At 41.6% G+C, this 72,089-nt stretch overlaps 2 protein-coding genes across 2 annotated transcripts; one reads left to right on the plus strand and one right to left on the minus strand.

Annotated features, from left to right (window-relative positions):
* On the minus strand, window positions 12,340-30,243 carry FASTKD2 (FAST kinase domains 2). Its single transcript, XM_005676424.3, has 12 exons — window positions 30,123-30,243; window positions 28,640-29,459; window positions 25,609-25,712; window positions 24,603-24,711; window positions 24,210-24,333; window positions 23,818-23,957; window positions 22,549-22,721; window positions 17,643-17,806; window positions 15,771-15,983; window positions 15,274-15,358; window positions 13,491-13,605; window positions 12,340-12,543 (listed from the first exon to the last, which is right to left on the minus strand). Exons 2-12 carry the CDS (start codon window positions 29,357-29,359, stop codon window positions 12,424-12,426), a joined length of 2,067 nt encoding a protein of 688 aa, XP_005676481.2. The 5' UTR covers window positions 29,360-29,459; window positions 30,123-30,243; the 3' UTR covers window positions 12,340-12,423.
* On the plus strand, window positions 30,412-54,163 carry MDH1B (malate dehydrogenase 1B). The gene is made up of 10 exons (XM_018066531.1): window positions 30,412-30,510; window positions 35,927-36,039; window positions 39,538-39,672; window positions 39,861-40,003; window positions 41,612-42,108; window positions 47,082-47,223; window positions 48,608-48,771; window positions 51,902-52,041; window positions 52,357-52,452; window positions 54,089-54,163. The coding sequence occupies exons 1-10, from the start codon at window positions 30,489-30,491 to the stop codon at window positions 54,161-54,163; spliced, it is 1,527 nt and encodes a 508-aa protein (XP_017922020.1). The 5' UTR covers window positions 30,412-30,488.

Here is a 72,089-nt window from a genome sequence, read left to right on the forward strand (position 1 = left end):
ATAGGTATAGAAGCTTTTCAGAACACGTTTTTCAAGATTTCAGCTCCAGCCTTAATTCAGCTGGAAACCCTGGTTGACTAGCTCATTATATAAGGATCACTGCAAGGGCTGCTGTTCACACAGTTCAGTTCAGTTCAGTTCAGTCGCTCAGTCGTACCCGACTCTTTGCGACCCCATGAACCGCAGCACGCCAGGCCTCCCTGTCTATCACCAATTCCCGGCGTTTACCCAAACTCATGTCCATTGAGTCGGTGATGCAGTCCAACCATCTCATCCTCTGTTATCCCCTTCTCCTCTAGCCTTCAATCTTTCCCAGCATCAGGGTCTTTTCAAAGGAGTCAGCTCTTAGCATCAGGTGGCCAAAGTATCGAAGTTTCAGCTTCAGCACCAGTCTTTCCAATGAACACCCAGGACTGAGCTCCTTTAGGATGGACTGGTTGGATCTCCTTGCAGTCCAAGAGAGTCTTAAGAGTCTTCTCCAATACCACAGTTCAAAAGCATCAATTCTTCGGCGCTCAGCTTTCTTGATAGTCCAACTCTCGCATCCATACATGACCACTGGAAAAACCGTATCCTTGACTAGACGGACCTTTGTTGACAAAGTAATAATCACTATAGAAATTTTGCTTAATTATAATATTATTATCAATATATTATATTTTATACATTGTTATATATAATAGAGCATAGATTTTATAATATAGAATATATAATATTCTACTATATAAATATATATCAATATAATAGAATGTAATACACACACTGTTAAACATTATATAAATATTATATATTCATATAAAATATATTTAATATTGTATAGATAGCTCAGTTGGTAAAGAATCCACCTGCCGTGCAGGAGACCCTGGTTCGATTCCTGGGTCAGGAAGATCCTCTGGAGAAGGGATAGGCTACCTAGCCACTCCAGTATTCTTGGGCTTCCTTTGTAGCCCAGCTGGTAAAGAATCCGCTTGCAATGTGGGACACCTGGGCTGGATCCCCGGCTTTGGAAGATCCCCTAGAGAAGGGAAAGGCTACCCATTCCAGTATTCTGGCCTGGAGAATTCCAGGGATTGAATAGCCCATGGGCTCGCAAGGAATCCCAAGCAACTGAGTGACTTTCACTTTCAATATATGAAAATGGGCTTGCATCCCAGGTGGCACTAGTGGTAAAGAACCTGCCTGCGAATGCCGAAGATGTAAGAGACTCCGGTTTGATCCCTGGGTTGGGAGGATCCTCTGGAGGAGGGCACAGCAACCCATCTCAGTACTCTTGGCTGTAGAATCCTATGAATAGATGAGCCTGGCAGGCTGCAGTCCCTGGGGTCACACAGAGTCGGACACAACAGAAGCAACTTAGCACAACCACAAAATATATTAAAATGATATAAATATGTATTATTTACTATCATAAGAATTACCAATTAAGCATCTGCTTCATGACAAGGAATATTTCTAATAAGTATAACATCCTTTCAAATGGGTATTAGCATTGTTGTTTTTACAGATGAAGAAACCAAGGCTCTGAAAGTTAAAAGATTTATCCAGGATCCCAGATCAGGGCTATCTTACTCTTTCCACTATAAAATGCCATGAGTTGTGCCTACATACTAGTGAGTCTGCTCATCTTAGTGACAATAAAGCAGAACATTCAAATATCACCTTCCAAAGAAGTCATCCTGAAGTCTATACTATCTTTCCAATAACTAATGCTTGTAACATTTCTACTATTTGTTGTGGGAAGTGCCCCAGAACTGTGAGCCGCATAACACAATCTCCTTATTTTAAATGCATGTCACACATTTAACAAAAACACAGTGGAGATACCCTGACTTCAAGCAGTGTGATTTTTTTCAGGCCCCTCCTCTGTATACTTTGATTGGGTATATCTTGGCTAGAGCCCAGGAATTTGTACTTTCACCAAGTATGCAAGTGATTGTAATCATTAGGAAAGTTTTAGAGATAGTGGTGTAAAGACGCATGAGTTTTGGATCAGAAGGACTCAGGCTACAGATCTAGGTCTGTCTTTTTTCTAATTGTGCACTCCTGGGAAACCCATTTAAAGCTTAAAGCCCCTGAGCATCAGTTTCCTCATCTATAAAATGAATATTAATGTTTATCAGCAGCTGCCAAACAAACTGTGATAAGGATGAATGAGATTAGGGGTATGAAATGCTAGTACAGCGCCTGGCACAGAGTAGGTGCTTAATAAATGCCATTTCTATTGTCACCTAGTCACCCACTCTCAATTCATCAAATTTGTCCTCTGTGGTTTTTTGTTATTTCCAAAAATTAAGTCTACAATAGAATATGAGGACACATAAAATATAATATAGTAACATGTACTTAATTTAAAAATAAATGACTAAAGATTTTCTTAGGAAAAATGATAGATGATTGATAGATGATAGAGACAAAGATATATAATGTTTTTTTGGTGATTGTACTTATTTTTAAAATTTCATTATTAGAATATAATTACAATGTTGTGTTAGTTTCTGCTGTACAACAAAGTGAAACAGTTATATACATACATATATCCCCTCCCTTTTGAGCATCTCTCCCACCCCCCACCCCCATCCCACCCCTCTGGGTCATCATATAACACCAAGCTGAGCTCCGTGTGCTGTACAGCAGCTTCCCACTAGCTATCTAATGTAAACGTGTACATATGTAAGTGTATACCTATATACATGTATATATTTACACATGTATATACATATAATGTATGTGTGTCACGCTCAGTGATATATAATCTTTAGGATAAGAAAATGCTCTAGAATACAAAACCAATATTTAAAACAGTTTGACACTCAAGAGAATAACAAGTTTCTGGCAGGGGGGCGGGAAACAACATCTTGATACAAAAGGTAGAAGCAACCTAAGTGTTCAAGGATGGAGGAGTAAACAAAATGTGGGGTATATATCCAATATTGTGTATATATACAAGAGGATATCATGTATCCTTAAAAAGGAAGGATATTCTGATACATACTGTAGTGAGGATGAACACGGTGGATATTACGCTCAATGAAATAAGCCACCACACAAAAGGACAAACGCCGTATCATTCCATTCATATGAGGTATGCATCAGATTCATAGAGACAGAGAGTGGAGATTGCTGGGAGCCAAAGAAAAGGGGTGGGAGTTACAGCTGAACAGGGGCAGTTTCAGTTTTACAAGCTGAACGGCGTTCTAGAGATGGATGGTGGTGACGGCTGCACAATAAATCAGCAGACTTACTGACTGCTCTTGTGCTGTACACTTTAAAATGGCCAAGAGAGATGGCAGATTTTGTATATTTTACACAATTTCTTAAAAACTTAAAAACCCAGATTGATATCAAAATCACAGCGGAGGTGAAATTGAGAAAAGTCTTGTTTTCTGTTTGTTGTTGCTCCGTCGTGTCCAATTCGTTGTGATCCTTTGGACTGTAGCCCACCAGGCTTCCCCCTCCATGGGATTTTTCAGGCAAGAATACTGGAGAGGGTTGCCATTTCCTCCTCCACATCTCCTGCCTCTCTCGCATTGCAGGCAGATTCTTTCCTGCTGAGCCATTGGGGAACTGTCTTGCTTGGTTTGTTTTTCTAGGACAAAGAGTGCCATGTGAGATTCTGTGGCTTAGGAAAGCATATGGTGCAACCTTTTAAAAATGATCGAGTAAGTTCTCAAAAGGGTGACCTTCTTTGGTTGCCTCTGCTTTTCTTTTTAAAGCGTCGTGTTTACCCAAGATATATTGTTGGGCAAGATAGGAGGTTAAGACTAGAATACTTGTTCTGATTTTACTACCTCAGCCCAGGAGAGTGCTTTGAGAAGAATGGCTGTGGATCAGAGCACACCCTAAGGAAAACTTGGAGCAAGTGGTATCTGCAATCTTAAAATGCAAGGGTCTGTGCAGAGTTCAGCATGGCAGGGATGGGGGAGGGTGCCCGTGCAGCTGAATACAGGGCAGGTGCATCAGGGGCACAGCCTGTGGATTGCTCTGCGTGGGACCGTTTTCACTATGGCCTACAGCAGCAGTGGAGGCTACTTCATGTGAACCTCAAGCTGGAGAAGAGGGCATTGCCCCTCCCTTTCAATTATCTTCAGCTGACTTTCTTCAAGACTAGCATTTAACATGGTAGATGAAATATGTTTCGATGAATGTGACATTGAAGCAATTCAAAGATCTCAAAATATGAGAGCATTGGCTTATTGTCTAACTTAAAAGCTGTGACAAGATGAAAGCCTCCCTTCACTGCATTTTTCTTTTAGTAAAAATATGAACTAATTTCCCAAGACAGTTAGGCAAAAGTTTGAGGCTATTCTTCTTTCTCTCTTTCTACACTAGGATTGAGGGTCCTAGTGTAAAGAAACTGCCCAAGATGGAACTGGCAGGGTTGTAAAATGGGGAAAATTGGGTACAAGGAGAAAAAAGTAGAAAACAAAGTCAAGTTGGCTGATTTTGCCATTCATCTGCCAGTGAAATTTTATTGCTGCCTGGAGGAACCTCCTGAGGGTGACGCACATGTAAAACCAGTTGACAGTATATGTGGATATTCCTAGTGGGTCTTAGTTACATGATATATGTCTGTTCCTTGAGTGAAACTTTTCAGGGCAAAATTCAGAAAGTGTTAAAAAATGGTATCCTATTATGCGTGTGTACATACACCAAATGCATTATATATACTACATGAATACTATATGTGTATATATATAAAATATATATATATACTATAATATATATTACAGTGTCTTTATCAGTGTTAAGTTGCTGATAATAGAAATCACTAGTTCAAACACAACATACTTGGATGTCAAGTTCCGGGCATTCACAGAAGCCTCCTTCTGCTTATGAGATATTTGGATGAGCTGAAGAAGCAGCCTTTAATCTAACTTCCAGGAAAGCCTCTCAGAATGGCACCATAGAACTGGCTGTCCAGAGAGCTGCTCTCTCTACTTAGAGCCCCAAAGGTAGGAAAGCATGAAGATGCTGCCTTGTTGGGGGTTCCAGATCCGCATTACCTGAGCCACTATGCCCCCAGCAGAATGGAAGTCCCATACCCTGCTGCACCACACCCTGGGATCTCTGCTATTGTTATTCCAGAAAAATCCACTGACACTGACTGATGGCAGAAATACGGCCTCCGTCTCATCTGGCCTTCTTAATCTCAGGCAGGCACATATGTTTGGGAGGTTAGGTCACATCTGGAATTCAAGCTGTAAGGGGGGGTTGGAAAATGTATAGATTTGTGTTGTGGGCCCACCAGTGAGCCTCACACACACACACGTGGCACAAATAAATCATAAGTGTATCAAGAAATAACTATTTCCTCAACCTTCTGGGTAGCCACAAAAGGCTGGGTAGCCAAAGGCCAACTGGCCAGTAACCTCCTCACCTAGTGCTCCCTAGAAGGTAGCGTGAACAAAGTGGGGAGGGGAGGTGGATGGTTCTCTTCTCAGTTCCTATAGATAAATACAAGAAGCATCTGGCCCACGATGCTCTGCTGTGATGTTGTGTGAAGCCAACCACGTGTCCAGTCACCTAGGCTTCTTAAGAAGCCTGCTGCTGAATGAGACACTGACCCTTATGGACAAAAACACTCTAGTTGGTGAGTAATTTCATGGTAAGGCGCAGTCAGGGGCTGAGAAAGGCCAGCGTCTCGTAAGTACAGCTCTGGGGAGATGTTCCCAATCTCTGTCTTATGTTTACTTATACTTGTTCGCTTAGAGATGTCTGAACTAGTTGCAGAGTGACCGGTTTTATCAACACACGCACACTGTGCAAAGTATAACTCCATTATTATTTGTAAATATTTGATATGAAGAAATTTAACTGCATTTATCTATTTGTATTATCACAAAAAATATCATCACATTTGGCAATGACAGAACAAGAAAGCAGGTAGGCTCTAAATACAATTTTTAATTTTTGAATGCTTTCAAAAATTAAAGTTTAAAATTAAACTTTCAAAAAGTTTAAAATAATTTCATCACTTATTTATGTAGTGTCCTGTCAATAGTGATAACCAAGAATTGATAAAATATCTGGATCAAAAATTGCATATAGCCATTTCAAACACACCGCTTGATATTTAATAGTTATGTCTAGAAAGCAAGATCAAGCTTCTCATTAAGGAACTTGGAAAAACTAGTGGGTTTGGGAATTTTATACAAAGTCAATACTTAAAGTCTTCCTTAATAATACTTGGAATTTTACTGGTTTTAGTTCTTGTTATATCATACGTAATTTTGTTCTGCTGCTGCTACTGCTGCTAAGTCGATTCCATCATGTCCGACTCTGTGCGACCCCAGAGATGGCAGCCCACCAGGCCCCCCCGTCCCTGGGATTCTCCAGGCAAGAACACTGGAGTGGGTTGCCATTTCCTTCTCCAATGCATGAAAGTGAAAAGTGAAAGTGAAGTCACTCAGTCATGTCCGACTCTTAGCGACCCCATGGACTGCAGCCCACCAGGCTCCTCCATCCATGGGATTTTCCAGGCAAGAGTACTGGAGTGGGGTGCCACTGCCTTCTCCAATGCATGAAAGTGAAACGTGAAAGTGAAGTCTCTCAGTAGTGTTTGACTCCTAGCGACCCCATGGACTGCAGCCCACCAGGCTCCGCCATCCATGGGATTTTCCAGGCAAGAGTGCTGGAGTGGGGTGCCATTTGTTCTACAAGGCTCCAAATAAACACCAAAACACTCTGCCACTTAGTGCTATAAGAACTGCCATTTCCTGCGTGCACCTTGACCTAACAAAGGGAAACCACGGAATGGGGTAGAATGAACCAATGTGCAAAATAGGCTGCACTGTCACATACACAAGGTTTCACAGGAAACATAAGAAAATATTTACTTGCAACATTAACATTCTAAGGATACTGCTCCTGGCTCCTCTCCCTTCTAAAATTCAGATGTCAGAATTAACACATGTACTGCCATCAATATTGTTCCATCTCAAAAACCCTGGGAGAAATAATTTTCAGATCATATATGGTCTCCCTCTGCTGCCAAATCTTGTTCACCCTCCTCTGTTTAGCTGAGCACAGCTCTGAAAACCCAGCCCAGTGACCCCTTCCTGCCCCGCCCCCAACTTCCTCTTATCTTCTGCTTCGGACCTTGTCATACATCAGTTCATCTTTCAACATACAATAATGGCATCTTATGAGCAACCTGAGAGGCTCTCTATTTTCATTTCTTCATATCCCCCACAGTTCTGAGTATATGTTGAGCTCTTAGTGGTTACCACTAATTGCCAAAATGCTGTTTGGGAAATCAAACATTAGAAATGGGTTAAGATCAGCTAATATGTGGCTCAGATGGTAAAGAATCTGTGGGAGACCTGAGTTATATCCCTAGGTTGGGAAGATGCCCTGGAGAAAGGAATGCTACCCATTTCAGTATTCTTGCCTGGAGAATTCCATGGACAGAGGACCCTGGCAGGCTACAGTCCATGGGGCTGCAAAGAGTTGGACACAACTGAGAAATTAACACTTTCACTTTCTTTTCACTTTTAATCATTTTTCTTTCTATTTTAAGTATAATACATATTCATTCTTGAAATATGAAAAATAAAACATAAAGAATTAAAATTACTCAATTCTACTATTCAGAAATACCACTTTCTACATTTTTATCCCTTTTCTTCTTTTTATACACCCCTTGCCATTATTTAAAACATAATTTGGAAAAAAAAAACAGGAAAACAAAATTTGAATCCTCTACATACAGTCAAGTGTTTGTTTCTTCCATTTAATAGAAGTGTTAAAGTTTTCCCCACATCATTAAGTAAATTATGATATATCTAGATATTTTACAAATATTAAAATGATATCTTAGAACAGCGCTTCCCACATTTTCACGAGCATACAAATCACTTGGGATATTGTAAAAATACAGGTTCTGGTTCAGTAGTTCTGAGATGGGTTCCAAGAGTCTGCATTCCTAACAACCTCCCAGAAGATGCTGATCCTGCTAGTCTGTGGACCACATTCTGAGTAGCAAGGGCTTAGAAGATATATATTCCATTAACGAGGAACACTTAAGTACTTCCCGGTGTTAGGCTATATGCAGTAAAATATGAAATCAATGGAGTGATAAGAATCCTTACATACAGTGTGGGAATAATACAAATGTTTATCATGTGCATACTAAGGGTGCATAGAGACACAAAGATAATTAAAAATCTAACTCCTGGTCAACGTCAATAGGTATCAATGTTTTCAAGACACTAGAGTGTTCTACAGCGGTAGAAAGCCCTGGTTTCCAGGAAACAAAAGGAAAGGCAAAAAGGGAGGAAACTTTCAGGGGTGGTGGATGTTCATAACCTTGATTGTGGTGGTATTTTCATGGATATTTTATATATATGCGAAATCTGTTAAAACAACAGACTGTGCACTTTAAATATATGTATGCAGTTTGCTGTTTGTCAATTATACTTCCATAAAGCTATTTTTTAAAGTATAGGGAAAAAAGTCACAAAATGCATTCCAGAAAGGTTGTATTATTACATCCTACCAGCAGCATACGCAAGTGCCTGCCTCATTACCTGTCAGCACTATGATTCCTAAAGGAAAAAAACACAGTGTTAATCTAGAAAGGCAAAACCTCTCATTTGTTTGAATGTGTGTCTCTAATTACTAACAGACTGAAATATTTTTATGTTGATCAGCTCATCACTTGTTTTTCTTTTGTAATGTGTATCTTATCAAACTATAGTTCTTTACTTAGATATGTCATAAATATATCACCTATTTTTTTTCTCTTGACTAGATGTTTACATTTGTGTGACATAATGCAAATGGACATATTTAAAAAGTTTAAGAATCAAAAAATAAAATAAAAACAGAAGCCAATCCTAACTGCTCAAAACACAACCAAAAAAAGGTCAAGACTCAAAATTAAACATTAAAAAAAAAAATCAAAGTCTTTTACATCTATTTCTTTCACAAGATGGCTGACTTATTAGCATAAGACTGCATCAGAAGCAAGTCATATATATATATATGTATTCAACTTTGTATCTTTCATATTCACTTTTTCAGTTGGTTAATAAAGTAGGTTATTTTATCCTCTTTAGAGTTTGGTACTAAAATATTAACATACTTTGTGATTTAATCAGAGTCAGAATTTAGATTTATAAACTCCCATCTTTTATTTATTGATCCTAATTGTGTGAGAAATGGGTCCATGAAATCAAACTGGACTTAAATGGTTTTTGTTTTGAATAAACTGAATAAATACCAGAAAAGGAAAATACTTATATATTTTCCTGGAGTGGAGAGTAAATCTTAATCCTGAGAAGACTTATATATTATTAAATTGCTTTTCTTCCCTCTATACCTTCAGTCTCACAAGATTTTTTCAGACTACACAGCAATGAAGAATGCCAATACTAGTAATACCAGTGAAAGAGGAATGCTAGTTCCTCCAAAGAATCCATAAATTTGGCCAATCCTTTGAAAATGAGTCATAATTAAGTCATTAGAAAAAATTTACATATGTATTTACTATTTAAAGAATGAAAATTTTAGTTCCCTAATAGATTTTAACTCTTGTTCTGAAGCTTATAAGATTAAATCATTTGGTTAAGTACGTAAAGCTAGATGATGTCCAATCTGGAATAAAGTCCAGATTTCCTAATACACAAGCTGCACAGAGCAGAAAAGGAAATAATGTGGAAATCAATGATGCGGCTGAAACTCCAGAAAAATCAAATTCTTGAACCTTTACTTCCTCATCCATAAAATGAGGGAGGTTGGTTAAATGATTGATGTGTTTCCTTTCAGCTCTAACCTTTTCTAAATGCAGGGAGGATACACTGATAAAACCTGTGACAGACACAGTCATATTGCTAGAGATTTTTTATTGCCAACTTGGGGTTTCTCAACTACTTTTCTTGTAACTCCGTACGAGCTCAGGTTCAAATTCCAGTCCTATCCTACTTATATAGCCTTTATAAATAATTTATCCTCTTATTAGATAAGAGGAAATAAGGGTCCCAAGAGATTAATAGCAACTACATGTCAAACAGTTAAGATAATGGAGAATAAACCCAAATACTTAGCAGTGCCCAGCACAGAGTAAGATGTTCAGTAATTGCACGTCTGTGTATCTGGGGTATCTCAGTCCATCCCGGCTGACATTAACAGAATGCCATAGACTGAGTAGCTTATAGACAACAGAAATTTATTTCTCACAAATAACTGTGGGAGAGGTTTGGAAGTCCAAGATCAAGGCAGATTCTGTCTGGTGAGGGCCCCTTTCCTGGTTCACAGATGGTCATCTTCTCACTGACTTCACAGGGAGAAGTGATAGGGAGCTCTCTGAGGCCTCTTTCGTAAGAGAACTAATCCAGTTCATGAGACCTCCACCCTCATGATCTAGTCATCTCCCAAAGCTCTACCTCCAAATACTATCACAGTGGGGGTTAGGGATGAATTTCAGGGATGGTGAGGGGGTGAGGCACAAACATTCAGACTTTTGCATGGGGTAAAATAATACCAACATACACATGGTAAAACCTGCTACATCCCCAGCAACTCAAATATTAGACAGACAGGCATATGACAAACATGAACAAGTATTTCCACAAAAGAATTACACACATAACTGAAAAATAGCCCCCAGGTCTGGCTCACAAGAGTTCAGCTATATATATTTAGTTTAAAAGAATTTGTGAAATGATGAGCACAGAGGGGAAGAGGGAGAAAGGAAGAAAGGAATGACCTTAACAGAGGCAACCCACAGCCTATCAGTCTTAAGGAATTTGGACTACTTGCTATCTCTGTGTTATCTCATCTCTGTTTCTCTTAGTTTGGTCCACAAACCACTTCCACCTAGAATGCTTCTTACAACTGCAGATGCCTGATACTCACTCATTTTTAACATGCTACCTCCTTAATTTTTATATATTTTTAACTTGCCTTTGACTGTGTGGATCACAATAAACTGGAAAATTCTGAAAGAGATGGGAATACCAGACCACCTGACCTGCCTCTTGAGAAACCTATATGCAGGTCAGGAAGCAACAGTTAGAACTGGATATGGAACAACAGACTGGTTCCAAATAGGAGGAGTACTCAAGGCTGTGTATTACCACCCTGCTTATTTAACTTACAGGCAGAGTACATCATGAGAAACGCTGGGCTGGAAGAAGCACGGGCTGGAAGAATCACAAGCTGGAATCAAGATTGCTGGGAGAAATATCAATAACCTCAGATATGCAGATGATACCACCTTTATGGCAGAAAGTGAAGAGGAACTAAAAAGCCTCTTGATGAAAGTGAAGAGGAGAGTGAAAAAGTTGGCTTAAAGCTCAACATTCAGAAAATTAAGATGACATCTGGTCCCATCACTTCATGGGAAACAGATGGGGAAACAGTGGAAACAGTGTCAGACTTTATTTTTGGGGGGCTCCAAAATCACTGCAGATGGTGATTGCAGCCATGAAATTAAAAGACGCTTACTCTTTGGAAGGAAAGTTATGACCAACCTAGATAGCATATTGAAAATCAAAGACATTACTTTGCCAACAAAGGTCTGTCTAGTCAAGGCTATGGTTTTTCCAATGGTCAAGTATGGATATGAGAGTTGGACTGTGAAGAAGGCTGAGTGCCGAAGAATTGATGCTTTTGAACTGTGGTGTTGGAGAAGACTCTTGAGAGTCTCTTGGAGTGCAAGGAGATCCAACCAGTCCATCCTAAAGGAGATCAGTCCTGGGTGTTCACTGGAAGGACTGATGCTAAAGCTGAAACTCCAATACTTTGGCCACCCGATGCGAAGAGTTGACTCATTGGAAAAGACCCTGATGCTGGGAGGGATTGGGGGCAGGAGGAGAAGGGGACGATAGAGGATGAGATGGTTGGAGGCCATCACCGACTCAATGGACATGAGTTTGAGTGAACTCCGGGAGTTGGTTATGGACAGGGAGGCCTGGTGTGCTGGGATTCATGGAGTCGCAAGGAGTTGGACACGACTGAGTGACTGAAATGAACTGAACTGGAGAACCTAGTCCAATTGCTTTGTGGCCAGTGCTTGAAAATGTTGTCCATAACTGAGTCCTAAAATAGCTTAGATTCCAAGCCGAGGACTGCCCACACCAAATTACCTGCAAACCGTCACAACTAAGAAACCAGTTTTTAATGCATCAAAGCTAATGAGAAACAGTAAAATCTACAGCTCATGAATCTGGTGGGTATCTGGGTACTGGAAGGAATAGGTACTACTGCAATGATGACCCTTCTGGAATTTTCTCAGCATATTCTAAAGAGCCAGTAACAACATTTCTTTCATTCTTAATACTAATTTTAACAGTGAACTGAAGTAACACTTTGTATGATAGTGAGCAGTCAGGTAAATTACATCGACAACTGAATGATAGTATTTATTAAAGTTATTTTTACAAATTCAGGTCTCCAAACATTAAAAGGTTGCTTTTCACTCTAACATGTGCTTTGCAAATGTCTATCAGCAGCAGACAGTGCTTTGGGTGAGTAGATTTCAGTCTTCAAAACTGTGGCTGCATCCTTCATCTCTAGCTTTTCCACCTCCCAATTATTGACCTTACCAAAGAAAGAGGAAAATAATCAGCTTGCAGGAAGATGATGACATATAAAAGCTAGTTTTGACACCCAAGGATATTAAAATAACATCAAGCCAACCACTTACAATTTATGCACATTTTAAAAAGTTTAGTGATGACTATATATACTAGGGCTGAAGAAAGCTCTCACAGTGAAAGTTACAAAAACTTTAAAGGTCCTCTAAAGGGTGCAAACATTTCTTTTTTGGGATAATCTTCCTTAGAATATACATAATAGCCAATATGAAAAAAAAAAAGTGTTACAGATTAGCTCATTAGAGAAACGGGCCATCTTAACCTTGATAATCCAGGCATGATCCAGTTTTAGATACTAAAGTATCATAACGAAGATTCAAATGTTTACATTTCACATTATATGCAGGACCAAATGACTGGCATTTAGATTGATCCTAACATTAATATAAATATAAACTTATTTGTATGGTCCTCACTCCATACAGATATCTTGAGGCTGCTCAAGTTTTGGTGTTCAGAATCAAATGAAGTACAGAGAGGGAAGAACTATCCTCTTACAACCCTCCAGCATTTTCTAGTGAGAAATATCCTTAATGGCCTCACACTGACCCATGAAAACAAAGCTTTAATCAACATCTTTTCTTCTCCTGTTTAAGATAACCTAGAAACTGAATATGGTTTCATGTTCTTAAATAGGAAAAAACATTATTTACATTTTTCCACTTAAAAAAAAGGTTAAATTATCAAACCCCGAGTAAATGACTAGTAATCAACTGAGCAGAAACAAAATCATGTACCAGAAATGTTCTTTTTCAAAGAAAACAATCAGCAAAACACTTATTCCAGTACTGTTGGCAGTTTTTCTAGTCCTGGTAACCAACTTCAACCATAACATTCCTGGCAGAATGAATATCAGTAATTGAAGATGATTTCATTTGCAATTTTTCTTACCAAGATTACATGAAAACCCATTATTTTCAAATGCCGCATTTTCATAGCAAGGTATCCTTTGGGGTGGGTTGAATCCAAACAGTAAGCAGATTTAGGAACACAGAGTACAGCTACTCTGAAAACAAAAAGACAAACTAGTTACTAATGAGATGACTGTGTACAACCTTGCTGTATTCTTGTTCTTTGGAGATTTCAAAGCTGAGCCCTCCACTGACCACATTCCTCACCGTTCCCTCCTGTACTAGCCCTTCACTTCCTCATTACCTGGCCTGTGCAGACATTTCAGTATGTGAAGGCTACTTAGGAACCAAAAGCTTATAAAGATGTTTTATACAAATAGTATCTTAACCATCCTTAAGAATGGCTACATTCTTCATGAGGAAAATTTCCAGATATGAAAGCACCCATTTTAGGGGTTTCTTATACAGAGGTAATCGCTGATCTAAATATAATTATTTATGCCACTAGAAGTATTGGTGTAGATAACACTAAATGGAAAATGCTCTGTTTGTACATATTGTCTCCCCAAGAGAGAAGCATTTAAAAACCAGGATAGGGAGACCAAAAACAAGAGATAGACAAGACTGTTGAAAAGATATCTGTATGTGTAAAAAAAACTGAAGGTGTAATTTTTTTTTCATTGTTCACAGCCTTTTGGAAAGATTAAGTTCACTGGGGGAAAAAGACATTTGTATCCTTACTGTTTCCTGTGATACTATTCTGTTACCTGAGATAAAGATAAATACATTTTATATCTTTAAAGGAACACTGATTTCTCATTTCTTCTCAGTACTTTAGGCTGAGAGCTATTACATTATATTATTATGCCAGAACAGCTGAATTCCAGAAAAAGAAAAACGATCTTCCAATGAGGCCAGAGAGAAAGGCTTTCCTTAAGGGGAGATAGGCGCCACGTATAGGGAAGATAGAGGCTGAAAAAGACGGCCAAGGAGCAATGTAGATGGACTTGCAAAGGAGCCAAAGTTACAGAGCTGTGAGTGGGAAGTGATGGGCAGATAAAGAGCCTGAATCCCTACAGACTTTCTTCTGTACCTCTCTCTACGTATTCATGTCCTACAAAGCAGTAGGGGATGTAAGTCGCCTGGGGTCAGGATCCATCTGACTCAGCTCTGTGTGCCCTGCAGGCCCTAGCAAAGCCATTCCACAAAGGCTGACTGAACACGGGGTGTGAACACAGGGTGTGCGCAACACGACCTGATCCAGCTGCTTACAAGGCAGAACGTGCTCTTGGGGAACAGCATCAATTTATCCCAGAGACACCTTCTGTACTGTGTGAGGCAAGGCAACTACTTCTAATTAACCTCAATATGGTTTGATCCACATACAATATACCTTAATTAAAAAACTAAAGTTTTTCTACCTTTTGATAGGTTTGACTGGTAGAACAAAATATTTATACTGGGTATTTTATTTGGGTAGAAGTCTTAATTCTTTAGGATCACTATTTCATTATCTTGTCAAAAATTCACACTGTGCTGATGGTTTCAATTATGTCAATGTTGTTTGATTGCACTGTTTAGCTTTAAATCCTAATTTTTTAGAACTGCCTGTTTCATTAAATGGCCAACTCCAACCCACAGTCCTCAACCGCAGTGCCTACATACATACCTAAGGAGTAGACTAATGGATGAGACATCCCTAGGTACGCAACAGGCTCCATACAAATAGAAAGTCTTTGTATTGTTACTGCTATTTAATACAAAGTCTTTGAGAATTAAGATTTAAATACAGACAGCTCAGCAGATGAGTATGTGTAAACAACCTCTGAATATCTGTAGAAGTTACCACGTCCACATCAGAAAATGGAAGCACTTGGGTCCGGTTAGCATCCATTCTGATTTCAAAATCTGGAAGAAAAAGAAATTGATACTAATTTTTCAAACACTGCTCAGTGATTTTTTTGTTTAAAAACGACTACTACTACTACCAATAATGACAATGGCAACAGCTAAGGTATACTGAGCTTACTTACACGTGCCAGATACTAGTCTGGATTTTACATGTATTGTCTCATTTGTAGGTCACAAGAACCGTATGGGGTGGGTGCTATTATTACTGCCATTTTACACATAAGGAAAGAGGCTTGCGAGTGCTGAAAGCAGGGCACTAGTAAGCCGGGGAGTGAAAATCCACACCCAGGTAGTCCAGCTCCAGGGCCAACTCTGCACCACACTAAGCTGCTGCAGTAAACTCCTAATCTTTTGTCAGAAAAAAATAAATATAAAGTAAAACAGAAGAAGCTCATATAAAGTCCCATACCAATAAAATAATTATGTGGCAACTGTACACTTTGTGAGAAGCACCCTTCCCCCAGAAGGTCACTCAGCACTGCGGCAACCTTTGGCTGTGGACAGAAGGTTGTTGGGGGCAACCGTGGCAACACCAAGTCCAGGTCCTTGTGACAAGGAGCATCATCAAGTTTTAGACAAGCAGCCACAACATGAAGCCTGTGAACATTCCTCTCCACGTCACCTAAAAAAAAAATGTAGTTAAGAAAAATAGTAATGTCACATTAAAGAAACTGTATTAATGTACCTATAATTCTGATTATTTGCTTCTTATCAGGAGGGATTCTCTATGTCCCCCAAGTTCCCACAGTGTGTAGATCTGTGCCTGTACCCGATAAGGTTTTAAGGTTTAAAATACCTTTCAAGTATTTTTCCTTGAAAAATTTCCTCACTCTTCACTGAACTGATGAGGAAATGCTCAAGAATGTTAAAAAGCACCCTCATTAACTAAGGGCAAAGTTGGAACTAGAATTCAAGTCTCCTGGGTTCACAGCTGCTTTCCCTACATTAGACTGCTTGAAAAATCAGCACATAGTATTCCTCTGCCACACTTCAACTCTGAAATTTCATTCCACTGTTTTTGAAAGGATTTCAAATAACCCTATTTCCCAGATATGGGCTTCCCAGGTGGTGCAATGGTAAAGAAGCCACCTGCCAATGTAGGAGACCCAAGAGATTTGGGTTCGATCCCTGAGTTGGGAAGATCCCCCAGAGCAGGAAACAGCAACCCACTCCAGTATTCTTGCCTGGAGAATCCCATGGACAGAGGAGCCTAGCAGGCTACAGTCCATGGCATTGCAAAGGAGTCAAACACGATGAAGCAAATGAACATGGGCATAAGCCTGATACTGCTTTTCCCTTTAAAAAAAAAAAAGAATAATAATAATATTTATTTATTTGGCTGCATCGGGTCTCAATTGCACATGTGGGGTCTAGTTCCCTGACCAGGGATCAAACGCAGGCCCCCTGCATTGGGGGCGTGGAGTCTTAGCCACTGAACCACCAGGGAAGTCCCTGATTTTCCTTCTTTAATAGTAAAAACCAAAAGTAAACAATTAATTTTGGTTTTAAGAGAAAATAAATTCATTACTTTGCTAACTATTTGGTTTCTTAATCTAACAGCTGTGCCCTCATTACAGACCATGGGTGGCAAAGCTTTATAGCTGCAAAAGTTGACTAAACTTGGCTTCAAATGTGACATGTAAAGATTAGAAGTATAAATACCTCTGATATGGACATAAAGAGCAACTTGAACATTTAGTCTTTGTATAGGTGCATAAAGTGTAAGTAAAAAAAACAGTGACGATGTGTTTCTTACTCCTGCCAGCTATGTGCAGGGTCTGTCATTAAAGGAGGCTCCACAGGGACTTCCCTCATAGCTCAGTTGGTAAAGAATCTGCCTGCAACACAGAAGACCCTGGTTCAACTTCTGGGTTGGGAAGATCCGCTAGAGAAGAGATAGGCTACACACTCCAGTATTCTTGGGCTTCCCTGGTGGCTCAGCTGGTAAAGCTGCAATGCAGGAGACCTGGATTCGATCCCTGGGTTGGGAAGATCCCCTGGAGAAGAGAAAGGCTACCCACTCCAGTATTCTGGCCTGGAGAATTGCATGGACTGTATAGTCCATGGGTCACAAAGAGTAGGACACAACTGAGCGACTTGACTTTACAGGTTTGCTGGCTTAAAGCATAGCCCTTTGATGTCACCATCTTTGGTCCTTTCATTAGGAGCACCTGCTCCAGAAGGTTTAACTGACACTGCTGCAACTGAGCCCCTATTGAGAATCACCAGGTAGCCTGGCAGTACTGCCTTATTTCAGTCACACTGCACACTGACATCCTACCTGACGTCAGCAGATCATCAATGATGTCCTTCTGAAGAAGCTGATTAATGAGGGCCAGGGGAAAATGGTTCATAAAGCAAAATGAACACACTGCATTCAACAGGTTTTCAGAAGATATGTGGTGAAGACTACCAGTCAGAGCACTGGCCATAACTTCTAGGAACCTAGAGGGGCAGAAAGGAAACTTGGCTTACAAATGAAAAGACAAGATCGTAATAGCGCTAGTGAGGTGTCACAGGACCAATGGCTTTCAGTGGATAAAACCACAGGCTTGCATCTGCACTAGGTCTTCACACATCTTTCAGGTCAGCTGACTCTCATAACAAATACACACATTCAATAAAGGTGAGCTGCCATGGTATGGCTTACATAGAGCAGATATTTATAGGCTTTAACTCATTTAATTCCCATTCAAACTCTATGAGATAGCTGTCATTATTATCCTCATAAGAAAAATGAGTAAATAGGCTCAGTGAGGTCGAGTAACTCGTCCAAGGGACACAGCCAGGAAGCAGCAGGGCCAACCCTGAAATCCAAGCTGTTAGGGTCCAGAGCCTTTTAACCACAGTGCTAGGCTTTTATCCTGAGTAAATCTACAAGGCCTGGAATGCCACTTCAGGTTTATAACCTATTAAAATTCTGTTGCTATTAATGCTCTGAGCTGAAAGAACCACAGGCCTAATCGTACCACCTCAGCTACGGTTATGTAGGATAACTGAGCACAGATGAGGAGAAGGGAAATCAAGGTTAGTTGAGGCCATGGGCCCAGTGTGACACTGCTAATAAAGGGCCGAGACACACTTTTGAACCCAGGTCAGTTTGACTCTTAAGGCCTAAGTTATATTTCATTATACCAGAAAAAAAAAGTAGTGCCTGCAAAGTACTCTGCTAGTGTACAGGAAAGAATGTAGACAGGGTGGCTTTGGGGATAAGGAGAATTACAGTAAGTAGAAAAGATGGCAAAAGCAAAGACCACTTGAAACTAAGCACAGAAATGGGAGCCCTGAAAGTGTATCCTATTCACGCTGTGCTAAGTGACCAGTGAGGCGCAGGGCACGTGTGCCCTGAAGTAAGCCCTTAGTAACAGTGAGCCACAAAGGGAACTGTCTGAGATCGACTGGGAGATCCCATGGCGGGAGGAAATGGATGACGAGAAAGGCTGTGGTAGGTCCTAGAGACAACAGTGAGGCAAAGGAGAAGCTGATGGGGTCTGGAGGAGGCAGCCACAAGGGCTGGTCTGGAGCCCGAGGGGTGATCCCCCCTCCCACTCCTCGTGCCACACTTCACCTTCTGCAACACTACAATCTGCGTCATTCCCTGCACGTAGTCCGCTGCTTCTTTCCCTCCTGACTTGAATATAGTCCTTTCTACACCGGATGCTCTTTCCATGGCTACCTCCTATGTATCCATCTTTTAAGATCTGCTCAGGTACCACCTCCTCCAGGGAGGACGCTTGACATCTGCCCTGACTTTCTACTTCACCAGGATAGCATCCTGGCACATTCCTCCTCTATCCCTAGGTAACCTGTACAAAACTCCGCCACTTCCATGTTCATGCTATATTTAATCGCCAACTTATGTCTACGTTACCCATTATATAGAATCATCTGGCAAAAAAGGATTATGTCTTACTCACTTTTGTCTTAAGTACCTGAGCACTTAATACAAGTTTTCTGACTAAATGAACAAATACAATTAGAGGAGAAAGAGGATAATGTTATTGGAAAAGAAAGAGTCAAAAATAATCAGCTAAAAATTCACCAAGTTGTAAACATTGACTATGCACAGCTCTCTACATGCTGTTACTCATACCTCAATAGAGTGGAGCAGGAAATGGCAACCCACTCCAGTACTCTTGCCTGGAGAATCCCATAGACAGAGGAGGCCATGGGTTGTAAAGGGTTGGACACGAATGAGTAGCCAAGCACACAAAGTGGTTTAAAAAAAAACACTTGACATGGTACTTGATAAACAGTAAACAAAACAAACAAAAGACCAAGAATGAGCTGACTTTCAGAATTACTGATCTTGAGACCCCTGTGGAATCTCCGGTGACCATATACAACCCGGAGCTCAGGAGCACACTGATGGCCAGAGGTGCAATCCGGGATTATCTACAGGGTGGCAAGCACAGATCAAAAAGAGAAGAAACCAAAGGACTGGAGTGACAGAGTTGAAATGGTACATGTTTTCTTCCTAGGTCTTCCTAGGGCTTCAAACCCAGGAAGATATTCTAGATTTAGCACATTCTCTTTACCAGAGGCCATAACATAAATAAAATGATTAAGGAACAGCATGTGGATATACAAAGTGCTAAGTCAAATTTTCTACAACTCTCCTACCTAATCCATCTCTTCCAGCCAACTCACTTCCCAAATGCTTCGAGTTACTGCTCCTAAAACCTTTGCCATTCCACCCTAGGAGGCCATCTTCCTTTCTCCTTCCTCCATAAAGCACTCATTTGGTACCTATCACATTGCCTTCCTCTCAATATACATGACTTGTCTCCTTCTCTATCCTAAGAAGGATGGAGAACACAAACTTCTTTATTTATAGTCCTCAAAATACCAACTTCAGGCAACTGCACATTCATGGACATTCAGGAATTTCTTATTGATTAATCTCAATCTATTAGCGACTCTTATCACTCCTACTTCTCCAAAGGAGAAATGCTGAGGTAGGAGGGTAGGGTGAAACCGCAGTTCCTCAGTCTCAGCACGGCTGACAATCTGGCCTGGATAATTCGCTGTTGCAGTGCTGACTCGTGCACAGTAGGGCACTGGCAGCATCCCCAGCCTCCACCCACTAGAGAGTGTACAACAACCCTCTCCCCCCACCTCCCCAGCCACACAAAAACTAACGTCCCCAGATACTGCCAAATGTCCCCTAGGAGGCAAAACCATGGCCAATTGAGAACCAACGAGTCAGACGAAAGCAGAGCAGACAGACAAGTACAACATTCACGGTTCCCCCTCAGTATGACCTGTTCCTAGTTGTGTTTTGCTGAATTTCCTAACCTGTGTAGCTACTTAGGGTTACCTTTGTTATCCATCCTCTATTTCCAACGTAACAATTTTACTGGACCAAATTATCTCCTGGGACACCTACAGTCAACTGAAAAACTCCCTAACTATTCAGTGTTTGTTCTCTAAATTCTACGGAATTCATGCGACTGTTTCTGGAGTTTTAATTACTACTCAGCTTAACAATGCTACTTACTCCAGTATTCTTGCCTGGAGAAACCCATGGACAGAGGAGCCTGGCAGGCTACAAGTCCATGGGGTCGCAAAGAGTCAGGCACAACTGAGCGACTAACAATTTCACACTTTTCACTTTCACATCTTAACAGTATTTGTCAAGAAGGGGCAGGAGGAACATAGGAGCCAGCTTCATAATAAAACCAAGAGTGGGTAGTAGAGGAAGGCTGAATTTGGGGAGAATCTTTTCAGCCTTTATTTCATGTCTATTCTGTGCCAGGCTCTGTGCTACGTTTAGAAACACAGGCACCTGGGTCTGACACTAGAAAGCTCTGCAATTGTGGAGAGAGGTTTATTGACAAATAACTGCAGCTGTGTCAAGGTTCCACCGGAGATTTATATAAGACATGACAAGCACAGGGGCTCTGATGGAGACATAAGGGAAAGCACAGGACACATATAGAAAGTGAGTCTTTTTGGAACAATGGAGGGAACAGTGAGGAGCTGCTTTTCTTGGCCCAGCATTTCTTTGATCACCAGAGCCAAAGAAACAGGCATGTGACCCAAACTCGCTCAATCAGATTTTCTCTTCTGTAAATCTAGATCTTGAGAAAAAAAACCACAGGGACAAAAAGCTGATGGAGCCAAGCTGGGCATGCATGCTCAGTTGCTCAGCCATGTCCAACTCTTTGCAACCCCATGGAATGTAGCTTTCCAGGCTCTTCTGTCCATGGGATACTCCAGGCAAGAATACTAAAGCGGGTTGCCATTTCCTACCCCAGGGGATCTTCCCAACCCAGGAACTGAGCCCGTGTCTCTTGCGTCTCCTGCATTGGCAGGGGGATTCTTAACCACTGCATAAGCTGGGAGCCAAGCCACTTGGTGGCCAAGAAATGACCTGTGAACCCTGCCACTGAGACCCTCAGAACTGCCACAGTTTATTCCTTCAAGGCCTTAATCTAATAATTACTGTGTATCAGGCACTGCCTTAAGATTCTGACACAGGTTAACTCACTTGATCCTCATAACAATGATTATATAATTGTGCAGTATGATTAGAAATAAGTCATTATTCATCCCCATTTTAACAGATGAAGAAACTGAGGTTTAGGTAAGTTACAGGGAAGGTAAAGTTAAGTAGATAATGAATGGCAGAACTAAGATTCAAACCTAAGCAAGATGTCTCCTGGGTCTGCACTTTTAATCACTCTTCTAACAAATGACATGTTATATACGTTTCTGGTTTTTGACAAACCCTTAACTGATCTAGAGAAAGAAAGATGTTCTGGGTGGAAAGAAGAGGTCTGAAAGAGTCTGGCACCTCTGAGAAATTGCTGTGTTTATTAGCAGAAATGTATAATTGGAGTTAAAATGAAAAGAACAGAAAGCGGTAGTTTGGGACCAAATAAAGAGCTGGGGTCAAAACTGAACTATAAACTAGGGTGCTAAGGGAATAAGTTGGGTAAAAGCTTGAAACGAAGTCTCCTACACTGAATTATCAAATACACTGCAAAGAACAACAACAAAAGAACAAAAGCAAAGTGTGTATCTTTATCAAAGATAAAACTGTCTACCTTCATAAATAAAGAATATTATGTTTTATTTCTGGACAGGGATGGGTTTGCTTGTGAGGACTCATTGAGCTTTGCTAATCTTTTCTATAAATACGATATGCGGCAATAAAAAAGGAAAAATGAACAAGTACATACTCGTGGGTCTGGCATTTGTAGAAGTGATTGAGAGAAGAATATACATTAAGAATACCGACAAGGCTTTTCACATTTAGGAAGCCAGGTTCATCTGCTGCTTTCTTTATAAATAAGTCCATCAAACCAACAGGTCGAAAGCCAAAGTTTTCAAATAAAATGAGGAGAAAAAGAACCTAAAAAACAGAAAGAACTGAGGAAAAACTTCTTAAGAATTACAGTGTTATCAGAAATCTTTCCGATTTCAAACAGTTTAAATAGCAACAGAATTGTCCTGATTGAAAAATATTCCCTTAAAAGGAGTAATTATCTTTCCCTTATAAAATATCAAGTTAATAAGCCACCTCTTTTTATAAGCCGAGAAGTAGAGCACACAATGGTTCTCATTTCCAATGTCATTTAAAATAAATCCTTTCCTACATGCTTTTCACACAAAATCTCTGCAAATTACCTTTAAATATCCCTCTTCTGAAGTTTTTCAAAATGACCAAGTCAATTTCAAACTGCTCTCCTTTCCAAACCTAGACACTTCCTATATTCTAATAGATAACAAGATAACTCAAAAATTTCTATGTTCAATATTAAATACTAGAAGTGAGAATAGAGCTGAAATACATTGATTAAAATAAAAGTTCGACTTCACCTCTCATTTCCCTCTTTATCATTCTTACAATAAGGACTTCTCTTTTCAAAATCAATTTCCATAGTAAACACAATATTCACCTCAATCTCCAAAGAGAACTAAGCCAGTAATCTAACATGGTTACCTCGGCTTCACTATAAAAGCAGCTTTTACCAGTTGCTTCATTTAGACATTTTATTATTAACACAGGCCTGAACTTAAAGGCTCTTACCCTTGAAGAACCAAGCAAACTTTCCATACATAGAAGACAGTAATGACATTTTATTCTTCAAAAAGCTTAAGCCCGTCATATTACCTATTCTTATTATTCTAAATCTAACAAAGGAAACATAGAAAGGCAGAAATAATCCTTAGTATCCAATCAAAGTACCATATAATATTATGAAAAACAGACTTTGGCAATACAATTTTTGTTTCAGACAGAAAGATGATCAAGATGTTGAACAGTATATAATAGGTAACACTCAGACAGAAATTGTAAGGAGCTAATTTTTCAAAACCAATTCAGCATTGGAATATTTTGGAATCTAAACCACTTTAAAATGATAGAGAAGGCTATCCACAAATTAATAAATTAATACATTTCTTGAAAGTTTCTGAGACTTATTCTAAACTATTAACATACTTACTTTTTTCAACTTCCAGATGTCAAAAGTTGTAGCCACATAATCTGCTATTCCTTTAAAAAGATCTATATTAATATATTGGAGGTCCTTGCAAGACTGCAATATGTTGATCAATATTTTAAAAGGACACCCATGGATGTTACCTTTAAGAATGAGTTAGATAAACAAAAATTACCAGATGATTTTGACTGTAAGATTCAAAATACTATATACCCAGCACTTTTTTTAGAAAAACAGCACTGTATTTTGTAAAAAAAAAAACAATTATAGGTAAAAATAAACTTTAGATCTAACGATATCATCAGATATTTTTTCATATAACAGCAAACAAACAAAACAAATATAGTTCAGAACAGATCGGATGCTATAAACCATGTAAGAAAAATTCCCCTTACTTGTGACTCTCTTACTGCACTCATTCAGAAGGATAATGGAACGGTGATTCATGGCGGCCAGCACTGAAAACATGTGCTGGCAATTCAAAACAGAGAACTGGTCTAATTCTTTCAAGGCTTTCATCTAAAGAAAAATAAATTTTATCATTTGTGGTAAAATAAATTAAAATCTCATATTTAAATAAAAAAGGATAAAGTTTGAGCAAAATGACTCAGACATATGAAGGTATATAAACACATATACATAAATATTTCTATTATTCCACTTAAGCAAAGTTATATCCAAAAGCATAACAATGTCCTCCTAATAAACTGACTTTAGGAGATGATAGCAAATCACAGGAAATACCTTTTTCAAATTTTACCCAACAGAGAAAATTCAGAAAGTATTACCTCCAATTTCCTTTTAAGACCAATCGGAGCATCTTTTCCAATACTTCTCATTACAGTTTGTAATGTGAAGATATGTTTTATTTTCCAAACTTGCTCATCAACTAGCATCCTGTCATCAAACACAACAAATACCACAGTCTTAGGATCTTAAAACAAGAAGAGAAATCTTAAAAGTCAGTTGGTCCAGTTCCTACTTACAGGCAAGGAATATGAAGCCCAAAGAAATGAAATATCTGCCCACAAGAGTTTAAACAGTTAGTGAAAGCTCTAGGACTTGACCGGTATTCTTTTCTCTCACATTATTTTGCTATCTTTGTGCATAAACAAACACCAGGAGATTATATTAAGACATCCCAATGCATAGTCATGAAATTGGGAATTAAAAATTATTTTCATAAACCTATGACATAAGATTAGGTGCATCAATTTTATAAAAACTCAACCTCCTTTGCAAGCTGGGCTACTGTCATGTGACCCCCACATAGTGCCCAAATAACCATTATGAACTGAGCATGTATCAGTTCTCCCCCGGCCCATGTTAATACTATGTTTTAAGATAATTTTAATGTTGTCCACACTTTTTCTTATACTGAATCCTGAAAGAAGCATTATTTCTAGCTTCACCTGTTCCAAAGTCAGGATTTAAGTTTAATAAGCTATTAGAGACCAGCTTCCCTTGTAGGTCAGTTGGTAAAGAATCTGCCTACAATGCAGGAGACCTGGGTTTGATTCCCAGGTCAGAAAGATCCCCTGGAGAAGGAAATGGCAACCCACTACAGTATTCTTGCCTGGAGAATCCCATGGACAGAGGAGCCTGGCAGGCTACAGTCCATGGGGTCGCAAGAGTCTGACACAACTTAGCAACCAAACTGCCACCGCCACCAACAAAGTTTTTTATGCTCCCACTTAAAAAAAAAAAAAAGTTGTTCAATTTTCATCTTGGTTTTTGATTTGAGATAACAGAAAAAGAGAAAGCCACTTGAAGAAAGTGTAAGAGAGTTCTCACCGCAATCCTGCCAAAAGAACATCCACATTCTTGCATGGCTCCATTGTGTTTAAGATAGTTGACAAAACTGAAAGACATTTCTCATCACACTCGTTGATACGTTCCTATTGAAATGTAATCACAAAAACACTATAGGTAACGAGTTCATAGTAGATGACCTCACCCAAGCAAAACCACTGAACTGATGCTTTCAACTAAAGGATTAAGTATCAAACCAATTATTCAGAGTCAGTCCACAATAAACAGCAACTTTGGAAAATCAGATGTTATATGTAAGTGAACTTTTCAAATAATTGATACACATTCTTTTTGTATCAACAATTTCTTTACACTTTCAATTACCACTGAAAATGATTTGACATTGATTATATTCCTCCACTTCTGAAATAACTTTCATCAAGCATTATTTTTACCCCTTCTTGAGACCGAAGGCCATCATGGTGAAAAGTGCAGTAATAAGCCACAGGACAGTTTTCCCACCCCTCGTGAATCTTACATTGCTGTGCTTACAATTTCCCTATATTCTTTCCTGAGTATCAAACTGCAACCTCAGTTGTAAACTTTCTAATTCACATCTGCTGTCACATTTTACCACCACTATCTTGATCTCAAGAGGAACCCTGGCCCCCTGGATCCTTCTTTCAAACCCTTTGAATCAGGGTATTACTTTAGTTCCAGAAAGGGCCTAATTTAGAAAGTGAACAGTAATAGCAAAGCTCACCTAGTGCTCTACAATTTAATCACTAGTCTATACACCTCACAAGAGTACTTGTAATCACACCTGCAAGATGTATGCTCGTTTGCTAAAATTACATGACCAACAAGCCACAATGCCTCAAATCAGAAGCAAATATTGATAAGAAATGGATACTGCTGGAAGGGAAAAAGGTCTCATTCCCATGAGAGGGTTTCCATTATAGCATTCTACCAATATCTCCTAGAAAAGACAAGACCACCTGGCTAGGTGTTTGAAGGGCAAGCTTCACTGATGATATATTTCATACCTAACTAAAATGTCTTTGCAACATTCCCACGTTAGTGAGATACAATTATATGTATAGATAATCTGACCCCAAATACCCACTGGTCATATTTCACCAATGAAGATACTATGATGATGGGAATACCTGTCCAAAATTCATTTAGAGAATCACTGACAAGGTAAAGTGACTTACTGCAATTACTTTTAAGTAACTATATAGGGAACAGAGTCTACCAAAAAACACAGATATTCTGCAGTTTAAATAAACACACACAATACAAATTAGTTACTGGTTGAAAACATACGGAAATCACAGTAATGTTAAAAGTTTAAAACTCTCAAATATCTACAAACTCGATAGGATACATGTCAGATCATCCTCAGGAAATTCCTATCTTTAAAAAAAATTTATTTAATTATGATCATTGAGTTTCAAAGTCTGAAGAGCCCACTCTTAAGAGGTAAACAATTACTTAAAGAAACTATTCTTTTTCTTGGCCAACCTGGTATCATTTCAGTGACATTGAAGAGGACACTGACTCCTTTGTTTGAAACTAAAAGTGGTTCCCCCACCCAATTTCATTTTTCCAATAAATTTTCCACTCACAGAGTGATCTAAATACTAACTGGAGCAGCTTGACCTTTGCTTAAAATACTCCAGTGGATCCCCACTGCCTATAGCATAAAGGCAAACTCCTTAGCCAGGCATAAAAGGATCTTTATGATTCAGCCTCTTTTTTCCCGAACCTCATGCCCTGTCATGACACCAACCCCTCCTCCTTGACAACCACAGGAACAATTTCCTAACAATTCCCTCAAACTCATAACCCCAATAATCTGTACTTCAACCACAGTGAACTACTTTCAGCTCACCAAACTTTTCTCCAGGATTTGAACATATAGTCTTCTCTACTTGAAACACCATCTCCTTTGCTATCAACCTTCTCACTGACTGCTGGCCATCCCTTGCACTCAGCTTAGACATCATCTCCTACTGGGCTTGAATTTTAGCTCTACTGTGACAAGGTGTTTGTTCATTAAACCAGCAAGTATTTATCAAAAACCCACAAATGGTGACATTAACAAATATGTGGCCTTGGGCAAGCTATTTAACCTCTCTAAGCCTAAATTTCCTAATCAGGAAGAAGTAACAATAACTACTTTTAAAAGCTACACTGAGAATTATATGAGACCATCCTCCTTTCAAACTCTGTATATATCACTGCTTCAAACAGTAATCTTGTATCCTTCTCCCCCATCACCTTTTCCCATCAGGGAGGCATTCTCCCAACTAGGTTTGAAGCCCCTGGTTACACACTGTGTATATTTTTCTTTCATTGCTCTATGTGGCCCTTATTTTGTAATTGTATTCCCAATGATCAGTGCTACAATTTCATAGTGTCTACAATGTCATAAATGTATGAATGAATATTGGTTATTTTTGCAATTGCCTACAAAGTATCTGTTGTCCCCTCTACATTACAAAGGCAGGAATTATGTTCTCCATATCTTTACATCCCTAGTAACAAGTGTAATAACTAATCCACAGGTGACAGCCAATGAACACTTATTGCGTGAATAAATAAATTCAGTAGTTGTGACTTTAGCCAAGTTGCTTAACAATATCTCTTTCTTCACCTCCTAGAGTAACACCAACCTCACACAGCTATTGTGAAGATTAAACAGGACAACACAAGTAAAAGGTATATAGGTAGTCAATAAATACTAGCTTCCTTCCCTTCCCTTCTCTCCTCCTTTCAACTGCCCAACCTGTTCGTGTATATTTTGTCTCTCTTCCCCGTTTAGCTTATTCACTATTACTCAACTCCGGAGAAGAAAAATGGGGCAAGTGTTCATAAACTTCTAAAGCAAAAGAAAGATCTTGCTAACTTGAGGTATCTAAATCATAGAATATTAGTCTTTATGCAGAAAGAAATGTAAACTACCATTCCAATGATAAGTTTCATTCAAGGAGGCTATATGTCTACTTCCTATCATTCTTTCAAGATTTGCTAAACCGAGTATATTTACACCTCCTTTTGATTTTACCTGGACCACCCTCAGCAAAGTCTGTACAAGCAGAGTGTTCTGAGGAATCCCAAGCTTCACTATAGCATGAAGACTAAACAGCAGGTTGTCGAAATACATGATCTTGGCTTCTCTCATAACGTGTTCACACAGCTGGTTAAACGCAGGGTGGTTAAACATCAATTGTTTTTCAAAGCGCTTCTGATCCTCGGACATGCGTTTGGCAACCGTCCACATGGCTGAGAAATAGTTACTACTGGGAAATTTAGGTGCTTTTGAAAATATATCTAACACATCACTCAGGGAATTACACTCCTGAGACAGTTTTTTACTGCTGATTAGGGTTGGTTTTCTTCTCTTGGTGAGAATATCTTCATCAGAGGCTTCCTGATGAAAGCTTTTCTTCAGTTCATTAACAGAGACAGGAAAGTGTTTTGAATCAAAGGACAGTCTTCTAGGACAACATAGTTTGTCAACTGTAAATACTGTTACCGTGCTTATGCCCTTTTTTTGACAGCCATCACCTTCTGATTTAAAAATTAAAGCATCCTGAAACAGATATCTAGTAGATGAATGCATTTTATTACCAAAGGTATTTAAGAGGTTTCTTCGGTTCCAGTTTGAATAAGTAATATTTGGTCTGCAAAATGCCAAAGGACATAGCCTCACAGTTCTTCCTGCTGGAACGAAAGTACTGACTTGTCTGAGGTTCCATAAAAAGGAACCCGCTCTGTTATTCATTTTCTAGTTACTGAAGTACTTTCAAAAGACTTTAAAGTTATCAAGATGACACACACGTCGCTCTACATATGAAAAAAAACTCATGTCTGCCGTCGTTTTCCTGCAGGGGAAGGGGTTATAAGAGAAACAAAAATTAGAGTAAAATTTCTACTTAAAAATATAAAACCCATGTAACAGAGACTAAAGTGGGGACTTAGGGAGACATTAAGATTTACCTTAAAAGGGTAAAACCATTTTACCAAATACGGGCTTCTTCCACCTCTACCACAATGTGTATACACAGTCTTAAAGGAGCAAGGTTACTTTGGAAGTAGTGGATGCATAAATAAGTCTTTAAAAAAAAAAAAGTGGGTTTCTGACGGGAAAGTTTTCATATAAAGCTTTCTTTGCAGTAAGAGATTTTACGGAGATGTCGGCAATAAAAATTAAGGGCTTAACCGTGATGGATACTTTTTAACCCGAGGATTTAACAGCAGCTAAACACGAACTGTTAAGGCCTTGGACAAGCACAACGGTTCAGGGGAGGAAGCAGCAAACTGAAGTGACGCTTGCTCGTGGCCTGCGTTTGGGAGAGAGATGCAACCAGTCTCACCAGGTCTCAGAACCGGTGTGAGGAGTCCGTGCTTCCGGAGCCGGGCCTCTTGGTATGAACCCACCTCCCTCAACTTACTTCCCGGGCAACTTCGGAGACCTTTCTCCGAAAGGCAAAAAGTCTAAGGCGTAGTACAACCAACTGTTCCGCTTAAGTTCGTCCTCCACTCACCTTAGAGCAGAAGCCTGTGATTGTAGACAGGCGCGGCCATGACAGTTTCCCCGCGAACTGAGCGAATCGCGAGATTTTACGGATCCCTCGTAGGTCAAAAAGTGTTTGTTCGCGGACGGTTGGAAATATTTAGAGTGAAGAAAGCCTACCGAAAAGAATGACTACTTTTTCTTAGCTGCAGGGAACAGGCACGAGGGAGACCGCAGAGCTTTTAATAGCAATATATAACTGTGCACACCAACATCTTTCCAGCTGGGCGCCAGAGTCCGCGCTCAGCTCGAGAGTGCGCCTGCGCCAAGTCCTGGCCGGCGTGGTTACCTGGAAACGGTGGAGCCGCGGTCCCAAGCCCAGGGTCCCGGCTTTGCCATGGCCAAATTCGTGCTCGCGGGTGAGTGATACCCCCGTACACCCGCAGATCGCTCAAAACACCGACGACTGCCCACCTCCTGTGGCCGCCCCAGCTTTTATATGGGCCACCCAGGCTTTATTATGCTTTCATTCAAAAAGGTAAATTGAGTAGTGTGTACAAACACTGCCGGAAGCAGGATACAGTGAAGGGAAAGACATCCTTGCCTTCGAGGTGCTCTTGGTCTCACGGGATCCAGTAGCACTTAAACAAACAATTTTGATGGTGCGGTTAACGCAATGAGGGAAATGTGCACAGGGCTCTGAGAAGTGTGACACGAGCTGATTTATGAAAGTCTGAAGTAGGGAGGATATTCCAGAGAAAGGGACAGAGGCTAGAAGTCCCTGGATATGGAGGAAGTGACTGGACCTGCGTCAAGAATGGGAGCAGGAGGGCATGAATAGAAACACAAACATAGAGTACTGACTTGTGGACACACCGAGGGAAGAGAGGTTGGGACAAGTTGAGAGGGTACCATTGAGGTATACACACTACCATGTGTGAAATATAGCTAGTGATTCTTTGTGAGGACCTAGAGGTGGGGATGGGTTGGGGGAGGCTCAAGAAGGAGGGGATATCGCTGATTCATGCTGTACAGCAGTAACCAACACAACATTGCAAAGGAATTATCCTCCAATTAAAAATAAAAAATAAATTTTTTTAAGGCTTAAAAAAAAAGAATGGGAGGAGGAGTCAGATCTTTGCCCTTCAGGGACACCAAGCGAAGGTGTTTGAGCTGTATCTTGAGAACAATGAGGAGTCATTTAAAATTTTTAAGCAGGCGGGTATCTTAATGAGTTTGCATTTTAGGAAATCCACCTTGTCAGCAATGGAGGAGAGAGATTGGAAATGTGGACTGATATCCAGAAAACCACCAAAGAGTGTCTTACTGAAACAGGCTGTTGTACCTGTCTCCTTTCCTTCTCAGCTAGTTTCTCAAGAGTAGACTGCTCTTCTATCTCCAGGTCTTAAATCTGGTTTCTACTTCTGTCTCCTTTCCAAAATGGCCCTCATCAAAATCACCAATGACTCTTACAGGAGCTGTCTGTCATTGTCTTATTTGACCTCTTGGAAGCGTCAACACAATTGACATCTCCCATCTGCCTGAAACCTATTTCCTTTGTTTCTTTTTTCATTCAGAATAATATTTTTGAGCAATGACTGACTGTATGCTGGGAAGACAGTGGTAAACAAATGTGCAAAGAAGCATTTGTGGTAATGGCCAGGCTAGGTTCTATCAGAGCAGTAGCAGTGGCAGGGAACCTTATTTAGGCAGAGACTTCCTGGAGAAAGGGATTTTTTAATCAGAGTCCGGAAAGATGAGCATAACCTGTCAGAAAGTGAAAGTGAAGTCGCTCAGTCGTGTCTGACTCTTTGCGACCCCATGGACACCAGGCGCCTCCATCCATGGGATTTTCTAGGCAAGAGTACTGGAGTGGGTTGCCATTTACTTCTCCAGGGAACTTCCCGACCCAGGGATTGAACCCAGGTCTCCCACATTGTAGACAGATGCTTTATCGTCTGAGCCACCGGGTGCTTAACCTGTCAGAGAGGAAGTTATAAGGAAGAGAGTAAATTAGGCATGGGTAGCTGGGAGTAGGGCTGGAATGAGGAGCACTAGTTGGGTAATGATGGAGAATATAAGCAGAAAATTGAAAGAGATTTAGTAGCGTTGAAGCATAGAGTACAAGGAAGGGACTATTATCAGTTGAGGCCACAGTTAGATAATATATCAAAAGATTCTTGTGAGCCATGTTCAGTATTTTAAACTTTATCCAAAGTACATGGAAGGCTTTTGAAAGGAGATACATAATCAGTGCAAAAAACATTGATTCTGTATTTTGTAAATACATAATCAATGCAAAAGACAATGCAAAATACAAAAATGCAAATATATAATATGCATTTTATCTGAGTGTTATTACTACAATGTGAGAAGAAAAAGATTGGTTATCCAGAGTTCAGTTAGATACTGTAGTCCAGGAAGGAGATACTGGTGGCCTTACCTGGAATGGTGGGCAATGGAGTTGGAAAGAACTGAATGGATTGGGGTGATGTTAAGGAGACAGAATCTATAGAACTAGATATTTAATTGGATGGAGGAAGGAAGAGTTAAAATTTTTTTCTAGCAGTAGTTTGCATAACTGGGTAGATGGTAAGTCATTGATAAAAAGCAGAAAAGCAGGCTTCATACTGTAGTACTCCTACTACCCTTAAATAACTGGGTGCATGCTTGCTAAGTCACTTCAGTCATGTCCGACTCAGTGCAACCCTATGAACTGTAACCAGGCTTTTCTGTCCATGGGATTCTCCAGGCAAGAATACTGGAGGGGCTTGCCATGCTCTCCTCCAGGGGACCTTCCCAACCCAAGAATTTAACCCATGTCTCCGGCATTGGCAGGTGGGTTCTTTACTACTAGTGCCACCTGGGAAGCCCAAATAACTGGGTAGATGGACATAACATAAAAGAAGGAGCAGATATAGTGGGGAAGTAGTGGCAAAACTATCATAAACATGCTGAGTGCCTATGAGACATTCAGAAGGAGTTGAAAAGATACAAGAAAGAGCATATAAAGATAGATGAGGAGTTGAAAAAATACAAGCATATAAAGATAGATAGGAAATAGTTCTGAACTGAAAATACAGATTTCTACTTGAAACCAAGAGAATGGAGGAGATTATACAGGAAGAATCATAGAGAATGAAGATAAGATGTCTTGCAGAATGCTAATCTTTTAATGAACTGATAAATGAAAGGAACCTAAAAGTATAATGAGGGGCCAGAGAAGCAGGAAAAAAAACACCTGAAGAATGCCCCGGCCATAGTGGGTATTTTGAGTAGAAGGGAGACAAATGCTACCAAGGGTCAATAAGAAAGGCATCAAAAATTATCCATTGGATTTAGTGACATGAACGTCCTTGGTGACCTTCTAAAGAATTATAGGAAAAGTCAGATTGCAGTGGAATGAGAAACAGAAGTGAGGAACTGGGGATGGCAAATGTAAAGAACTGCTTCAAAAAGCTTTAATAGAAAAGAGCAGGTAGGAGGCAATAGCTAAAGGGAGTCACTGGCTTTTTATTTCTTCAGTTCAGTTCAGTTCATTTCAGTCGCTCAGTCATATCCGACTCTTTGCGACCCCATGAATCGCAGCACGCCAGGCCTCCCTGTCCATCCCCATCTCCCAGAGTTCACTCACACGCACGTCCATCGAGTCCGTGATGCCATCCAGCCATCTCATCCTGGGTCGTCCCCTTCTCCTGCCCCCAATCTCTCCCAGAATCAGAGGCTTTTCCAATGAGTCAACTCTTTGCATGAGGTAGCCCAAGTACTGGAGCTTCAGCTTTAGCATCATTCCTTCCAAAGAAATCCCAGGGTTGATCTCCTTCAGAATGGACTGGTTGGATCTCCTTGCAGTCCAAGGGACCCTCAAGAGTCTTCTCCAACACCACAGTTCAAACGCATCAATTCTTCGGTGCTCAGCCTTCTTCACAGTCCAACTCTCACATCCATGCATGACTACTGGAAAAACCATAGCCTTGACTAGACGGACCTTAGCTGGCAAAGTAATGTCTCTGCTTTTGAATACACTATCTAGGTTGGTCATAACTTTTCTTCCAAGGAGTAAGCGTCTTTTAATTTCATGGCTGCAGTCACCATCTGCAGTGATTTGGGAGCCCCCAAAAATAAAGTCTGACACTGTTTCTACTGTTTCCCCATCTATTCCCCATGAAGTGATGGGACCAGATGCCATGATCTTCATTTTCTGAATGTTAGGACAGGAGAAACTTAAATATAATAGGTATATTTAAATATGATGGAAACAGGCCATTAGAAGCAGAGCTAAGGTGTTAGAGAGGTAACCAATAGAAGTGGAAAGGGGTGGTGTTCAGATCATAAGTGGTGAGATTAGACCTGGACGGAAGGTAGGACCCCTCTTTCATCAAATAGAAGAAAGAAGGTAAGAATGAGTCTAGATGCAGACAGGCCGATAGGTTTGATGGCAGGAGGTTGAGAGATTTCCCAACTGATGCCTTTTTGTATGATTTGGTTTAGTTTGTGTAAAGCAGAAAGCAGAATTTTCTATCATCTTCTGATATTGCAGAGAAATACTGGAGAGAAGGAAATAGACCAAGTTTGTAACAGTAATTGTAGAGAACAGAAGAGAGAGCTGCTAAGGGAAACAGAGGGATCTCCAGAAAGAGTTGGGAGCCAACTGAGACTCAATGCGCGACTCACGTGTGACTCTTTGTGACCCCATGGACTGCAGCATGCCAGGCTTCCCTGACCATCACCAAATCTCAGAGCTTGCTCAAACTCATGTCCATGAGTTGGTGATGCCAACTGAGACTGGTGACCATGAATTTATAATGACTCTTCTGCTTTGTTCTACCATGTTTATCCAGAGGTGCCAAGTACATGGAACTCAGGCACAGAAAAGGCAGATTATTGAGCTTATCCAGGGTGAGGGCTAATTTGCCAGAAGCACAGTGAGGCAAGAGAATTTAAGACAAGAGCCAGAGAGTGGTCTGAATTCGTGAGCTTTGGATTTGAATTAGACAGGGAAGCTAATAGGGGGAGTTTGAGAGGAGTTGACAACTTAGAAGTCACGAAAAGGTTGAAGAACTGGTGACTGGGAGTAACCAGGGAAGAGTGCCATAGGAAGGGTGCTGCCCTTGGCCCCTGCCCCAGATGTCCATTCAATCCCACCCACCTTGGTGGCTGTCACTTTCTCTGTGTTAATGACTGCAAAATCTATATCCTAAGCCATTACATGAGGCCTGCTCTTCAGATTTGAACATGCAGCTGCCTGATGGTCATATCCACTCAGATATACTGCAGACATTTCCAACTGCACTTGCCTATAATTGAACCTTCGCACCCACAATTTCTCTAGTAAGGTCAGGATCACCCTACCCACGCCAAAAAGGTATCCCAGACTCTTCTCTCTCCCTCCACTTCCGCTTTCCACAGCATTCCTGCCACACATATCAGATCCTCCGGTAATTTTACCACTCCTCCCTTTAAACTTTGCCTTTTTGTCGCTACTAATGAGTCATTCATTATTAGCAGTTCATGCTTAATTAGTAACCTGGCAGTCTCTTAGAGGACCTGAGATCTAAAATAGAACTGGAGGAGAATAAATATTCATTAGTCTTTTTTTCCTTTCTACATGTTATAACTTATGATTCTGCTCTCCTATGAAATTCATTTTATTTTGCCATATATATATATATATATAAGAAAAGTCAAAAGTTTATGTGGTGACAGTTTAAGCTATAATTCTATGTAAATTACATTGTAACTGTGTGATTAATTCCATAATTATATGACAAATGCTTGGGACTACATGATAATTTCCATGTGATGAAAGAAAATATTGCTAATTTGAACTCTTAGGTAGAGCTGATTGCCCGTATTATGCGAAAGCAGAACTTCTGGCAGATTATTTACAAAAGAATCTTCCTGATTTCCGGATACATAAAATTACACAACATCCTGATGTTTGGGAGGTAAGAGGCCTTTATAGTTTGTTAAACTCACGTACACATAAAAGTGTGCTCCGGTTTTATTAAATACTAGCTAGTGTATCAGATAGCTTTCCAGTATTGAATGTTCATGTACTATTGATATTTTGATACTAATAAATCCCTACTTCTTGGGGTGAAAACATTATTCATATTTCTTCCTAGTGCCTAGTAGAACAAATGAGGCCCTAATCAGTAAGTAGAATAAATTTGGCTGTTCTTTTTCCTATAAGAATCCACGGAGCCTGAATGCACTCTTTAACTTTCAATTCTCCTTCATATTGATTTCTAATGGCATGAGGGACTTGTTTACTTGACACGACCTTCATTTGAATTGAGATGGAAATTTAGGTGAAGGAGTTTCCTTTACTGGGGAGTACTCTTGGGAACAGCATCCTGAGAAAGAATGAAGGTAGCAGAATTGTGCAGTGGGAGAAGTTGAACTGCCATACAGCACTAACGGGCTTCCCAGGTCACACTAGTGGTAAAGAACCCGCCTGCCAGTTCTGGAGACAAAAGACACACAGGTTCGATCCCTGGGTCAGGAAGATCCCCTGGAGGAAGGCACAACAACCCACGCCAGTATTCTTGCCTGGAGAATCCCATGGACAGAAGAGCCTGGTGGACTATAGGCCATGGAGTCACAAAGAGTCAAACAGGATTTTGACTTGAAAGCGACTTAGCAGGCATGCACAGCACTGACAGGGAGCTCAGCTGGCCCTACAGGGAACTCTAAAGCTGGTATGGCCCTTCAGAGATACCCCCCAAAATCAGCAAGCAGGCCAGGTTTCTATTCTCCGACAGCTAACAGTCACTGGATGTGGGCTGCCCTGGGGAACAGACTTAACCCTAGGCAAAGGAACATCCTTTGGTTGAGATCAATTTCCAGAGAGATACTCAGCACTGAAACATCAGTAGTCAGTATACCGGGTGGCAGAGGGCATGAGTGCCTTGGTCACGAAGGAGGAATAGGGACGACATGTGACAGGATTTGCTAGTTCAACAGTTGTGCCTTTTGGATCCACATGCTCCATATAGTAAGTTTCACACTATGTTGGAACAGCTTTTCCAGAATTCTGGTTAACTTTATAAGAAATTGTTGTTGTTCAGTCGCTAAGTCATTTCTGAATCACTGCGACCCCAGGAACTGCAACACAGCAGGCTCCCCTATCCTTCACTGTCTCCCTGAGTTTGCTCAGACTTTTGTCCATTGAGTCGGTGATACCATCCAACCATCTCGTCCTCTGTCAAAGTTTAGTTAAATGACAGTAGCCTCCACTACAGCAGCAGCAGCAGCAGCCTCCACTACACATCTTTTCAGTACCATAACTGACACTCCTCACATTTCTCCTCTTCTATCCTTGGTGGAGCCCCCTCACCCTCTGCAGATGCAGGTGACTTAGTAGGTGTGGTGACTTAGACCTGTATCCTTAGCGGCCCAAGCCCTCGTCTCAATTCCTTTTTCAGGATGTGACTGCTGTGCTTGTCCATTTGCCAAAAAAACTGAGCAAGCTGCTACCAAGGTGTGCAGGTATCAGTCTCTCAGCTGGTGCCTGCACCTTCGGTGGGCTGTTCCATCCCCTAATCGCACTGCTAGATGGTACCATACGTGACAGGGCCAGTGGACCCCCTGGTTACGTGCCCAAAGCCATACATCCTTTCCTTTGCAGTGGGCTTCTTGGTTCAAAGTGATGTTAAGCAGGAACCATGTGGTAGGTTCAATTCAGTCACTCAGTCATGTCCGACTCTTTGTGACCCCCATGGACTGCAGCACGCCAGGCTTCCCTGTCCATCACCAATTACCGGAGCTTACCCAAACTCAGGTTAAACATTTTCAAAAGTGTTGAACAGGGTGTTAGCCAAAGTCTTATAAGCAATAAAAGCAATTCTCTACCCAGAATATATGTTGATTAAAATCGAGATGAATCACTTCTCTTTCCAGGGAAGAGGGATCCCGTGTAATCAGTTTGCCACCAAGAGGCTGGTTGTAGTCTTTGAGGGGTAGTGCCATTAACAAGAAATCAGCATTAATGGCAATAGCAATGGCTGTGTTAGCTCTGTTGAGTGATAACTTGTTTTCTTGGGCCGTTGCATAACTTTTTCATGTCTCCATTGTGCCTTCAGCTGTCTAAGTTTTCTTACTGCTGGGGTTGCTTAGTGCTTCTTTCACAGTAGACGTCCTCTGCTGGGCACTGCCCCTTGTCTTCTTTCATTTCAGAATCCTATTATCCCGGTTTCTAGGGGGTCCAGCTCTTTTATAACAGCATGACCTTTAACAACCGTGGCCCAGAAATGAAGCCACACGGGGCTTCTCAGTGATGCCGAGACCCTTCTCACGGCTGCATTCCTTGTCACTCTGGTGAATGTAGTGTCCTCCAGGCCCTTCCAGAGGACACAGTGGACTAGTGAGTTGCCAGCCCTCCATTGTAACATATCCACTGTGACGAGCCCTTTTTTTCCTAAGCTTTTTCATCCCTTCTTCCATGGTCGTTCCTGACAGTTCTGGCATTTCCGTTTTGTTTCATCCTTTCCTCAAAGCTTTGAAGAACCGTCCTAGCAGCATGTTACACACTCTTCTGAGTGCACCTTTGTCAGGGTGCACTCCTTCATAGAAGACTGACTCACTCTGACAAACTTTCTCATCCAGGTTTATGTTCCCCTCCTGATTCAGCTCGCTCGGGGGTCAGTTCTATACATACTCTCCCAGCTCCTGCCAGGACATCCCCATACCCTGCCTGCTGCTGAAGGCCTTTGAGGTAGAGTCCCTTTCTTCCAGATTCCCAGTACTTCACTGGTGAGCCTAGGTTGCAGCTGGAGGGACCATGGGGGACTCATCATGGTGAAAACGTCAACAAGGAAAGTTGATTTCTAAGATGTTGTTTGTAGGTAGGTAGCCTCATTATGCACACCTCCAAAGGCAAGAATGTTGCCACATAGTTTATACCCATAGCAATGTTGTGCTCTTTCTCTCTGCAGGTGTTGATGGCCTAGTGTGTGCAAACCAGATAATGATTATTTAAACTTTTTCCTCAGTAAATATTATCAGAAATCCGCAGATAATTTTAGCTCATTAATTCAGTCTAAAAAATATAAACTATACTCACATATTTGGAAAGCCATATCAAGTTTATGTGGCCCTAAGACCAGAGATAGCTCATACAAAAGACCATTTGAGTCAGAAAATTTGGCTTCTATTTTAAGCTAAACACTTGCACTTCAGGTCTGCTCAGGAAAGAGAGCAACTTTCAATACCCTTATTTGGTCGATGAATTTGAAGAATGTTCTTTCTTTCTTGATTAATTTGTTACTTAACTCATCACTATTTCTATATTTGTATTTTACAGTTTAAAGATATCTAAATTTTATTATATATACACAGAGGTGGTAAAAAAAAAAAAACTACAATTTTACTGTGTGAACTCCTGAATTGAATTCCAAGACAGATGCAATGTATGACTTCTCATGGACAATATCATTCCATAGGAGTGGCTGAAAGATTTGTGCAAAAAGAATAGGTGGAGTCACAACAAGTCCCCTATCGTCTGGAGAGAGCTATTGGATCGTGGAGGAAAGGGTTTGCTTTTGGGAGGATATAACGAGTTCTTAGAACATGCCCAGGTATAAAAATTAAGTTGACTTATCTGTCTAAAACATTATTGATTTATTATTGTATTTTTCAAATGTCTTTCTTTATAAGGTATTCTCTCAGCTCTCTTTTTACTCTATTTGGGTTTGAAACAAGAACTTTCCATTATAGCCATTCTTAGCTATCCTGGTGTTGATTTTTTTTCTTTGCCAATATTTAGCTTTACTATGGTGTCACCTCTAGCATGACGACTGAGTTGATGAAGAGCGTTGCTCAAGAAAACCTGGGGACACATATAGAAAAAGAGCTGGAGAAGGAATCCCTGAAAGGTCTTGTTAACCCCTTGCAGGTCTGGATCACCAGGTGGGACCATCAAATCCCAGGATTTGTGAGACTGGCTTTTTATGTTTAGAAAGGATAAATGATGTGGAATTAATTACATGATGGAAGCATATCTGAATGTCAAGTTTGAGATTTGTATGTAGTTACAAGACTACTATAGATACACAGTATATGTATATGCATATATATCACCTAATATAGCCCCATATATGAGTTCTAGAACTTTCCCAGTGGCTCAGTCCATAAAGAATCTGCCTGCAATGCAGGAGACCTGGGTGTGATCCCTGAGTCGGGAAGATCCCTTGGAGGAGGAAATGGCTACCCACTCCAGTATTCTTGCCTGGAGATTCCTGTGGACAGAGAAGCCTGGTGGGCTACAGTCCATGGGGTTACACAGAGTCGGACATAATTCAGCGACTAAATCACCACCATGAGTTCTAGACTACATATAGTTTTAATGTGTACGCAATATGCATGTAATGCACATACATACTGAATCTAAGAGCAGCTTTATAGCAAAGATATTTACTTTGCATAACTGTCTCCAGCCCTCCTGCCCTCTCTTTGTGTGTCTTATACTGTCTGTCCCCATACCACCCTTCCCTTCCCCTTGCTTCCTTGCTCCCCCCGCATCTTCCTGACTGCTGCCTTCTTCCTCTCCCACACGTGCTAGCGCCGTCCTCATCCTTGGGTCTTCCTGATGCGCTCATTCTCTGTAACCTCCCCTCCTCTCACTCCCGCCCCTTCTTTCTTTTTCTCTTTCTCGCTTTCATCACTCTCGCTCTCAGTGCTGGGTGGACGCATGCAATGTTTGTCACTGCTTTTCCTCTCTTTCTCTGCACTATGTCTCTGTCTCTTTTGCTGTGCATCTTACTGCGTCTCTCCCTCTCCCTTTCCTTTCCTCACCTCTTAATCTGTCTCTCACACTGCCCTTCTTACTGCTTATGTGTGTATCCTAATATACAGGCTCAGCTGAAAAATTATTTATTATGAAATATTCCAAATGCTAAAAAAACTGAAAATGATGTAATAACCATACATGAACCAAACACCCAGATTCAATATTTCATCTGCTTTAGATATTTTTAAAGGATTAAAATGGTACAGATGCTCTTGAAAACCCCATTGCAGCTCTCTCCAAACCCAGAATGAAAACCAAAAGTGCCCAGATGTATTCCTGAAGTCCCCTAATGATAATGAGGTTGTTAGGGCTCTCATTATCAGCCAAGCTATAGAGTACTCAAATACTGGCTGAATTGTGAGTACAGGTACATGACACCTTGCCCGTGTTCAACTGAACGAATAACACTTTCAAACATGACATTACAGTAACATGACAGTTCTTTTAAATGTTGCTTTCTGCCTATTCTGTTTAATTGGAGAAGCCTTATAAACAAGTACACTTCTTACCTTGGGATTGTTTTCCGATAACCAAAACAAGAAGTTAGCAGTGAGAAATTTTTGTTTTACTTTTGATTCCTAGCCTTAAAAATATCTGTGCAGCTGTGTATGTCAGTTAAGATACTGATCAAGTATTAACGCACATGCGGAAAAATACCTATTGAGACTAGAGCCTGAAAAGGAGCCGAAGGTTTAACCATTCATAATCTGGTTTTCCATTTTTATTAGTGCATCATCTCTTGCCTGCTATCATCTAATTCCCATCTTGACAAGTGGTGAAGTGTTTGGACCACAAATGGAAATCAGCATAAACCTATTTGACAATAAGCACACAGAAGAAAAGCTCATAAGCCACAAACAAGAGGCTGAGGATCTGGCGTCACCCTACCTCCGGAGTGTGTCCATCTGCACCCAAGCGGAAGAGGCCTTCCACGGGGCCCATGTGATCATCATCCTGGATGACCACGTGGACAAGGAGATATACAGTCTGGAAGACTGCATTCGCAGCAGAGCTCCTCTGTGTCAGCTCTACGGATCCTTGATTGAGAAAAATGCTGATAATTTTGCCAAAATTATTGTGGGAGGGAAAACCTTTGTGAATCTCAAAACAGCTTTGCTTATGAAATACGCTCCAACCTTTGCCCGCAATATTATCGCGGTGGCCTTGGGTGTGGAAGGCCAAGCGAAGGCAGCACTGGCCAGGAAACTGAAAATTACTCCCTCATGTGAGTGAGCTCAAGTTTCCATGTCTAGTTTTTAACAGATATCACAGCAGCAGGTTCCAGGAAGAACCTGTCCCTTCTAAAATCAGTCAGGATATCTGGACTAGAAAATATGGAGCAGACACCAAGAATTTCTGATTGTGTTATTTCAGCACTGTGCAAACATCTTAATTGTTGTTGTTCAGTCGCTCAGTTGTGTCCAGCTCTTTTGTGATCCCATGAAATGGAGGCTTCTCTGTCTATCACTATCTCCTTGAGTTTTCTCACATTCATGTCCATTGAGTCAGTGATGCCGTCCAACCATCTCATCTTCTGTCACCCCCTTCTCCTCTTGTCCTCAATCTTTCCCAGCATCAGGGTCTTTTCCAATGAGTCACCTCTTCACATCAGGTGGCCAAAGTATTGGAACTTCAGCTTTAGCATCAGTCCTTCCAGTGAATATTCAGGGTTGATTTCCTTTAGAATTGACTGGTTTGATCTCCTTAGCTTTTATGACAGGCTGATCTTTTAACATCATTATAAAAATTAAGAAATATTTAGATAATAAGATTCCTATTTTTTTCAAGTAGTAATTTGAAGCTTAATATTCAATTTTTTTCCTCCATAAGAATAGTTATCTACGGTCATCAGTGTTTTTTTAAAAGTATTCAGGGCTCTGTTAAAATGGTCCTACCCCACTTCCCAGCTGTGTGACTTAGGGCAATCGCTTAACCTTACTGTACTTTACTTCCTCACCTGTAAAATCAGGATATGAGTACCACCTACCTCCTAGAATTGATGCCAAGACTCAAAGAGATATCATTTCAAAAGGGCTTGGAGGAGTGCCTGGCACATGGTAATGGTTGGTAAGGATAGTAAACTTGTTAAGAGGATATGTTATCTCATCAGTTTCTGTTCCTAGTAATGTTTGGGCTGGTAGACTCGAGAATCATAAGAGGATGAGACAGTCAGAAGATGAATTGTGTTTAAAGGGAGCACAGGAGAAGCAGAAAAGGAAAAAAAATGGACGCCAGTTGGGACAAAGAAAGGGAAATGATAGAGGGACAGCAGTTGAAGAGGAGTGGCAGGGAGGAGGCTGGCAGTGACAGAGTTAAAGTGACGTGAACGAGGTGAGCCTTCACGGAGAATCATTTCAGGAAAATTCCAGATGCCAAGAAGGTAGCAAACATTTTCAGAATTTTCCTTGAGTTCAGTCACACAAAAACCTGTTTCTCAGACCTAGTGTATTGGGACGCTTACTTGGGATGTTTTTCATACAGTTCATTTCAGTCACTCAGTTGTGCCTGACTCTTTGCGACCCCATAAACTGTAGCACACCAGGCCTCCCTGTCCATCACCAACTCCCGGAGTTCACTCAAACTCATGTCTGTCGAGTCGGTGATGCCATCCAGCCATCTCATCCTCTGTCGTCCCCTTCTCCTGCCTTCAAGTCTTTCCTAGCATCAGGGTCTTTTCCAGTGAGTCAGTTCTTCGCATCAGCTAGCCAGAGTATTGGAGTTTCAGCTTCAACATCATTCCTTCAAATGAACACTCAGGACTTACCTCCTTCAGAATGGACTGGTTGGACCTCCTTGCAGTCCAAGGGACTCTCAAGAGTCTTCTCCAACACCGCAGTTCAAAAGCATCAATTCTTTGGTGCTCAGCTTTCTGTACAGTCCGACTCTCACATCCATACATGACTACTGGAAAAACCATAGCCTTGACTAGATGAACCTTTGTTGGCAAAGTAATGTCTCTGCTTTTTAATATGCTCTCTAGGTTCAGCATAACTTTTCTTCCAAGGAACAAGCATCTTTTAATCATGGCTACAGTCACCATCTGCAGTGACTTTGAAGCCCCGCAAAATAAAGTCTGTCACTGTTTCCACTGTTTTCCATATATTTGCCATGAAGTGATGGGACCAGATGACATGATCTGAGTTTTCTGAATCTTGAGTTTTAAGCCAGCTTTTTCACTCTCTTCGTTCACTTTCATCAAGAGGCTCTTTAGTTCTTCACTTTCTGCCATAAGGGTGGTGTCATCTCTGTATCTGACATTATTGATATTTCTCCCAGCAATCTTGATTCCAGCTTGTGCTTCATCTAGCCCAGCATTTCTCATGATGTACTCTGCATATAAGTTAAATAAGCAGGGTGACAATATACAGCCTTGATGTACTCCTTTCCCAATTTGGAACCAGTCTGTTGTTCCATGTCCAGTTCTAACTGTTGCTTCCTGACCTGCATACAGGCTTCTTAAAAGGCAGGTCAGGTGGTCTGGTATTCCCATTTCTTTCAGAATTTTTCACAGTTTATTGTGATCCACACAGTCAAAGGCTTTGGCATAGTCAGTAAAGCAGAAATAGATTTTTTTTCTGGAATTCTCTTGCTGTTTTGATGATCCAGCAGATGTTGGCAATTTGATCTCTGGTACCTCTGCCTTTTCTAAAACCAGTTCGAATATATGGAAATTCACAGTTCACGTACTGTTGAAACCTGGCTTGGAGAATTTTGAGTATTTTTACTAGTGTGTGAGATGAGTGCAATTGTGCGGTAGTTTGAGCATTCTTTGGCATTGCCTTTCTTTGGGATTGGAATGAAAACTGACCTTTTCCAGTCCTGTGGCCACTGCTGAGTTTTCCAAATTTGCTGACATATTAAGGGCAGCACTTTCACAGCATCATCTTTCAGGATTTGAAATAGCTCAGCTGGAATTCCATCACCTCCACTAGCTTTGTTCATAGTGATGCTTTCTAAGGCCCACTTGACTTGGCATTCCAGGATATCTGGCTCTTGGTGTGTGGTCATACCATCGTGATTATCCATGTCATGAGATCTTTTTTGTATAGTTCTGTGTATTCTTGCCACCTCTTCTTAATATCTTCTTCTTCTGTTAGGTCCATACCATATCTGTCCTTTTTTGTACCCATGTTTGCATGAAATATTCCCTTCGTAGCTCTAATTTTCTTGGAGAGATCTCTAGTCTTTCCCATTCTACTGTTTTCCTCTATTGCTTTGCACTGATCACTGAGGAAGGCTTTCTTATCTCTCCTTGCTATTCTTTGGAACCCTGCATTCAAATGGGTCTATCTTTTCTTTTCTCCTCTGCTTTTTACTTTGTACAAATGACAGAAAGTCCATTCAAAGAGACAGAAGTCAGACAGAGAGTGTTTTCTGACAAAAGAGTGCAGGGGTAGTTCTTATTTCAGGTGTAGCCAGATGCTGGAATTCAAATGATGATGTCAAGCCTGGGTTGTGCTCTCACTTGGCTCATCACTCAGCTCTGCTTTCTGTCGCTTTGGTCTGATTCTCAGACTGACTTTCTCTAAAAAGTGGCAAAATGGCCCCTGGCATCATTGTTCAACAACCCTATGGAGCACACACACACACACACACACAAAAACTCTCTTAATTCTTTGTATAAAATCTAGCAGAATATTTTCTCATTGGCTATGCTTGGACCATGTGTTGTTGTCCAGTAGCTAAGTTGTGTCTGAGTCTTTGCAACCCCATGGACTATAGCACACCAGGCTTCCCTGTCCCTCACTGTCTGCCAGAGTTTGCCCAAGTTCATGTCCATTGAATCCGTGATGCTATCCAACCATCTCATCCTCTGCCACCCTCTTCTCCTTTTACCTTCAATCTTGGACCATGTGCCCGGATCAGGAGATCTGTTCAGCTCTCGTGATCAGAACAGGAGATCAGATCAGCTGTTGTGATCAGAAATCTGGAATCTACATCTCGTACCCATTGATAGACTTGAGGTATGAGAACAGCTTTACCCAAACCAAATGGGCCGAAATTGTGTAAGGGTACCTTAAAGAAAAACCTGTATGCAGTTAAAGAAAGAAAAAAAAAAAATAGAGATGTTAGGGGGAAAAAAGCAGATGTCCACTATAATGTTCTCTAGCATAACTTAAGGCATTTAGAACCATGAAGGGCCTTAAAGCTTACAAGAAAAATTCTTTTTCCTACTGCCTGCCTTTGAACACAACTCTAAGAGTGTGGTAGCTGAAACTGCTGGAGCCATTTTTGGACCATGAGGGGAAGACCAAGACAGTAACATCTTTAAGCTGCTGAACAGACACCAGTGTCACTGCCTACCTCGGCTTATTATTTGAGAAAAATGAACTTCCAGTTAAGCTAAGTCAGAAGGATATTCTGTTACTTGAAGCCAACAGCAAACTTAGCTCATACAGAACAGGGAAGAATTCTATCGCCATACTAGAAAGTGGTGTGGAATTATAAGAAATTAAGTTTTTAAGCAAATAAGTTGATAAATCAATAATGCCTTCTTTCCCCCTGGATACATTTGTAAAAAACCCACAATTACTAGAATCGTATCAAAGGCCAATCCCCATTTCTCTCTAACTGCATCCTCTTCTTTTTCTTCGAAGTACGTATCATGTTTTTAGTAGTTATTTTCTCACTCACTCCCCTCCACCCCCAGAATATTGCAGGAATTTGGGCTGATTTGTTTTCTTCTGAGCCTCCCATCTAAAAGTACCTCCCACATACAAGCTGATTCAGTAACTCTGTGGATTAAGATGTTCCTCAGGGATCCTCTTATTTCAACACCCACATATTGCAGGAAATGAACGCCATGCAGGGAGTTAAGTGACTTGCCCAAATTTTCATTCCAGTCTAGAATCAAGGACTCACTGTCAGAATCAAAGCAGATAAAAAAAAAAAAAAATCCTCTTCATGGCAAGCAGAGTGGTGACGTTAGGACCACAGCAGGGGTTTCATTTTCAGTAGCAGTTTCACTCGGGGAGCATTTCAGTGTCTCCTGAGTTCAGTCATATGCCCGCACCACCCACAACCGTTATTAAGAATGGCCAAACCCTGGCAATTGAGATGATCCATATCATTTGCAGAGTTTTAGGGAGCATAAATTTGTCTGTTTTTAAAAGACCAATTGTAAAACAAGCACACAAACAGAAAGGCTGCAGGCCATTTTTTATGTTATATTATTTTAAAATTTTCATTTCTTCACAGGCATCAAAGATGTGATCATTTGGGGTAATATTAGTGGAAATAACTACATTGATCTGAGAAAAGCCAAGGTTTACAGATATGAGAGCGCTATTTGGGGACCTCCGCACTATTCACGCCCTGTTTTAAGCCTGCTTTTTGATCGGTATGGTATCTCTTTAAGTGAAGTATTCTAACAAGATTGAATAAACATATAATAATTGTTATAATCTTTTAAAAATCATCTTAGACATCTGTGTACAAAAATAACCTGACATTGTTCACACTCAGCCTCATTTACGCTTTCTATTGAAGAAGTAAAGAAAATTCCACAGAATTTCAACCAGTCAGACTCCACTTCCAATTTATTTGATTTTGGAATTATGAATTTTTATATTTCAGGTTATCCTTAAAGTGGTTCACATATTCCATTAATGTTATTGCTAAAGCAAACCTATATAAAGTGCTTAATGCAAAGACAGAGATATGTGTTCAAATCAAAGCTAGTCGATTTAGAGAATCAGGAATTTCGAGAATTAGGAATTCCGGTGGGCAGGTCCAGGCCAAGCTGGGTGCTCCGTCTCAGGAGAGACAGAATTGAGACGCACTAAGAAGCCTTGTCTCTGGAGGCAAGCCGCCTGGGTTGGAATTCTCATCCAGTCACTTATTAGCTGTGTGACTTTAGAGAAGTTACTTAGTGTCTCTGTGCCCCGATTTTTCCTTGTGCCAACTAGAAACGGTAACAGAGTACAGGCCTTACAGAGTTCCTGGAAAGACGAAATGGATTAAGACAGGCAAGGCCCTCAGAACTGTGCCTGTCACAGTCAGCACCACCATCACAGAAAGAGTAAGGGAAGAAGTAGAGGGAGGGACGCATTTGGAGCTTTTTTCTAAACTTCGCAGTACTTTCCACATGCAGTACTTGCATGTGGGAGCACATGCATTTCATCACCCCTTTCTTCCCTTCCCTTCCTTCACCCATGCCTAGAAGCTGTGTCCTTTTGTGTCCTCCACCTTCTTGGAGTACAGTTCCTGCGGTTCCACTGAATGGCTCCCTGGCGGGGCCAGCATCTCCTGGAGCTGTTGCGCTGGCTCAGCAGGGACGGCCTTCTCATGCTTGTTCTAGTTCAGCTGGACTATTCCCTGAGTTTTTAAACTTCAGATTAGAAAAGCTTAAGAATTCCTTACTTCCCAATATGAGGAAGTCAGCATTTCATGATACTTTATTTAAAATGAAAGGTACCCCTGGCTCCAGTAGCCTCTACGTAGAATCCATTGTTTGTGATGAAACTGCTCTTGCAGCCTTTGGCCCTTCTTCCGTGTTCATATTCATTTTATCATGGTTTTAGTTTGAAGTTTAGGCCTCCTTTCTGCCCTGTTTCATTACTTGACTCTTCATGGGACTGAAGAAGTTTGAAGAGGGTTTCAGGAAGTCATATTTCTGTCTTGTGGAGGTGATTTCTTGTGTTTAGATGCACTGACCCAGGGACCATTCTTTTTCATTCCTAGTCCTTTCTCCATTGTAAAATCATTTCCTTCTCTCCTCACAGGGATTGGGTAAACAGAGAGTTTGTGGCAAGTCTTAAAATGCTGACCGCCACAGGAAGACAATTTGGAGGCATGTTAGCTGCACACAGTATAGCCACTACGCTGAAATACTGGTGCCATGGCTCACCCCCTGGGGAGATTGTGTCTCTAGGGGTATTGAGCGAAGGTAAATCTGGTTTTTGCATATCTTATGATGACTAAACACCTCAGTGTATGCCTTGTGCTCCTACTTTTGTGTCCTCGCCAGTCTACCTCCTTCCAGGTTCTGTGAGCTATCTGGATGTTCACGATTCCATAATCATGCATGCGTGCATTCCTTCACTCATCCGTTCAGCAATGCCACAGTAGCTTGTGTGTATGTGCTGGGAACACACACAGGGAGAAGGCCTGGCTTCTGCTGTTTAGGAAACTCACAGCAGAGAAAAGGAGAGTCACATATGTCAATGAAATCATTCCGTTGAGTTTTTCTCACTGTTTCCCAGCTGAGGAAGGGAAAGCAAGCTCAGTTTTCAGTAGGCAGCAGGAAGAATCAAGACAGGCATCATAAAGGAGGGGACACTTCAGAAGTGTCACCTGAAAGTATGAGTCATATTTCCCTGACAGACAAGTATGGGAAAATCACCTGGGTGCAGGAGCCACAGGAGCAAACACACAGATGCAAGATAAAAAGGGCACAGCTCTTTGGGTACCAGGCAGCAATAGGAATGTGGAAAGCTTGCTCTCCATCTGCAAACGATGTGTATGTATTTTTATATCCTTACTATTTTAATCCGCTAAAAACTGTACAGAGCACTTCTGTGTTTAAAATATAGGAAAGAAAGAATAGCTGATGCTCTACCTAGAGCGTAGGCTCTGCCTAGAGTATCTCTTAGCTTACAGCTTTCCATTCTCCCTGAGCAAAGCCCATTCATTCCCAAAGCTCCAGGCCTAGGTCTCACTGCTGAGCCCTGCCCTGTCAGACATTGCCAGCTGGATGTCATGTTGTCACTTCAAACTGACATACACCAAATTAAACCTATTGTCTTGCTCCCCGATGTGATCCACCTCTTGTATCCTTAATGTTACTAATGGAACCATGATTCTTCCCATTGTTTCAGTGACTATGGTGCAGCTCAAGGAAGTCTCCCCAAATCCTGCAAGTCTGAATTCATGTCTGTCTTTCTGTACTCACATAGCATGTGTTCCTCTATCAGAGAGGATATCACAGCCTGCCTTTATGGATGGGCTCTTAGCCTCATATGTCCTCTCCATTAGAGTTCATCTTCCCTGGTGGCTTAGAGGGTATAGCATCTGCCTTTAGTGTGGGAGACCCAGGTTCAATCCCTGAGTCGGGAAGATCCCCTGGAGAAGGAAATGGCAACCCACTCCAGTACTCTTGCCTGGAAAATGCCATGGATGGAGGAGCCTGGGAGGCTGCAGTCCCCTGGAGAAGGAAATGGCAACCCATTCCAGTACTCTTGCCTGGAAAATCCCATGGATGGAGGAGCCTGGGAGGCTGCAGTCCCCTGGAGAAGGAAATGGCAACCCACTCCAGTACTCTTGCCTGGAAAAATCCCATGCATGGAGGAGCCTGGGAGGCTGCAGTCCATGGGGTCGCAAAGAGTCGGACACTGCTGAACGACTTCACTTTCACTCTGAGGGCGGGGCCTTGGCTGGGTCTTCTTGTTGCTCCTTCATGGGTAGACGCTCAAAGAGTCTTGTTCAATTAACGTGAAAGTGCAGTAACCCATCATGTACATTCAAATCACTGTGTTACCTTTTTAGTGAATTAGGCATTTAAAACCTCACCTTTTTTTTTTTTTTTTTTTTTTTTTGTAAAAAGTTTAATTAGGAAGTCCGTGGTGTAATTAGGGAAGTGGTTAGTACTCCATGCTTCCATTGCAGGGGGCATGGGTTTGAACCCTAGTCAGGGAACTAAGATTCCACATGGCCTAAAGTTTAGTTAATCTCTATAGGAATTCATCAATAAGTGCTCGATGCTGGGGGCAAGTGAGGTGAGAAGCAAGTGATCATTGTGTCCCTTAGATGGTACCACATATATAAGCTCCCACTGCAGTATTCTTGGGCTTCCCTGGTGGCTCAGACAGTAAAGAATCCACCTGCAATGCGGGAGACCTGGACTCAATCCCTGGATTGGGAAGATCCCCTTGAGGAGGATATGGCAACCCATTGCAGTATTCTTGCCTGGAGAATCTCCATGGACAGAGGAGCCTGGTGGGCTGCAGTCCATGGGGTCACACAGAGTCGGACATGACTAAGCACAGCATAGCACAGTGTGTATATGTCAAGCCTAATTTATCCCATCCTCCTAATTTATCCCTCCCCCTTTCTCTTTGGTAACCATGAGTTGTTTTCTATGTATGTGGATCTACTCTGTTTTGTAAATAAGTTCATTTGTATCCATTTTTTAATATTTCACATATAAGTGATACCATATGGTGTTTATCTTTGTCTTACTTAGTATGATGATCTCTAAGTCCATCCGTATTACTGCAAATGGCATTATTTCATTCTTTTTTATGAGTGAGTAGCATTTCATTATAATATGTTAACGCATCTTCTTTATCCGGTCATCTATCAATGGATGTTTAGGTTACTTCTACATCTTGGCTATTGTAAATAGTACTATGAATTTGGAATGCATATATCTTTTCAAATTAGAGTTTTCTCTACAAACATGCCCAGGAGTGGGATTACAGGATCGCATGGTAACTTTATTTTTAGTTTTTTAGGGAACCTCCACACTGTTCTCCATAGTGACAACATTTTTGATGGCTAGAATGGTGTGAATAATTTTCCTACTTGATTGAGGCACGAAAACAGGAGGCATTTTATCTGAAGGTTGCTCAGTTAGTAATAAACATTATCAATCTTTTCATTTGGAGCACATTTAAACTGGGAACTGGAACTGTGAGAAAATCACCAGCTCTCCTTCCCAGTGCTCGCTCCGTGGCTCTGTGATTGCAGTCGTAGGTCGGAAGAACAAAGGCCAGATTGGACAAGTGTCTGGGGCTCAGGGGCTACCTAGAGGCCCAAGGAAAAACTAAGGAAGCAGACAAGAGGAATCCAGACAAGGTGGGAGAGAAGGGCTGCATTAGTCCCCAAGGCAGGGGCAGGCCATCTGAACCCAGCGGGGATGAAAGGGATAAAGAGGGAACAGCAGAAGTGTAGGTCCACTATTATCATTAAAAACCATGTCATTAACAGCTATGTCTGTCCTTCTCTACAGTGTCACCAGGAAGCTTTATTTATCTGAGTGCTTTTGTCTTGCTTTGCTTTGTGTTTGTTCCCTGCAGGCCAGTTTGGTATTCCTAAAGGGATTGTCTTTTCTATGCCTGTGAAATTTGAGAATGGAACTTGGGTGGTTCTTACAGATCTCAAAAATACAGAAATAAGTCAACAAGTAATGACCAGAATGGCAAATGATCTAATTCAGGTAATGTCAGAATAGCCACAAGGAAACTGACTTTAATAATGGCCTTAAATGGATTCCCCTAGATCAAGGCATACATTGTTTTACTGTGGTTTCAATTTGCTTCTTATTCCCAGGAACAATAGAAGGCCATAAAAGTCTGGAGAAATCAGCAGAAGATCACTACTTATTTGGTTGTGTAATTTCTAGTATGTTAAAGATAGTAGTTGGTTACTTAAAAATCCAGAATCAAAGTACATTTCTAGTAAAGAATGATTAGGTTACTAATGTGATCATTTAATTCTCTGATTACAAAATTTTTGCAAAATTTTTCCACAGGAGCAGCTTGTTGCACTTGGAGAGTTGGCAAATTTTCAGCCATGTCAATCAGGTAATCTATTAGATATGATATTTTATAGGGCTGCTATTAAAATAGTATTAAAATATGTATTAAAACAAAATCACTATTTAATATAAATAAATATAATCCATATTTCATCACTTTTCAGGTAAATTATTGACAAACTATAAGATTAGTATATCCTTTGAAATAAAGTATCTGATAAGAATGCTGAAGAAATCACACCTTAAATTTCTTTTTTGCTTTTGCTTACTTATTTTCGGCTATGCTGGGTCTTTGTGCTGTGTGTGGGCTACTCTCTAGGTGCGGTATGTAGGCTTCTCATTGCAGTGGCTTCTCTTGTTGTGGAGCACAAGCTCTAGGCTTGCAGGCTGCAGTAGCTGTGGCACATAAGCTCAGTAGTTATGATGCACGGGCTTAGTTGCCTCGGCATGTGGAATCTTCTTGGACCAGGGATCAAACCCATGTCCCCTGCATTGGCAGGCAGATTCTTATCCACTATGCCACCAAGGAAGCCCAAGAAATCACATCTTAATGCCACTCTTCCCTATTCCCTTATAAACTTTGTGTATTGTTCAGTCACTAAGCCATGTCTATGTGACCCCATAGACTATAGCCCACTAGGCTCCTCTGTCCATGGACTCTTACAGGCAAGAATACCAGAGTGGGTTGCCATTTCCTTCTCCAGGGCGTCTGCCCAACCCAGGGACCAAACCCAAGTCTCCTATGTTGGCAGGCAGATTCTAACCATATATGTTAGCTTCCTAGAGCTGCCGTAACAAAGTACCACACATGGGTGGCTTAAAACAACAGAAATTTATTCTCTCACAGTCCTGGAGATCAGGAGACCTAAATCAAGGTGTCAGCAAGGCCACACGCTCTCTCTGAAGGCTCTAGGAAAGAATTCTTCCATGCCTCTTCTACCTTCTGGTGGTGATGATTGGCATTCTTGGCTTGTAGCTGCTTCATACCAGTCTCGGCCATTGTCTTCACAAGTCTGTCTTCCCTCTGTGTGTACCTGCTTCCAGATCTCTCTCAGGAAGAACATCAGTCATTGCCTTGATTGTTGTTCAGTCCCTCAATCACGTCAGACTCTGAGATCCCATGAACTGCAGCACGCCAGGCTTCTCTGTCCTTCACCGTCTCCAGGAGTTTGCTCAAATTCATGTCCATTGAGTCAGTGATGCCATCCAACCATCTCCTCCTCTGTAGTCCCCTTCTCCTCCTGCCCTCCTCCCAGCATTGCCTTGGGAGCCCATCTTAATCCAGTCTGACCCCATCTTAACTTGATTATATCTGCTAAAACTGTATTTCCAAGGAAGGTCACATTTGCTGATACCAGGGATCAGGAATTCAACATATCTTTTTGTATATTTGTGAAACTCACAATACTTACAATTACCTTTAAGTAACGTTAAAAAACAACTTTCAATAAGCTTAGTTTTCTTACTGATATTTTCTCTAATTGTAAACTCACAAGGAAGTGTTCTCATCTTTCTTTCCTTACAGAAAACGTCATCTGAAATATGAAAATACCAAAATAAATAAATAAACCTACTCTAAGAAAGAGCTTTCATCAAGTGTCTTTTGAGAGCTCAACATCCCTTCCTTCAATCATTGTTGATGGAGTGTCAACCATCAGCCAGCGCTAGGAGTTAGAAATATGGGGGTGGATAAGATAGACCCATTCTTGCCTTTTGAAACCTACAGTTCATCAAGGATCATAATTACACCAAGGGCTGTAGCTGTAGTGAATCTCAGCACGAGAAGTACAGTGTGCTGTGAGGGCATGTGCCCGGGGATGTGATCAAAGAAGCTGACAAAGGAAAGCATACATCAGTGTGTTGGAAAAACTGCAAAAAATACCTTGTGTGGCCAAAGCCTAACGAGATGAAGCTGAGAGAGCGAGTGGAGAAGGGCAGATGAGAGTTGCACAGGCTTCTGGGTGAAGAATGACCCAATCAGGTAGTGATCAGTTTGGAAAACATATTGGAACCAAGGCGAGACTGTTTGCAGAAGACTGGTATCAGGAGGGTAGCAGAGTGACACAAGGAAGGGATGATTACAGCTAAGGCTGAAGGCTGTAGACTTTTGAAAGACATTTAGGAAGTAGACTTATCAATACTTGATTATGGATTGGCTCTGGGGAATCTCAGAAGACTGACTTCTTTTGGTTAAGTGACTGGGTGGGTTTTATCAATATGGGGGAAAAAAATGGTAGAGGAAGATTATTTGAGAAAGACAGAGAGAGTGTGTGTGTGTGCGCCTGTGTGTGTTTGTGTGTGTGTGCCTCTGTGTGTGTGTGCCTGTGTGCATTTGTGTGTGTGTGTGCCTGTGTGTGTTTGTGTGTGTGTGTGCCTGTGTGTGTGTGTGTGTGTGTGCCTGTGTGTGTGTGCCTGTGTGTGTGTGCTGTGTGTGTGTGTGCCTGTGTGTTTCTGTGTGTGTGTGTGTGTCTGTGTGTGTTTGTGTGTGTGTGCCTGTGTGTGTTTGTGTGTGTGTGCCTGTGTGTGTTTGTGTGTGTGTGCCTGTGTGTGTGTGCCTGTGTGTGTGTGCCTGTGTGTGCCTGTGTGTGCCTGTGTGTGTTTGTGTGTGTGTGCCTGTGTGTGTGTGCCTGTGTGTGTGTGTGCCTGTGTGTGTGTGCCTGTGTGTGTTTGTGTGTGTGTGTGTGTTTGTGTGTGTGTGCCTGTGTGTGTGTGCCTGTGTGTGTGTGCCTGTGTGTTTCTGTGTGTGTGTGTGCCTGTGTGTGTGTGCCTGTGTGCATTTGTGTGTGTGTGTGCCTGTGTGTGCTTGTGTGTGTTTGTGTGTGTGTGCCTGTGTGTTTCTGTGTGTGTGTGTGCCTGTGTGTGTGTGCCTGTGTGTTTGTGTGTGTGTGTGCCTGTGTGTTTGTGTGTGTGTGTGTGCCTGTGTGTGTGTGTGCCTGTGTGTGTTTGTGTGTGTGTGTTTGTGTGTGTGTGCCTGTGTGTGTGTGTGTGCTGTGTGTGTGTGCCTGTGTGTGTTTGTGTGTGTGTGTGTGCCTGTGTGTGTGTGCCTGTGTGTGTGTGTGTGTGCCTGTGTGTGTGTGTGTGTGTTTGTGTGTGTGTGCCTGTGTGTTTCTGTGTGTGTGTGTGTGCCTGTGTGTGTGTGCCTGTGTGTTTCTGTGTGTGTGTGTGCCTGTGTGTGTGTGCCTGTGTGTTTCTGTGTGTGTGTGTGTGTGTGTTTTGTGTGTGTGTGCCTGTGTGTGTGTGCCTGTGTGTTTCTGTGTGTGTGTGTGCCTGTGTGTGTGTGTGTGTGTGTGTGTGTGTGTGTGCCTGTGTGTGTGTGCCTGTGTGTTTCTGTGTGTGTATGTGCCTGTGTGTGTGTGGCTGTGTGTGTGTGCGCCTGTGTGTATTTGTGTGTGTGTGTGTTTGTGTGTGTGTGTTTGTGTGTGTGTGCCTGTGTGTGTTTGTGTGTGTGGCTGTGTGTGTTTGTGTGTGTGTGCCTGTGTGTGCTTGTGTGTGTGTGCCTGTGTGTGCTTGTGTGTGTGTGTGTGCCTGTGTGTGTATGTGTTTGTGTGTGTATGTGTTTGTGTGTGTGTGCCTGTCTGTGTGTATGTGTGTGTGTGTGCCTGTGTGTGTGTGTGTGCCTGTGAGTGTGTGTGTGTGTGTATGTTTGTGTGTGTGTGTGTGTGTGTGTGTGTGTGTGTTAGGTGGGAGAGGATGTGCGGTGCCAGGGTACAGGAGGAATAAACTTAGTTGCTTACATTTTGTTTTTTCCTTTAATCTTTGCATTAGTTGCTTACATTTTGATTCTGAAATACCTGTGGGGGTATCTCAAATAGATGCAACAGATAAGAGAACCACGTACTTTCTGGAGCTCATCAGGATCTGAACTACGTTTATCAGACTGGGAGTTGTTGACTTTATATATATTGGGTTGGCCAGAAAGTTCGGTCGAGTTTTTCTGTAAGACTTTAAACTCGAACCAACTTTTTGGCCAATTCAATAGAGTTGGGGCTGTAAGCATGATGGAGACTGCAGAGAGAGAGAAGGCCTGGAGGAACTTAGCCTTTGATGATTCAGTAGAAGAGCTGACAGAGGACTTTCTGTAAGCTAGGTGATCAGAGAGTCAGGACAGGCCCTGGAATCTGATGCCACGGAAGACCAAAAGGCATTGTTTGGGGATGAAGGCTGGTCTGCAATGTGGGATGCTACCAGGGGATCAAATAAAATGAGACCCGTGAAGTCCCCAGTGGACCGAGGACACCGAGGACATTCGTAACTTTGATGAGAGCCCAGCAGTTTTGTGGAACAGAGAGGCAAAAGTGAAACCGGTGTGGGCAAGAAGGACTGAGCCTCAGGAACTACAGACTTGCTGTTGTGCCAGGGTACTGAGTGCTGTGGGCCTGAGGATGTGTGTGCTGAGAACAGAAAAGGGCCCCATGAGGACAGGATGGAAGCTCTTTCTGGACAAGGAGACATCTAAACAAAGTCATGAGAAAGAAGAAGGTGTTAGCTAAGATGGGGGTAAATGGAAGGGTTGGTCCATTCAGAGAGAGCAACAGGAGTATACAAAGGCAACAATATAAGGCAAAACTTTCTGAGAACTGCCAATTCATTTTATCTGTAAAATAAAATTGGAGGTGAAAAGTGTCAGAAAGTGGAAATGTTACCTAATCTTGTTAAAACCAATGAAGGACTTCAGGGGAGGGACGGGAGCAAATTTAAATTTTGAAATGATCACTCTGTTCATAATAGGAAGAATGTATTGGATGGGAGAGAGCGAAAGTAGTAGTAAGACCAGTTTGGGGTTTTTTTTGGCAGGTAGAGTAATTATGAGGGCCTGACTGAAGCGAGGCAGCAGCAGCAGCAGCAAGAAGTGGCCATGAAATATAGAAAAGGTGCTAGATTTGAAGATATAAAGTTAACAGAACTTGATCATCTGAGATAAAGGCTAAGAGAGAGCTTGGGATGGGGACGAAGAATGCCCCAATGTGTTTGGGGTCTCGACATATGGTGGAGTCATTCCCTAAGACAGAACTTCCCAAACCATTAGACACAAATGGGTTGGGACATGGAGCTAGTGATCTCCTTAACTCCAGAGACTGAATCTGGAGCAACTGGCATTCCCAGGCTGGTTGCCTTGATTGTCCTGATCATTTTCTATGTGTGCTAAATAATGAAAATGATTGAGAAGCTGTGGTCAAGGTAAGGGCTATAGAAGAAGGAGCAGGTTTTCCAGAGGCATTTGTGTCCAGTGGGTAAGAGACACATGGTCTCTGGAGGCCAGGAGAGAGAGCTGGGCTGGAGATGAGGCTACAGAGTCATCAGTAAATAACTGGTAGTTTTTTAGAAGTTGATAACTATGGTGACCCTGTGGGGAAGGACCTGACTGTTTGAGGAAGGGAGACTTCTTCACTGCTTGGTCTCTCGTGCCTTTTAAATTTCATTCGGTGGGCATGTTTGACACATTCAAAAGTATAAATAAGCAGAGAGAGGCATATCTGGATGGATGGGTATTAACATTCAACCACCACTGGAGAAGGAGGAATGTGAGGAGAAAGATCCTCAAGACAGCAATAGAAAACAAACTTCAGAGCACAGGGATAAGATACCAACAGGAAGCATCTCTTCTGCCGAGACCTCAGAAAAGAGGAGAAGTGATGGATAGGATGCAGGGAATTTTGTAGGAGGTGTGGATTCAGAACAAAAATGGCAGCAAGGCCAGGTACCAGTGATCAAAGTCTAGGGGGAAGCTAGGGTTGTAAGGAAAGAGGTGAAGATTTGAAGTAATTTGTTAAGAGGAAAGGAAAGAAGGACAATGGAAAAAGTCATAATTTTCTTTTAGAGCTAAGGGCTCAATGGAGTTTAGAGACAGTGACATTTGTAATAACTCCAATGTACATTTGTGTGATTCCCTGTAATGGTGCTCAGCTGCCTGGATGCAGGAAAGGAATTCCAGAGGTATGATTTGCAGTAAGTTCTGAAATATCAGAGAGTGCTGCCACCCCTCCACTTAGAATACAAATAACATTTGGAATAAAGATGACACTATACAGTATTCCAACAAAATGCTGAGTATTTCCATGATGACTTTATGTGGCATCTCAAATTATCTTCCCAAAGTTTTTATGTTTCTCCTATTTTGTGTGTGTGTGTGTGTGTCTTGTTTGACTGGTACCCTAAATGGGTGCTCAGGTGATTTGGTCATTGGTATTGAACAAGGGAACAGAAAATAACTACACTTCTGTTACTCTGCTTGGCACTTGGGTTGGAAGCAAGTGAGGCAGTGAAGATGAGGGTAATTGAAAGAAAGCTGATGAAGTAATGGACTACAGGGGGTCTCTATTGGATAAAGAAGGAAGTAATAAATAGAAATAAAATTTAGAAAATCTAGGCAGGTGTAGGATAATATTGAAAACATTTAACAATTAGTGTGATACAGATTTCAACCAATTTAAGAAGTTGCTGCTCCTCAGAATGGATTAACTAGTAAAAAGAAGCTGGCAGGGTACCAAAGAGTGCCCTTGGTCATACCCAAGAAGGTTTAATGAGGTCACAGTACCAGCAGTGCAGGGAAGTGCAGAGAGACCACAAGGAAAAGAGGTTATGCGCAGAGGGTGGCTTTTGAGAATTGAGACCCAGTTTTGGCTGGTGGTCAAATCACCAGGAGTGGGCCAGACCAAACAAAGCCTCAAGACCGCATGCAGGTGGGAGTGGGTACAGAAGTCCAACAAGGAGTTGCATTTACCTCGAACTCTTGTATGCTCAAGATGTAAGGCCCTCTTTTCCTGCCTGGCAGGCAAGAGTTGCAAACTCCTCTTACGATATTGACTGATAAGGCAGTCATTCTAAACTTGACTCCATTGACTGGTTGTTAGTCCTAAATTTCCCATAACCCTTGCATAGTAGAAGGTTTTCTGAAAGAAAATTACCTGATTTTATGCTGTGTTTTTATTAACAAAAGTTAAGTCATATACATATATGTGTTAGTCATTCAGTCACGTCTGACTCTTTGCAACCCCATGAACTGTAGCCTGCCAGACTTGTCTGGCAGGAATGGAATTCTCCAGGCAAGAATGCTGGAGTGGATAACCATTCCCTTTCTCTTGAGGATCTTCTAACCTGGGTCTCCTGCACTGTAGGCAGATTCTTTACCATCTGAGCCAACAGGGAAGCCCCATACACACACAGACACACACACACACACACATACATGTATGTGTGTTCATTCATTTGATGATGACTCTGTCACCATTGGACCCTTGAACCTTGCCCAAAACACTGTTTCACAGATTCCAAGATTAGAGCATTGAAAATAATCAGAACTTGGCAGATTGTGGAAATTTCTGCTTATTATCATATCAATGAGATAATTCATGTATGATATTTAATCTTTTCAATTAATTTAATACTTAATTTCCCTACTTTTAGAAACTGACTTAAACCAAGAAGATGCAGAGACTGCTTTATCAACAAAAAATGATCATCAGGGACATCGAAAAGTGTCAGATGGTAGGTATATCATTTGGAAGAAAGAAGTGTGCTTTTATCCAAGGCTTAACATGAAATTTCAGAGAAAGGATCATCTGTTAGCTATAAAATGGGAGTTAAATCTTTCATCTCCCTCATCCTATACTCAAAAATATCATTGTTAAAAATCTGTTGGAATCTTTGAAGGAAAGTGCCAGATATTCACTAAGTACCCTCTAGATGCTGGTCACTATAAAAGACACCGGGGCCCATAGTAAGGCAGTTGTGGCCACACAAACACAGGGGAAAGAGCCCTGGAGAATATGAAAAAGTAAACACCAAGATACACAGTGAATTAAAAAATGCAATGAAACAGGGCAAGATAGGACACAAAGGAACAAAGTAAGTAATCTAGAAACTCACAAGGAAAGAAAAGATCCTTGTAGTGTATGAAGGAGGAAATTTAATAATATTTTGAAATCTAGTTGAGACTTAAGATGGTAAAAAAAAATCAAATGGGCACTTATTTATTTATTCAGAAACTGTGCTGGTTTAGTCACACAGGAGGAAAAAATTCTAGCAAACTGCCATACCACGATGTACATATGTTTAACAGTTCTGTACTGTAGACTTTAAATTTTGTGAAAAGGGTAAATTCCATGTTACATATTTTTATCACACACACACTCACACACACACTGTGAGAGGTGCTACGAGTGTCAATATAGATCAGACATCTTCCTTGCCCTCCAAATGCTCCCCATCTAGCGTGGGAGACAGCAAAGCAGAGCAAAAACTACCCTGTTGAGAGATAAGTGTTATGACAGAGAGAGGTCCAGGGTATAGGGAAACCACATAAAGAACCCTGGACTGTAGAGAGGTCCAGGGTATAGGGAAACCACATAAAGAACCCTGGACTGTAGCCCACCAGGCTCCTCCCTCCATGGGATTCTCCAGGCAAGAACACTGGAGTGGGTTGCCATTTCCTTCTCCAACGCATGAAAGTGAAAAGTGAAAGTGAAGTCACTCAGTCATGTCCGACTCTTCATGACCCCATGGACTGCAGCCCACCAGGCTCCTCCGTCCATGGGATTTTCCAGGCAAGAGTACTGGAGTGGGGTGCCATTGCCATCTCCGCTCTTAGGCTTAAGTAATTCATAAAAAATTTTAGTAGTGGTTAAGTGGGGAAAATGGGGTTGAATTTGGGTTGTTGTGGGGGCCATTTGTTTAACGAGCACTGGAATCAATTATAACAGTATGGTGTTTTCCATATTGAAAGGTGAACTGTGAAAAAATTTAGTAGGTATGAAGTGGATGTAATAACTAGCATTTTTTTTGAGCTAGAATAAAATAGATAATAAAAGGTAAGTAAGAAGAGCAGAAACTAAATATTCTATTTAGTACATTTTTCCAGTAAACTAAATAGAATATTAATAGAAAGAAAACGGTATGTAGAAAAGAGAAGGGTAAGAATAAATTAGAAAAGGGTATTTTCTCATGGAGCTTTTTGTTTCATTACATGCACACAAGTGCAGGTATTGATCTGGAATGTGAAAAACCAAAAATTTATAGTGGGTAATGGTCAAACAAAGTTTGAAAAGCACTCACATAGAACATCTCGTGGGCTGTTAGTTATGTTCCAAACCTATCATGTTTTATCTAATTTTGTTTCAGACTATAAAGATTTGTTTACTCATCTAATGCCAGATGATGAAAAAGATCTAATTTTGTCGGATGGGGAGTCTGTTGAGTGATAAACAGTCTCCGTAGTGCTGATGATCTTGGCAGAAATCATCCAGTCTTAGAGAATGGCCTTGCGGTCAGAAAACAGTCCAGCACCTGAAGTAACTTTGAAAGAACTCTCCTCGTACTCACAGATGCTTTGAAGGAGAGATGAAAAAGATGGAAGGAAATTTTATTTTAAAACCAAAATTGCTTCCGTGTCATAATCACGTCATCTCTCCTCAAATACTCTAATTTCAGCTCCAGCTCCCATGTCTCATTCTTCTCACCTTTTCTTCTCAATTCCTCATTATAAAACTCAAAATAGCTGGCATGCCAAGTCAGGATCCTTCTCAGAATGGGGGTGAAAGGAAGACCCTGACAAGCCCAAGTTAGAAATCTCTTTAACAGGGGAAATCTGGAAAATTTTACACATGCTTACATATATGTATCTTGTATGTATTTGTATAGAGGCTTATATATTCTTAAAATCTGCCTAAGGAGTTGTACATCCAGAAGATAATAATAACCTATTCTGTTTCCATCTTGACTACTTCTTTACTTAAAACTGTCTGTACAGGAGGGAGCTGGTAAATGCTGAAACATTGCCAGTGACCAAAGTTTCACAGGGAGGTTGGTAGACACTTCACTGAGAAGTTTGGCTAGAAACCCATTTGCGCCTGACAGTGGCTTATCCATGACACCATATAAAAGTGATCTGTAATCCCACGTGTAAAACAGATAGCTAGTGGGAAGCTGCTGTATAGCACAGAGAGGTGAGTTAAGTGTTATGTGATGACCTAGGGGGATGAGATAGGGAGGCTGGCTCGAGATGGAGGGGATATGTGTATATATATAGCTGATCTAACATAGCAGAAACTAATACAACATTGCTAAACAATTATATTCCAATAATAAACAACAAAGCGACCTGACATCTTGCAGCTTTCAAAGAGGGCAAGGCATTCTAAGGACCTTGGAGTAGAAGGAAAAAGATAGGGAAAAATGAGAATAATAGCAAAAATCAATATACTTTAAATACTAAAAACGCTGTTCTTCTAATTGTCTATTTACTGCATTGGATTTTTTAGATCTGATTCCTCAAACTGGCTTTGACTAAGCCACAAAGTCAAGAATGCACAAATAGTAGGTGGTAGACAGACATTCACATTAAAAAGTGATCTTTTCTGTTATATATAAACTGGGTAGAAGAGCTCAAGTGTCCCTGTGATACATGATCCCACATCCCTAGGAACTCAGCCTTGTTTGCTGACTCTCTGGAGCCTGGCTCCCTACTTTAAAACCAGGGTTATGACAGTGACAACAGAACCCTTCCCTCAGAATGAAGAAGGAAGGAAGCAGACACAAAGACATCTGCAGATCCAGATTCTCAAAGTTTGTAGCTGAGTTGTTAACAATATTTTACGCAAACAAGGCAGACATTGATGTCTTTGTGGTTAGCCAACTCAGGATATTCACTTACGGCCTCACATGTATGCATGCGTACTCAGTCGTGTCCTACTCTTTGTGACCCCATGGCCCCGCCAGGCTCCTCTGTCCATGGAATTTTCCAGGCAAGAATACTGGAGTGGATTTCCATTTCCTTCTCCAGGAATCTTCCTGACCCAGGGATTGAACCCACGTCTCTTGTGCCTCCTGCATTGGCAGGTAGGTTCTTTTCTAGCTGAAAATGTTAGAATGGGGAAATGTTAGCACTTCTATTTCTATGTCCTGTAAGATGAACAGATCCATTGCGCCTTCCATTCTGAAACTGTGCAGTGTGGTAGGCTTTGGAGTGGGGCTAGCCATGGGGAATTAGAATTGGTGCATAGAGGAAAAGCAGGGCCAAAAGAGGAAATGAAACTGACAATATAGCCGCAAGCAAAATTCAGAGTGAGAAACAAAGGGGCCAAGAGTGACTGCACGTATAAATAGATTAAAGTCAGGAAAAGTGGCCAGAATTTAGTTTTGCTATATGAAAATATCTAGTGATGATCAGTGGTTTGATTTCCTTCATAGGGTCCCTCTCACACATGCAGTTCCTCAGCTATTGAATCAGCTTGAGTATAGGAATCCAGTAAAGGAAAGGAAGGGGGTAGCCAAAGAAAAGCCCATGAAAACATGTTGACCAATGTATTTTCAAAACAGTTACATCCTTTCGGGGATCCCCTGGTCAGTCAGTAAAGAGTCTGCCTGCAATGCAGGAGACCTGGGTTCAATCCCTGGGTCAGGAAGATCCCCTGGAGGAGGAAATGGCAACCCACTCCAGTATTCTTGCCTGAAGAATTCCATGCACAGAGGAGCCTGGTGGGCTACAGTACATGGGATCACAAAGAGTCGGACACACTAACACTTTAGAGTGACTAACACTTTGACTTTCATATTCTTTCATTACCTTCCTTTCACAGATTCTGAAGGCAAGGCTATGGAACAGTAAGAGATCAAATCAGGCCAATTATAAGATTATTTGGTAGTATAATAAATATGGGAAGACCATCAATATCTATATTTTGTTGTTGTGTAGTTGCCAAGTCCTGTCCAACTCTTTCCGACCCCATGGACTGTAGCCCACCAGGCTCCTCTGTCCATGGCATTTCCCAGGCAATTCTGGAGTGAGTTGCCATTTCCTTCTCCAGGCAATCTTCCTGGCCTGGGGATCAAACCCATATCTCCTGCATTGGCAGGCAGGTTCTTTACCACTGAAGCACCAGGGAAGCCTGAATATCTGTATTCAGGGAAGAATAATTCGAAAGATTTGCTTCAGTCTTTAGCTAATATTATACTAGACAGTTCAATAAGAGTGGCAGCACACACACAAAGTCAGTTCAGTCATTTTGTATTACCTGGATTCATTGATGGTTGCTTATTGCTGTCTCTGCTCTGCTCAGTCACTTCAATTATGTCTGACTCTTTACGACCCCATGAACTGTAGCCCACCAAGCTCCTCTGTCTGTGGGATTTTCCTGGAAGAACACTGGAGTGGGTTGCCATTTCTGTACTTTCTCCAAATAATTTGGTACCAACTGCTGTTTTTTGAACTGCGCGAAAATAGAATTGTCAGTCATTGCATCCCTGCTTATACATCCTACTGAAAGAACCTGTTCCTCCCACAAACCAACCCTAAGACATGGGCCTAGGTGGCCATGTTTGCTCAAATGTCCTTACCACATCAGCCTCGACTGACTGGTACACACCTGACTCAAGGAGAAACAATCAGAGCTTTCTCTTGCTCTCTCAAGAAATTTGAACTCAGCAAAATGGATGAGTGAGTTGGTGTCTGAGTGATAACAATGGTAGTGAGCAAAAGGAAGCCACAAGGTTCTGTCTGTGGGGTCTTTACACCTGGTCAGTTTCACGACCTTCCTAAGACTCAGCTGTGCGTTGTTTCTCCTTGGTATAAGTGTCATTAGAACAAACCACACTTTTAGTCTAAATTGAATAGATTCTGTTTCTTGACACCACATGTAGCCCAGGTAAACTATATTTTGAAAAAAAAGCACAATCTTACACCTGGGCTTCCCAGGTGACACCAGTGGTAAAGAACCTGCCTGTCAACGCAGGAGACCTAAGAGATACGGGTTCAAACCCTGAATCAGGAAGATCCCCTGGAGGAGGGCATGGCAACCCACTCGAGTATTCTTGCCTGGAGAATCCCATGGACAGAAGAACATGGTGGGCTACAGTACATAGAGTTCCAAAAGTGGGACATGACTGAAGTGATTTAGCATGCTTGCATACCTAATAATTCTATGATTTAAGAAAAATTATAGTCTTTTATTAAAGCAGTAGTAATCACACCAGTCTGCTCATATATTTCAAGCTTTTGTTGTTGTTGTTTAGTTGCTAAGTGTCTGACTCTTTTGCGAGTCCATGGAGTGTGGCCTGCAAGGCTTCTCTGTCCGTGAGATTTTCCAGGCAAGAATTCTGGAGTGGGTTGTCATTTCCTTCTCCAGGGGATCTTCCCAACCCATTGACTGAACTTGCATCTCCTGTGTCCCGTGCATTGACAGGAGGATTCTTTAAGTTTTGAAAGACCAAGAGTCATGTTAAAAACTGCTGGCACCTGTGCTTTCTCTGTAGTTTTAAATGGTGCTTAAGGTACAAATTACTTTCTGAAAATTCAGGGAGATTTCAGACGCTTCTACATTGCTTCTGTACTGTCATAATAAAATGTATGATTTTAAAACCATGGCTAACTTTGGCTTTTCTTTTTTAAGTCAGCATCTTATTTATAGTGAAGAAAACTTAATGTTAAGGACTTCAAGTGAGGTCTTGTGCCCTAATCCTACCACTTTCCCCTGCCTCTTCTCGTGGGGTTCTCAGCCAAAGCGGTGAGACCACCAAGGACAGTAGCTGGAGGAGAACTTGCCTGTCCTCAACACACAGCAAGGCTTGTGACAGTTGCCCCCTCAACATGCAGGGCTTCTTCACAGTAAAACTGAACGAGACTGGAACGTGTGACTCAGAAACTGCAGCAAAGCGCCCTGTTCCATTTGCCTGGAGTCAGTTTTGCCCATCAGTTATCAGACAGAACTAGGAGGGAAGTCAGTGAATACAACCGTGGACGAAACACCACCTTTCAAGCCGGTGGCCCTGCCCTTGAGTGAGACTCTTCCCAGTGGGTGTCAAGTGCTGACCAATCAGATAATCAGCTGCTTCTCCAATAGGTGGACATCTAGGAAGGGATTAGAGAGAGCCCTGGGCAGAGCTTCTCCTCTCCGGGGACACTGTAGGAAACACGCAGCCCCATCTCCAGCAGGCTGTATCTCCCAGCATGAATCAGCACTATCACTTGTTTGAACCACTATGGGGTGACAGGATGCTCTACGGTAGACGACTCCCATAGGCGAAGAGAGCAAAGTGATTTTAACCACTATACCTACTACCACACATCTGCTGAAAATTAATAGAAGATACAGAATGATGGGAGGAGGAACGTCTTTGTGTTTGCTATTGGTTTAAAAGTAACGATGGTGCCATTTCAAAACTAATATCTTTCGGAGAATCACTATTCTGTTGTGTTTGTTTTTCAGCTGCTGCGCTGGTTCTCACAGTAGCTTATTACATGTAATGAACCATCCTGGAAAATTTTCGAGTCTGGTCTTCCCATTAGGAGTAACTTTAATATGAGATTATTAAAAGATAATTTCTCCATGTTATTAAAACTGTCCGATAAAGGCACGAGGGAAGAATATTCAGTCGGAATTTTAGAATATGACTCAGATAAAGTCATTACATATATAAAGTGGTTACTTGATTGGAACCTGGAGTGTAGATTAAGTGTACATCCTTGCAACTGTAGCAGGCACTCTTAGTTGCCCTCTCTACAGCCTTGCTGCCTTTCTCCTGACTAACTGAACTCTGATTTTGTTGGGATGGTCAATGGGCCCAACCTTAAGCCATGAATCTTGATAGATCCAATATAGTCTCATTTACCAGTGATTGGTCTAGGGGCAGGCATGTGACCCAGTTTTGTACAGTGATACATAAGGAGAAGTCATCTTCCAGAGGGGCTGTATGTGTGAAAGAGAGAGGGGTGAGGTGGGGTGGGGCCTGGAGATGGGGAAGGCAGAGAGAAAGAAAATGAATGAATGATATGCAAGAAGAAAGCACTTTGACTTCTACCTACTTCCTTCCTGTTTAACACGTTCTTCTACCAGAATGTAATGCTTGCAGCTTGGAGGATCATTTTGTGGCAATAAGGACAGACATCACCGGTAGGATACCACCATGAGAATAGAAGCATAGCAAGAGAAAAACCTGATACTTGAACCCAAGGCCTCAATGACTTCAAAAGGCCTCAGAGCCAACCTTGGATCAACTTCAGAGTTTCTGTCAAACAAATGACAAACATAGTTTAAGCCCCTGTTGTGGTTTCTGTTAGTTAAACAGCCAAAAGCTATATAACTTGATGGAGAAATAGCTTTAATTTTGTTATTGTTACTGGGAATGAATAGGAAATATATTTAGATAATTTAGACAATTCTCCCACTCAGGTTCCAAAGCTGTATTGACTTTCATATTTTTAGTGTTCTCAGTTCCAGTTAGTAAATGTTACCAGCCTAGTTCAGTCCTAGACCAGTAGTTTTCAGTGTCAGCAGGAATCAGAATAATATGTCAAAAGCACATTGCTGGGCCCCATCTGCAGAGTCTCTGATTCAGCAGGTCTTATGTGGGGTCTGAAAATCTACATTCTTCACAAATTCCCAGGCGGCGCTAATGTTGCTAATCTGGGGACCACACTTTGATAATCACTGCCCCAGCTAATGGGCAGTCACCTCCTAAGTCAACCGCCTCCCCAATTCCCTTTATCGACACCTATAGTCCGAAAGCTGTGGTTTTTCCAGTAGTCATGTATGGATGTGACAGTTGAACTATACAGAAAGCTGAGTGCACAAGAATTGATGCTTTTGAACTGTGGTGTTGGAGAAGACTCCTGAGAGTCCCTTGGACCGCAAGGAGATCCAACCAGTCCATCCTAAAGGAAATCAGTCCTGAATATTCTTTGGAAGGACTGACGTTGAAGCTGAAACTCCTATACTTTGGCCACCTGAGGCAAAGAACTGACTCGTTGGAAAAGACCCTGATGCTGGGAAAGATTGAAGGCAGGAGGAGAAGGGGACGACAGAGGATGAGATGGTTGGATGGCAGCACTGATGCAATGGACATGGGTTTGAGTAGGCTCTGGGAGTTGGTGATGGACAGGGAAGCCTGGTGTGCTGCAGTCCGTGGGGTCACAAAGAGTCAGACACGACTGAGTGACTGAACTATAGTCCTGACACTCACTTTCTGGCCACAGGATTCCACTCACCAGCCCAGTGTTTCAGGACTTCTTCATGCCACCCAGACTGGTCTGCCACAATCCTCTGAGCTTTAGTTTTGCTGCCTCCCCATGCTCTCAGACCACTGGCCCTGCCTAGAGTCTTATCTCACTGAAGCCTCCTTGGGTCTGACACAGTGGGGTGACCTCCCTTCTCCTGGACAAATCACTTCTTTTTATCTCAGAAAGAAGGAAATTATGGAATTCCAACAGACAGAAATAGATTAAAGAGCCTTTTCCTCCCTCTACTCCCCGCCAGGTGGGAAATAATGTTGTATATAACCTTCATTTGCTCCTTTGCTGGCCTTAACATGAGCATCTTTACCTCTAAAATGGTCCTTGCCCAGAGCTGAATGCTTACTCATTCTGCAGAGGACTCAAAAATGTTACCCACACTGACAGCTGAGCTGCTGGAAGCAAAGCCCATAACCCTCCCAAGCCTGAGCAGCTGCTCTGTGTCTTTGATTAATTTCTTCTGGGCAGAAATTATAAGCCCTCAGAGATCTCTGATCACAAGCTTCTCACTTCATTGGTCCAAGGAAGCATGATTTCTATACAAAGGGCCATAAGCAGGGTTTTGCAGAGGCGTGGTTTCCTTCTTTCCTTTAGGTATGATACCTGTCTTAGGGAAAGTGGCCCCAGGCCCGAGTGTCTCTTGCCCAAGAACAGCAGGCAATAGTCACTCAAGTAATGCCGCCAAGTCAGGTTTTCATCCACAGCCCCCAGAAATCACTGCAATGATTGAAAAATCTCATGATGCATCCTCAGTCCTCGCACAGATTTGACCCATCAGCGGTGTCTCACGTGGTGGATCATTTCCCTCTTTGCATCACTTGCCTTCCAGTGCAGGGCACTCCCATGGTTTTCTTCCTACTTCATCCCATGAGGTGCCCCACTTTTTCCTCTGTATCCTAATTCCCCCTCTTCTCTTGTAAGGTTGGAGTGCTCCAAGAGTCTATCCTTGGTTATCTTCTCTATCTACACTCATCTGACAATAATTCCATTTAGTTCCATGGCTTTACATTCTGTGTGTAGGTAACTCTCCAACTAATATCTGCAGACTTTCATCTCTTCCAAAGTTTACACTTTTCTATTTTTCTTCCAATTCCCAGTTAAATGGCAAATAGGCAAATAAATTGACAAGTCCCCAATTTCTCTTTTATTCCAGTATCTCACACCTCTGACTTGTTCCTCCCCCAGATCCTCAGTGAAGGGAAACTTATCCTTCCAATTGCTCAAACCAAAATCACTGGAGTCACCCTTTACTTCTCGTTCCCTCACGTTCTACATCCAGTCTCTTAGGAAATCCTACTGGCTCCAACTCCAAAGTATTCTCCTGTAAATCAGATAGCACTGAAATGGAGCAGGACTGTATGGTCCTTGCCACCCCAGCATGTCTTCTGCCTGCCTTTTGCGAAAGAATAAGTTTAATCAGAGAAGTGAGAAATGCTGAGGCACAGGAAAACAGTCAAAGGAGACTAAATGACAACAACGTAGACATTAAGCATAGTCAGGGGTGGCTACAATCTGTGGGGCTACAAAGAGTCAGACATGACTGAGCGAGTAATACGCACACAAATACGTATACCAAGTACAATTCAAACATACTTGGGGCTTCCCTGTAGCTCAGCTGGTAAAGAATCTTCCTGCAGTGCAGGAGACCCAGGTTCAATTCCTGGGTTGGGAAGATCCCCTGGAGAAGGACATGGCAACCCACTCCAGTATTCTTGCCTGGAGAATCCCATGGGCAGAAGAGCCTGGCGGGCTATAGTCCATGGGGTCGCAAGAGTTGGACATGACCTAGCGACCAAACCACCACCACTGCCAGGCACCTTTCGTTCTTTCTCAAGCGCTATAGATAATATTCTGGGCCATATCCGGTGAGCTGTCTTATAGATGCCAAAACACCAAGTGGAGAGGTTAACTACATGGTGACCAGACTACCCAGGACATGAGTGCCACAATTCTGAGAATTGACCACAAAGAAATGGGAACAAATGGACCCTGGAACTAAGGATTAACTGTACCTCAAACAATCAAGATGATGCTGGTCAGACCACTGGTGATCAATTTGAAGAAGACTGTTAGGGATGATGGTGCTGTTTCTGCATGTAACCCCTCACCCCTGTCTATAAAAGCTCTCAGTCCCTGTTTGTCATGGGGGAGGGAGGTTGGCCTTTGGACAGATGTCTGCCACCCTCCACCCTCCCCTTTCCACCAACCTGTTCTGTTTATTGGCTTTTGAGCACCAAGTGGCCAGACCCAGAAATTCCTTTTGGTAATAGTATCTCATCTATGTTTAAAAGTCTGTAGAGGCTCTCAATTTACTTCAGGGTAACGGTCAAGGGATGAGATGATTGGATGGCATCACTGGCTCAATGAACATGAACCATTGAGTTCATGTCCAGGAAATGGTCAAGGACAGGGAAGCCTGGCATGCTGCAGTCAATGGGGTCGCAAAGCGCTGGACATGACAGAGCAACTGAACAAAAACAAAAGGTCAAATCTTTACAGTGGCCTCTCCCCACCCCCACCCTCACCTTTGCATCTCTCATCTCTCCTTGGAGAAGGAAATGGCAACCCATTCCAGTATTCTTGCCTGGAAAATTCCATGGACAGAGGAGCCTGGCAGATCATGGTCCATGGGGGTCACAAAAAATAGTCAGACGCAACTGAACGATGAACATCTGTCTCTCCTATTCCTCTTTTCCATGCTCTTCCCACTCGGCTCTGGCCGCACTGGCCTCTTAACTACGACTTACATCTGCCAAGTACTCTCCCTCCTCAGAGACTCTACCTGGCACACTCTTTCTCTAAATGGTGCTTAGCCAATGCCTTCACTTCCTTCAGGTCTTTGCCCAACTTAATAGAGCCTACACATGCCACACTATTTAATACTGTCACACTCAGCAGTCTCAAATCTCTTTATTCTGCTCTGCTTTTTATTTTATTCTATGGCACTTGTAATAATCAGTATTATTATTTACATATTATTACTAATTATAATGTCCATCTCCCATCTAGGATGGCAGGGTCATCATCTGTTCTCTGATCTTTTCTAAGCACCTAGAATAATGCCTGAGACATAATTGTGATCAGTATATGTTTTTGTCCCTCTCTTCTAAATTCTAATGGCAATCATTATTATTTTTTGAAGTGTATATAAAAAAGGGAAAGCAGTAAGTTTCCAAGGAAGTGAGCTAGTTTTCTTCTAGGGTGATATTACCTAGGTAGAATCCAGCACCAAAGCCTTATCTTCAGCCTTGCACAATAAGAAGTATGGGTCTCAGGCACTATTAACCATCCTCAAAAAACCAACCAAGACTGATAGAACTAGAGTGCCAATTTATAAGTCTCAGGTTTAAAATAGAACCATCAAGGATACCAGATGTCCGCAGTCCTGAGAGCGAGTTTACTTCCCATACAAGCTACATGGGGACACAGAATATAATCAGAAGACTTGGAGTCAGGACAAGGAAAAGTATTTAGATGAATTGGAAATCTGAAAACTTCAGACTCTAATTAACTGTATCTCCACAGTAGAGCCATATGCCATATGGAGTGTTTGAGACCACGGGCAGGGTACTCTCTTCCTACACAGTACTAACTAGTCTCTCCTGACTGACTTATCCAACACATTTCTTGGGTGCTTATGACAGCTCATACAACATGGGAAACAAGTACGCAGGATACAGAGAATAATTCTGCTCCCAATTCTGATGTGTGAGGGTCTTCCACACCA

This window comes from Capra hircus, chromosome 2 (genome assembly GCF_001704415.2).
Source record: "Capra hircus breed San Clemente chromosome 2, ASM170441v1, whole genome shotgun sequence".
Lineage (NCBI taxonomy): Eukaryota > Metazoa > Chordata > Mammalia > Artiodactyla > Bovidae > Capra > Capra hircus.

Bases quoted from the DNA above. Each gene is read 5' to 3' on its own strand.
- FASTKD2 (XM_005676424.3), bottom strand. From the start codon at position 29,359: ATGAATAACAGAGCGGGTTCCTTTTTATGGAACCTCAGACAAGTCAGT. The intron at 15,984-17,642 runs GTAGGATGTCAG...TTTTTTTTTTAG, and splicing joins TGATGATCTGCTGACGTCAG to GTGACGTGGAGAGGAATGTT. The intron at 12,544-13,490 runs GTAAGAAAAATT...TTCTTTGGTAAG, and splicing joins TGGGTTTTCATGTAATCTTG to GTCAATAATTGGGAGGTGGA.
- MDH1B (XM_018066531.1), top strand. From the start codon at position 30,489: ATGGCCAAATTCGTGCTCGCGG. The intron at 30,511-35,926 runs GTGAGTGATACC...TTGAACTCTTAG, and splicing joins GGCCAAATTCGTGCTCGCGG to GTAGAGCTGATTGCCCGTAT. The intron at 48,772-51,901 runs GTAAATCTGGTT...TGTTCCCTGCAG, and splicing joins TCTAGGGGTATTGAGCGAAG to GCCAGTTTGGTATTCCTAAA.